The sequence below is a fragment of the Xiphias gladius genome, chromosome 16 (genome assembly GCF_016859285.1).
Source record: "Xiphias gladius isolate SHS-SW01 ecotype Sanya breed wild chromosome 16, ASM1685928v1, whole genome shotgun sequence".
Classification (NCBI taxonomy): Eukaryota; Metazoa; Chordata; class Actinopteri; order Istiophoriformes; family Xiphiidae; genus Xiphias; species Xiphias gladius.
Genome location: NC_053415.1, coordinates 21,576,572 through 21,637,519, shown reverse-complemented (window position 1 = coordinate 21,637,519; position 60,948 = coordinate 21,576,572). Strand labels below are relative to the sequence as shown.

The 60,948-nt window shown below is 41.0% G+C and overlaps 3 protein-coding genes across 3 annotated transcripts; all 3 read left to right on the top strand.

The window, feature by feature from the left end:
* The first annotated feature begins 313 nt into the window (after nucleotides 1-313).
* On the top strand, nucleotides 314-6,380 carry cnga4 (cyclic nucleotide gated channel subunit alpha 4). The gene is made up of 7 exons (XM_040148858.1): nucleotides 314-398; nucleotides 1,091-1,192; nucleotides 1,312-1,418; nucleotides 2,300-2,883; nucleotides 3,078-3,323; nucleotides 4,421-4,586; nucleotides 5,566-6,380. The coding sequence occupies exons 2-7, from the start codon at nucleotides 1,149-1,151 to the stop codon at nucleotides 6,378-6,380; spliced, it is 1,962 nt and encodes a 653-aa protein (XP_040004792.1). The 5' UTR covers nucleotides 314-398; nucleotides 1,091-1,148.
* Nucleotides 6,381-8,297: 1,917 nt separating this feature from the next.
* trappc10 (trafficking protein particle complex subunit 10) lies at nucleotides 8,298-30,264 on the top strand. Its single transcript, XM_040148476.1, has 23 exons — nucleotides 8,298-8,493; nucleotides 11,712-11,793; nucleotides 13,245-13,380; nucleotides 16,469-16,668; nucleotides 17,267-17,462; nucleotides 17,729-17,840; nucleotides 17,995-18,242; nucleotides 18,935-19,081; nucleotides 19,465-19,579; nucleotides 20,081-20,157; nucleotides 20,334-20,425; nucleotides 20,942-21,082; nucleotides 21,660-21,769; nucleotides 22,116-22,648; nucleotides 22,767-22,908; nucleotides 23,551-23,709; nucleotides 24,182-24,411; nucleotides 24,941-25,041; nucleotides 25,335-25,458; nucleotides 26,310-26,474; nucleotides 26,617-26,797; nucleotides 27,638-27,832; nucleotides 28,486-30,264. Exons 1-23 carry the CDS (start codon nucleotides 8,433-8,435, stop codon nucleotides 28,731-28,733), a joined length of 3,795 nt encoding a protein of 1,264 aa, XP_040004410.1. The 5' UTR covers nucleotides 8,298-8,432; the 3' UTR covers nucleotides 28,734-30,264.
* Nucleotides 30,265-32,238: 1,974 nt separating this feature from the next.
* gdf3 (growth differentiation factor 3) lies at nucleotides 32,239-36,064 on the top strand. The gene is made up of 2 exons (XM_040147530.1): nucleotides 32,239-33,438; nucleotides 34,308-36,064. Exons 1-2 carry the CDS (start codon nucleotides 33,162-33,164, stop codon nucleotides 35,159-35,161), a joined length of 1,131 nt encoding a protein of 376 aa, XP_040003464.1. The 5' UTR covers nucleotides 32,239-33,161; the 3' UTR covers nucleotides 35,162-36,064.
* Nucleotides 36,065-60,948: the final 24,884 nt, after the last annotated feature.

The following is a 60,948-nucleotide window of genomic DNA, read 5'->3' as shown; positions in this document are numbered from 1 at the left end:
GAAGAATTCCCAGAGGACACATGACATCTGTTGTGCTTTCCTTCCATAGAGACCAGCATCACCAAGCAGTGCTCAGGTGGACCTGGTTTGTTGTTAGTTGAACCACGCAGTACCGCCCGATGCAAGTCATCGAGGTTGTTTGAATTACTGTCCAAGAAAATGCATCGCTCATGCAGAGGGTAACAAGACCAAGAGCAAAGGCCATCCTCTTTTTGAAAAATATGTTAGTCTAATGCTAAACTGTGGAGAATGGATAAAACAAGTGATATTAGTATTAGGAGTAACCAATGGCAGAGACTCCTCAGGTGGCATCGGGGACAGAAAGTGAATGAGGAAGGAGAGGATGTCAAGGCTGAAGGGAAACGTAACACCATTCTGGATCTGAAGCTGAAAGTTAAGTGAGTAATTAATGGTTGGGCTAGACATTGTCGCAAAACAAAAAAAGGGCTTTTGATCACTATGAAGAGTCTCAGTCTTCCAGCAAATGGGATCATAATAGCGCATTTATTCAATACACTGCGTCATTTTTTTACTGCTGAAACCGACAAAGGGTCTCGCGTGAGAGAATAAACGTTTGGAGTCCAGCTAATTAAATCAACTTGAAAGCTTTCTTTATCCATAACAAGAACATGTTCAATTGTGTACTTTAGCATTGTCCTTACATATTAATGCATTAGAGGGTTTAAAGGAAGGGTCTTCCAAATCATAGGCTATTACTAAATACTGTAAATAGAAGAATTTGACTAAAATTATAGACAGTTGTTTAAGTTTTTACAAATACGTATGGTGGCAATTTAGGCAAAATGAATATTCTGATAATTACCACAGTATAATCTCGATATGGCTTTGTTATGATAGGTATAAAAGCATTCAGAACCATTTGGTTAATATATATCGCACTGAGTCAAATGTTGTTTTGAAAAATCCTACATATTTCAAATATAGAGATATGATTTCAAGTATCTATTTGTAATTTTGTAAAATTTGAATTATTATTCACTTAGACATGAGAACTGAACCATCATATATCTCTATATGACAATTCTTCTCATTTCCCTCTTCCTTCTCTGCGTCATCATTTTCTATTCAGTTGGAAAGAGTGGGTGGTTGATCCGGCAGAAAATTTTTATTACGTCTGGCTACAGGTCATGATCTTTCCTATTGTCTACAACTGGGTCATCATCATTTTGAGGTACAAGCATGGAATATGATGAATATCAAGTAGTATGTATCATACTGTATATCTAAAGATGTAACCTGTAATCATTTGATATCCCTTGAAACTCAGTCTTATTGGTTGTGTTTTGTCAGGACATGTTTCACTGCAATTGCACTGAGCTACCTGCCTGTGTGGCTTACACTGGACTATGTGTCAGACCTCATGTATATGCTTGACATGATCATCACTGTTCACACAGGTGAGTATTTTTATTTTTGTTGGTTTTAATTGAGACTTTGAAATAGAATATAACTCTTTGGATTAAAAGTTTGTCAAATATGCAGTCGTATAAAATGTGAAATACTGTATTTAGGAACACTTTACAGAAGCAAGCATGCTGCTATTATTATATGGTTTGTTCTGTGGTGCTGATTTGGCCCCATAGAGCCTTTTATGTTCTGTTGGTAAACACTAGAAGGAAAATTTCAGAAGGAAAATAAAGTCTTAGGTTCTATATGCACCTTCGGTCTACAATAGTAAAAATAAAAAATAAAAAAGAAGGGAGAAGAAGAAGCCTTTTACATTTCATTGTGCAAAAGAACTTATCTTCACTTGTATGAACTGCTTTTACATGGCTCTGCTAATAATTTGAACAGGAACAAAGTTTCAGTCTAGTTTTGATGAATTGAAATGGCATTTGGTTTTGTAGGTCATCAGTCATTGCATTATTGGGTCAATGAGACTGGTAAACTCAGATTTTTCTAAATCCTCCCATATATCTGATTTGATGCCAAATAATATGGAAGTGCCTGAAAAAGCAGACAAGTGGGCTGCCTTATATCAGCCTTAGTCCATTATTCAGGTTAATTTAATTATAAGCAACAGATATAGTGCCATATTGACCATTCACAGCATTTTACCCCCCACATGAGCAACTCTGCCACCAAACAGTCATCTTGAGTTGTCAGATGATGATAATGCTTGCAAGTCATAAACACTGAAATCTTGGCCATTGCTACTTTGTACTCATAATGTGAAAGCAGTATTAACTCTTGCAATTCAGGAAGCTTTGACAAGGTAATTGTACCAGTTTATCAAGTCTACTCTAGGCTTTGTTAAGCCTTGTTCTTCCCTCTCCAGGTTACTTGGATCAGGGCATCCTGATAAAGGACCTAACTCAGCTGAAGACGCGTTACCTGCACTCTAAACGTTTCTTAAGGGACCTGGCTTCCCTGCTGCCCACCGACTTCCTCTACTTTGTCTTTGGCATCCAAACTCCGCTGGTGAGGATCAACCGCCTGCTGCGTTTGCCACGACTCAACGAGGCCATGGATCGCATGGAGACGAGAACCTCCTACCCCAACACATTCCGCATCTCCAAGCTCATGATCTACATCTTTGTGTTGATCCACTGGAATGCCTGTCTATACTTTGCACTGTCAAACTACATCGGCTTTGGAAGTGATCTTTGGGTCTACCCCAACATCACCACCGCAGAGTTTGCCTCCATGCGCCGTCAGTACTTTTACTGCTTCTGGTTCTCTGCCCAGATTTTCACCACAGTAGGAGACACCCCCCTGCCAAAAAGGGAGGAGGAGTACTTGTTTATGATTGCAGACCTGCTCATTGCCGTGCTGGTGTTTGCATCAATTGTTGGCAATGTTGGTAATGTCATTTCAAGCCTAAGGGACCGTGATAACGTCTTCTTCCCTAACCATGAGCTGGTAAGTTGGAAGACTGTCAGAGAGAAGACTCTTCTTTCTTCTGACAGAAGAAGAAGAAGAAGACTTTAGTCCTCTTTCTGACAGTTTGTGAAATTTTCTTGTAATACTGTACATATAATACGACACAAAGTAAAGTGAGACAAAATGAATTCATTTGTATTAATGAAAATAAGGTTCTTCTTTTCCTTTTTCAGGTGAAGGCATACCTACGGAGCCATCACATTAGCAAGGAGCTTCGACAGCGTATTGACAGCTGGTACCAGCATCTTCACATCAACAAGAAGATCATGCGAGAGAATGAAATCCTGCAGCAGCTGCCCGTACACCTGAGGACAGAGATCGCTGTCAGCGTTCACCTTCCCACCCTCTCTAAAGTCACCATCTTCCAGAGCTGTGAGAAAAGTTTGCTGGAGGAGCTGGTGCTTAAGCTAACACCTCAGGTCAGGGAAAAGGTCGCTCGAGGAGTTTTAGCAGGCACCGGGGTTGTTAGTGTGTGTTCAGAACAAAAATAGTTTGATGAATTTCACCTTGATAAATACTGTACATCCACGAGTTTGAAGGTTTATCGGACCAAAAAATCCTAACAAAACAGTTTATAATGCTATAAGACAGGAAATTTTTTCAAATTCTGTCAGTTTAAGTCGACCATCACTTTATCCTCCATCAAGGCTGGGATGTAGACAGTAGAATTAATTATGTTGTTCTTGTTAGACAGTAATCTGCCAGGAATGCACGTTTGGACAGATTTAATTGGCCAAAGCAGTGTGTTGCCAGATGACAACACATTGCGTTGTGGCCAATGAATGAGGGGGCTGCGTTTTTCATTGTGTCGATCTTAACATGGCGTTACTCTGTCGTATATGCTGCTAGATATCATTGATATACTGTGTAGGACATTATATGAGAGATGACTGTTTCCCCTCAGATCAATTGTGATGGCTGACTTTTAATTTCCCCCACAATTAAGAGCCTATTGTGACTGACCATTGTCCTGTTTATACTGTAGGCTTCTTTCTTTGTCTAACTGAAAAAGGGGGTAATGGTAGGACTAAATTGGCATGGGACTGGGATGGGAAAACTTGACAAGAGAGATGGGAGAGTTCATCTGACAGTTTATTCATATGCCTTATTTATATGCGTCATGTAGCAGTTTGATCACAGGGTCAGGATAATACGACTCTTTGTTCAACCTAAATTAATAAGATTACAAGTAACTGGACTCTGTAGACCTACACCTAAGAGAGATTCAAAGCATGAAATCATGTTTAGACCTACCCAAACTCTGTAACAGTTAACATGGCAAATCTGGGAATTTGGGGTCGGGAGTACAAGGCATGGGGATGGGATTTGACCAAGAGCCATTGACACCAGCCAAGACGCATCACCCTCCCAGGTTCAATACTCAGTGACTCAATGGCATATTCTGTTCATATGTGAATTCAATCCTATTGCCTAGTTTATTCTCTAGTACATCAGAAATGCTTTCAGAAAAGAACTGTTTAAAGATGAAGATGTTTCTCATGACTTTCTCATAAAGGTGTTCAGTCCAGGAGAGTACGTCTGCAGGAAAGGAGATGTGGGCCATGAAATGTACATCATCAAAGAGGGAAAACTCGCAGTTGTAGCAGATGATGGGGTCACAGAGTTTGCTGTGCTGAGTGAAGGGAATTTCTTTGGGGAAATTAGTATCCTCAACATCAAAGGTAAGTCAATTCTCTGGTCATACAACATATATTAATTAATGTAGGTGGTGAATAGACTCAGAATAGAGGGTTTAATTGTCTCACCAATGCAAAAAAAAAAAAGGAAAAAGTTGAATCCTAGACTTTTCTTGATGCATCAAGCAGACAAGGTGCTTTTGGTCCTTGCTATTTGATTCAGTACAAATGAAGTGAATAAAGTACCAACTGTGCTAAGACTGGTCAGGACTGGAAAGTTTGACAACTTGTAGGTTGTAGCTGAGATCAAATTTAAGATTAATCCTACAACTGTGGTCAGAGTCACAGAGAATGGGCATGGGAAAGCTCCTATAGATGAAGCTAATGAATGGAAATTGCTAGTTCTCTGAGGTGGGACAGTGAGGCTGGGAATGCAGATTGCAGAAGTAGCGTACAATACCTTTATAGTGTGAGAATGCATGTTTTGGAATGGGGGGATAATAGTGTATGAAGTAAGCAAAAGTAACATTAGTGTAGTGTGGCTGTGCTGCCTTACAGTTGGCACTCATTTGCAAAAGTCGATGCAAATCTCCAATTACATTCAGAGTCCCACAGGGTTTCATTCGTGGGCCTCTTCAATTCAAACTCTCCGTTCTCACATGGCTGTGCAGCATTAAGCAATAACACATAGATAAAAATACCACATTAACATATGTGATATTAATTTTATAAAATGTTAATAGAAATATGTTAAAAGCTAAATGATAGCATCAAACTATAAACATAAATTATGCAGCACATAGTTGAGAGACACAATCTTAGAATATTAACACTTAAACAATATTACTATTGACCTTTGTGATTTAAAACAGCTGAAATTTCCCTAATGTTCCTTTGAAATCTGAAATGGGCTCGTCTTTAATAATAATAAAGGTTGGCCACATCATATCCTTTGTACTGATATTTTTTTGTTTTTAAAAAAAATATCACCAATATTTTAAAGGAATCACATGTTTCATTTTAGGTAACAAGTCAGGCAATCGTCGTACTGCCAACATCCGAAGCATTGGCTTCTCTGACCTGTTTAGCTTGTCCAAAGAAGACCTGACAGATGTGTTATCTGAGTTCCCTGCAGCCAAACATCACCTGGAGGAGAAAGGCAGACAGATCCTCACCAAGATGGGCATGTTGGAGGAGAACGGGGAGGGAGAGCAGAAGGAGGCAGAGAAAGTTGAAACCAAGATAAAGAGGCTGGAGAGAAACTTGGAGGTCTTGCAAACAAAACTAGCCCGACTTATGATGGAACTAGAGTCGAGCAACTGCAAGATGCAAGCCAGGGTGGCGCAGCTGGGGTGGGAGGTGGCAGCGATGGAGATTCAGCTAGCAGAAGAGGGGGAAGAGGGAGAAACAGCACAAGGAAGAAGTGAAGGGGTGGGAGGGGAGGTTGAATGGGAGCGAGAAGAGGCAGAAGGAGAGGAAGAGGAGGGTTCAGACGCAAAGGTGAAAAAACAGGGACATGGAGAAGATAGTAACGATGTGACCAAAGAGGGAGATGGAGAGAGCATTAAAAGTACAAAGGAAGATGGGGAAAGGATATTTGAGGGAGATGAATCTGGGCTGAAGGACCTGGATGACCAGGAAAAGAAAAAAGAAGACGATGAAGAGAAAAACCAAGAAAAAGGAGATGACAGACCTGGGAAAGCAGATGGAGCTGAGATTGAACCTGAAGACGAGAAAGAGGAGAAAAGTGGAGAGAGAGAATTTGAAGAGGGGAGAGAAAAGGCTGAAGACTCAAAAAAAATAGGAATGGAGCAGAATGATGAAGGGCAGAAAAAATGAATTAAAAAGCAAAATAACCCAAAAGTAGAATGAAGTTTTAAAAAATCTAAATGTGTATTTTTTTCTGTAGGCATTTGCCTGTTTTATATCAATAAAAATATTGAAAACCTCAACATCTAAGACAAACTTTCTTGGAACACAACTTTGTACCTGTAGATGGCAGCATTGTATCCCCCACTGTAGATAAAAGTGTATCATCCAAAACAGAGCTAGTGTTGAAACTAAGGAAAGATGGTATTTTTATATTACATGTATTTATTTTATTTTTACATTTTTTCTTTTTTATTGGACAAAATACTTGACATTGTTTGTGGGTTGAATGGTGAATTGATGTTTTTAAAATGAATGTAATGTACAAACTTGATGTGGAGTTTTGTCAGATGTATACTCACTTTGACAATTTGAACAAATAATAGTTATTGGGAGCAAATGAGCATTGTTTTGTACTGATGGTCAACATCTTTTATTTGACCATATGGTGAAATAGCTGTATGTGACTTTATACATTTTGCAGGTGAAATCGTCGCTGTACATTATGTCCACAGTTTAAAACTAAAAATCAAGCAATAGTTTGTTTGCTGGGGAGCAGCTGGAAGCTGCAAAGGAAACCTGGAGGCTCCCCCTCCCCATCGTAACCAGCGATGTCACCAAAAATACCCGAGTTACCCATATTCCCTGGAATGTCATTTTTCTAACACGTCTGTTTTACAGTTAACATTATTATAACATAAATTCTCTCTCTTTAACTCTGTAAAGGCACAATTTGTGATCCAAAATGTAAACAAATAGAGTTGTATGTGAACGTTTAGGCACTGATGGGAAAAATACATATTTTGTTGATTTTTGAAGTAAAAAAAAGTACATACAACCACTGCAGCAAACAGACATGAGAAGAGCCGTTCTTCAAATGTTAATGCACTGTTACTTTTAATTTCATTAACTTAAAAGATGGAGGAAAAAAAAGCAGTTCGGGTACCCTACTGAGACAGTACTTACAACTCCTCCTTTTCCAGCTGTTAAGCATGGGGGTTGAAGTATGCTGCTTTGGGGCTGTGTGGCAGCCAGTGAGTCAGGAAATGTTGTGCAGACAGAGGGAAGAATGGATTCCACCAAAAATCAGCAAATTCTGGACGCAAATGTCAAGCAGTCCTTTACTAAGTGAAAGGTTACTATGTACTGTAATTTACCCAACAAACTTTTGCAAATTGTTTCTTGTCACCACACCAATGAAAAAAGAACCTACAGTCACTCTAATAATCCGGTATTATAATATCTAATAATTTAACAATGACACGAGCCATTCTTTTGTATAATGACTACTTTTACTTTTGATAGTACATTTTACTGATAATGCATCAGTACTTTTACTTAGCTAAGTAAAATTTTGAGTGCTGGATTAGAACCCATAACTGAGTACTTTTATAATGTGGCATTGCTACTTTTACTTAAGTTAAGGATCTGAAACTTTCTCCATCATTGTAAGCAACACAAAATGCTTACTTTCCACCTCGTAACAATAGTGGAAAGTAAGTAAGTACATGTATGTGTAAAATATGATGCATTGTAAAAAAAATAACTTAAACAATTAGATTATTAGTCACTGATCAAACTATTATTCAGCAACTGTTTTGATAACTGATTAATTGTCTTCATTTCTCATGCTAAATGCTAAACACTTTTTTGGTGTCAGCTTGACAAATGTGAGGACTTGCTCATTTCCCTTGTTTTAAATTCGAGTAAACTGAATATTTCCAAAATTTTTCACTTGTCAGCTCTGGGTAAACTGTGATGGGCATTTCTTACAAGTTTCTTACGTAAAATAAAGAATCTGACATCGTTTCGCTGCACCTGCGATCTTCTTCGCACCTGTACTTTAAAAAAAAAAAAAAAAGCACAGGTCGACCCTTTAATGACGCACAGCTTACGCACTTCCCGGAAGTGCAGCGGGGGGACATAGGCCCCATCGATTCAATACAACTGCACACATAAGCACTTACTAATAATAAACTTCAGTTTGTATGTCATTTTCATGGAGTCCTACCGCTAACACATATGGAGTGTCAAGAGGAAAAGCCAATCATCTATACTATGGAAAACAAGCCGATTGTGACATGTGAGTGTTTATGAAAAAGGAGGCGTTATAGTCTTGTTTTTTCTGGTCTTGACAGTTAGCCTGCTAGCTATGGGTATTAGCTCGTTTTAGCTAAGCTAGCAGGTACACTCCTATTAACCAGGCTGGAAACGCTGTGAGCGCGTGTGTGGCGTCTGGTGGCTTAATTTCTACTCGTAATATTTTCGTACTCATAGGCTGCACAGCTGTCTGCGCAAAGTGTTCGCTTGGAAAGCGGCGTCGCTCTCAGCTAGCTAGTGGCTACATTGATTAACAGGCCGAGCTAACGATATAACGTCACGGCGAGAAGCTGCAGTTTTGGGAAGGATTTCACCTTGTTCCCCACTGGACAGCCGCCGTTTCCTGTGTGTTAGCAGCACGGGCAGCAGGCGCCACATGCTGCTTGGACGATGGGGGTCGGTTTTCCATTCATAATTCCCTTGGAGTCTCTTGGAAGCTTCTTGGAACGGTTATTTTAGGAACCGACTCTGGCGGTGGGTGCCAGCTTCACATCACGCCGCAGGCTGCTCCGTTTTTAGGACAGTGCGCCTAAGGTGCTCCAGTGCTGGAGTAAGGAGGAGTAGAGAGTGGCGCTGGGAAGTCGGAATATGACAGGAAATAATGGGTATGACAGTTTACCAGTGTTGGTAGATTCAAAATCCTAAATTACAGATCGCCCGGAGTAGGGACCAGCGAGCACCTGTGTCCTCTGACAGGTGTCCCAACGCAGGTCTATGCCTCTGGACTCATCATTGTTCTATTTATGACCTCTGCATTGATAATTAGATACAAGAATAAGCAACTCAGTCTAAGATAAATACAAGGAAGCCTTGAGGTTGTGTAACAATCATTACCATAGTGATTATTAGGACACATCCATATCCCTCAAAGAGTCTGTAACATTAGAGCTGCAACAATTAGGTGATTAATCAGAAAAATAATCGGCTACTATTTTACCACTTGATTAATCCTTTGAGTTTTGTTTCAAGCAAAAGTGTTATAAAAACTAAACACTGCTACACAGTCTCTGGTTCCAGCTTTTCAAATGGCAGGATTTGCTGCTTTTCTCTGTTTTATATCTGAGTAAACTGAATACCTCTTAGGCTTTTTTTGTCAGACAGAACAGGACATTTGACGACATCACCTTTGGCTCTGCAGCTCATGATTCGCAATTTTCACAATTTTTTAATATTATTTAGACGAACAATCGGTTGACCAACAGAAGAAAAGATTGGCAGATTACTCGATGATGAAAATAGTCGTTAGTTGCAGCCCTAGTGACCATGGTGTAAATGTCTAATGTCTCCCTTCTCTAATCTAAGCAGAGAAGGCAACTGGATAAGTAAACCGTTACCTTTCCAGTTTCTAGCTTCCTTTGGTCAAGGATGGTTAAAATGTTTATTTACTGTACTTTGGAGAGGATCTTTTTTTTTGGAATTTGAATGCTAATTCTTAACTATAAATCTTATGGTTACAGGAGAGACACAAGGGCTGAGGTAGAAAGGGGCATTTGTAAGTCAGAATATAGAATGAAACTGACATGAGAGTTTACCTTCGACAGTGTTTATTATTAGGTTCACTGTGTGAGCCTCCAGTTGTCTAAAGTTGGATGCGGAAAACAGCAGAGTTCTGGGGAGGGGGTACAAATGTTAGGTGCTTTTCTTGGCTACAAATGACGACTCTCTTTCTAAGTTTGTGATGACCGCGCGGTGAGATCATTGATTTAAATTACCTGCAGGCTGTACGTGCCACTCAGATGAAGTGTCACTTTATCCTAAAAAAAAAAAAAGTTAGCACATGCCGAAACACTGATTTATAGATTTATGAATAAATGCTTGCATCAGAGTTACGCGTGTGCAACCCTCTGCTCCTTCTGCTTTTCCAGACGCCCCAGCAAGATGAGCAGTGTTGTACTTTTACATACTTTTTTTATTATGTGATCCTTTCTGTATGATTGGGTCACACAGTCAAAAGGATTTTACCGGTGTTTATTTTGCGTGGGCTGCATTTGATGGCAACTCTATGTGTTAACTTTTGTGAACATTCAAAGTTAAGTTTTGTTTGGCGTATACTTAAGCGTTAGCACCCTTGAAGGATTAATGATATAAACCAAAGCACACGGGTGCTTTAAATAAATGTGCATGCATTTTAACAATGACATTGATCTCCCAGTTTCATATCGAATCACACTGGTCTGTGCCAGATTAAGAAGACCAACAAATTACAGTGTTTGCTGGCTGCCAAGAATTGTAAGAGTGACCAGTTGATATTAGGTTACTGTCTTGATTGCACATGCAAATTACTCAAACCTTTTCACTTATGGCCTATGATGCAATAGCTAGGTCATATGCCACACAGCAAAAATCCACATGATCAGTGAGGGTAATCTATTTACAGTGCAGTCAAATTCTTAGCACAGGGAAGTGTTTTGGCCCAGTTCCAGCACACTGGGTTCAATAGAACTGACTGTGAAGTTTAAGTGCTGATTTTCGTCTTGCAGCACGTTTGAGGGTGTTTACATCCATACTGAGTGAACAGTGTAAGACCAGTATTACTGTTTACCCTTGGGGAATAGTCATAAAAAGGGGCTTTTCAGATAGTTAATTGGATGTGGTGGTCCAGTTATTAAAATGCAAACAGCTACCATGAATGACAGCTTGAACATTTCTGAAATGAATCACCTGCCGTGAAATTTAAGTCACTTTATTTTTGTGCTGGACTGGGAATTGTAACAGTCATAGGTTGCCAGGTGGGGTCCTGGTCCACAGGTTTGGTGGTGATTTAGAGGATGGATCAACTTCAGAGTTGTTTTTGTTGATCAAAGTTGGTCTGCACATTAAAGGAAGCAAATGGGAGAGAGGACTGACTCATTCTCATTTCTCAAAGTATGAAATGTGCAGGGACATGTGAATCACTTGTAATAAAGAGATAATATCCAAGGCCTACAACACAGTTCCCAAGACATACTTTTAACTTTTGGTTTTCTTAGTAGCGTTTCACTTTGTAATCTTGCTTTTCACTTGAGTTTAGGGTGTTTAAATTATTAAACACAATCATAATATTAGAATTTTACTACTTACTTACTGCTTGTACTACTCAGTTATTGTTATGAGGACATGACAATGGCTACATAGTAGATTTCAGTTTTCCCAAGAGCTATTTGATTTCTTCTTTTCTGACCTAATGTTTAAACCTCCTTTGTTCTCCCCCTTTCATCACAGGTGCTGGAGACCAGGGCTTGTTTACGTCTCTCTATACGTCATTGGCCCAACAACTTCCCAGGGAGCCAATGGAATGGAGGCGGTGAGTACTGCCCTGCTGAATGCATCGTGGAAAAAGCATGGTATTAATTATCATCGTGAAGGTTGTAAATCTCAATTGTTTTTGACACTGTCAGAGAGATATACGGTTATTTTGAAAAATGTATTTAAAGGGCTACTCTTGAATTTTTGTCCACTCTCCCATTCATGTTGGTGGTTATGTTTTCGGTACAGGTCGTCCAATGTTTAACATCATTACACTATGCATTTTTAATTTCTTAAATAGACACAATCAGAGCCGCAAGACATGACATGCATGAAACATTTATAGTAAAGGACAAGCATCATTTAGGCAGCAGTGAGTGCAGGATGTACATAAATATGAAACCGTTCAGTAACTGTTAGTTTAGAGTTTTAACAGTGGTGGTGATGGGTAAGAAACCATCTGGGTTACAGGGTCAGAGACTTTGTGCTTCACTCCCTTTACTATCCTCTGTACTTGCGGATAGAGACATTTAATGACTGGGTGGGATCGCTGGTGCTTTCTGATGAATTATTCTCATCCACACTGTGACAATAAACTGCTGTGTATTATGTAAGGATGCTTTCTATGACGGCTGAATGCAAATGGAGCAGGAGTTACTTGCCTCACCTTGAATTTTATGAGTTGAAATGGGAAGTAAAGTCTTGTTGGGCTTGTTAATATGATGTCTGCATTGATATTCCGTTAAAGGTTATTACTTGTGAGTGCCAAGAAATTGGAGTGAGTCAATGGAGTGTACCAGTGACGACTATTAGAGTTTTGATGTGTGTCAAACAATGGTTTTGATGTGTTCAGAAGGAGATATTGACCATGACCAGGCTGAATGTATCTGTACACTGTTTGTCAACTGTGTTCTGTATTGTGGTGGTTTTTGAAGAGCAAGGTTAATAACGGAGAATGAAAACACAGCCCCAGAGATCTTGTACTAAAGGTTAAAGGGGAGGATGTAATGTTTAAACATAAAATTGTATATTTTAGACCCTGGGTCTTATTGCCACTGTTTTGCAGCAACAGCAAGTTAACAGAGCAACTTGTTTAGTATCTCTCAAACAAGGAATACACTTCTAAAGTGGAAATTAGAAATATTGCAAAAAGTTTGTCTCTTGTAATACCCTGTCTCAAATAAAGGCCCTGTTCTCTTTTCAGTTGGATTTGATAAAGGGACAGTATTAGTCAAAACTATGACAATAAACTGAATTTCCCTAAGAATACTTTTATACTAAGCTCTAAATTCCAGTGACAGATTCAGGGGTCAGTGTTGATGTTTATTTTTGAGTTTGACTGCATGTGGTTGCATGGGGTTGAATGTGGAGAATAAATCTGTAGAACATTCAGGCGGGGTTATTTCATAGATATAATATAATCTTATTTTGTCGTGGTACAATAAAAATCATAGTAATCGTAAACACCATATAATTGATCCTATAAACTCTGCTTTCTTTTCGGTACAGGACATACGGCCGTGCACCAAAAATGATCCACCTTGAAGCTAATTTTGTCCAGTTTAAAGAGGAGCTCCTCCCCAAGGAGGGCAACAAGGCTCTCCTCACCTTCCCCTTCCTCCACATCTACTGGACTGATTGCTGTGTGAGTAACTTTACAGCACAGCCGCGCGCACACACACGCACACACACACACGCACACACACAAACACAAACACAAACACACAAACAAGCACACACCTTGCTCAACAACCTCAATCATTCAGGCACTCAGCAATTTCCCTGACAACACAGTGAAAATGAGGAGTTGCATTGTGCCACGTAAGACTATGTTAAGACACAAGGAAGGCCTGCATAAAAAGTTTTTAACTCACAGCTCTTGCATACTACTTGTAGATGAATTGGAAAGAAAGCACATTAAGAAATTCTTGTCTGTGTCAGTTTTGTTCCTGTTTGCCATACGTTGGAAAAGAGTGGGGTTGAATATGTCCTGGTACTGTTTGATCTCAGTGGGTTTAACCCACATTTTATCACCTCCCACTCTGCTATTTTATGTTTCACTGTTGCCGAAAACATATTGCCGGTGTAGTTGTAGTGATAATTTTATGTGTTTATTGGCCGATAGCTGTATAAGTATAATAATTATTTGACTTCTGGTCATGCTAACAAAGGCACCTGGTAAATTCCTTTGCTACTGCTTTGCGACTTTGGGTTAAATTACTGTTACTACTGTTCCTACTGTTACTGAACTGTTTCTTTTTAACTTGTCGGACATCATAAATGCAAAGACAAATCAATGAGAACACTTGTATTGTGTGATTTGTTATGTTTACAACTCTTTACAAATGTACCTGCCTTATTGTGCACACGGTCTTGATGCACTTTTGGGAGCCTGATGTCACCAGGTTAAACTGAACTTGAAGTCTAGTCTGCAAGACTGCCTAGGGAAAGCATGGGGGTGAAAAACAAGAAGGGAAGCAGGAGCCTGCTGCTGCTGACTAAGCAGCTGATTAGGTTAAGGAAGTGCTATCATCAACCCATGACTCATGACATATCCATGCCAAAAAGATTATGCCTATATTGTGGGAGTAGTGAGCCTTTGTGGTCATGCAGTATTGACACAGTCACATTTACGCCTGTACAGTATTAGAGTTTAATACAATGACCTGTAAATAAGCCTAACTTTGTGACACTTAGACTGTTCAGCTTTTTTGGAGTTCGGTGAGAGTGGAAATCAATACCTCTCTGACAAACAACTTAAAGTATATATTAGCCAAGCTGGTGTTTAATTACCAAGTGAATATTTAGACACCATTTACCTTTGGATATCCAAAGATAAATAATAGCAACAGATTTTATTTGTCATATGTATTGATTTTTACCTTGAAGACCTAAATCTTACACAGAAATTCAGTTTTGTTTTGATCAACAATTTCTGTGCTCCAGTAAACAAAATTTATATTCCGCTGTTTTAAAATGTAAAACACAAGATAGGTTAAGATGAAATGATTAATTTGTGCACACAGACAGTCACTGAGGGGCAAAAGTTTAAAAATCCAAAACCTCAAAACCCACAGACACATACTTCCACTACCTATAGGTGGTGCAGGTTGTATTAGATTTGCAGGTTTTCCTGACCAGTCACCAGCACTTCATTACAGTTTCACAAACCACGATGTCACAGTGGAGCAGTAAAGCGTACTCCTTTTGTAAAGGGGACGGTGTAAATAAAGAGGTAAACTCAGACATAAAAAGTTACAAGTTTTCTGCTGGAATAGCTTTGGCTAAATGGAGAGTTATGGAGATGTCAGTCAAGCGCAGCCTGTATGCACCCACACAGTGTTAACAGTACAAGCAGATTGAACGTGGTGGTTAGGCACGGCTGCCACCTCCCCCTTCTTTTTCTATAAAGAGCAGCAAATCCCATGCACAGAGCATGACAGTATCCCAGGTGGTGAGGACAGGTGGGCAACGTGGTAGACATGGTTCAAAGGGTGAGATGTTACCCGCAGATGCCATAAAACCACAGTGTACGAACTAGTCACACTTAACTACTGTGTTTGTATTTAAATAATGGAATTACAGGCAGTTATTTTTCTGCTAAAATAATGCACATGCAGCTTCTGCACTGACCTGTTCAGCTTGTGAATGTAAACTGTAGCAACCCAGGAAGTGGGCATTAAAGACAATGGATCTATTCACAATCAAGGGGCACCCTTGTCAATGACAGTCTGACAGAAATAATCAGCCAGTGTAACTGAGAAGACCTGTGTGGGTTTTTCATGGGTCTGTACAGTCTTAAACTAATGATAAGTTATACAATAATCCCTATAAACCTTCAGTGGGACAGTTAATAAATAATAACAGTTGATGAATGCTTCAACAAAAACACACCAAACGTGTTTACAGCTAAATGTACTAATGTCTATCTACTCGTGATGGCATGTGCGGTGTCATTGAAATGGTCACCATTACCCAAACCCCAGAAATGATCGAAAACACTGTAACTGCAAATTCCCTTCAAAAACACTGCGTACAACCAGGGCTTCAGTTCCTCTCCCTGCCAGTGGACACTTACATAATAACTGGCTCATCAAATTATATCCCACCTCTACTCAGTTCCAGCAAATTTGCAACAAACACTACCCACAAACAGCAGCCGTTTACAGCAGTTCACACAGTAAATCCCTGTCACAGCATTCACTATCCTATAGGTTTAGTTATAATAAAATGTAAACTTGCTGGTCAGCATTCTTTTTGTAGTTTCTGTCCTCTAATAGCCTTTGATGTGGAAACATCCTCATTGGGTGCAACATGCAGGTCATTTAAAGAACGACTGTCTTTTTCCTTTTCCTTCAATATTCAGTTGTAATTTTTACATGACCCTGTTGATATGAAATACAGCTGTGTAAGGAATGTTTATGAATGTCTATGTGAGATAATACCTCCCGTCAACACTGTGATAGTATTGGTAGCATCAGTTTTACATGCTGTATTCCTTCATATGTATGTGGAGTCACATGATGCAGTCCGAAAACAATCATTTTTTGTCAAACTCCCACTGCAAAGAATTATTTGCCATCTATGATGCATTAGACCACAGTTATTTCATAGCACATTGGGATTTTTTTTTTTTTTGGGTGGAATACCTGTTTATTTTCTTTTTTTTTTTTTTTTAAATGGGAAATGTCCCTAAAATGCCTGAATAATAAATGGATTGTGTTTTGTTGTAGGATACCGAGGTGTATAAGAGCACGGTAAAGGAGGACATGATTCGCTGGCAGAACAGCTTGCGGGCCCACGGCTCAGCAGACTGGGTCATCATCGTTGTGGAGACCAACGATACTAAGAAGAAGAACAAGACCAACATCCTTCCTCGGTCGTCCATCGTGGACAAGATCCGTAGCGATTTTTGCAACAAACAAAATGACAGGTGAGGAGACACGTTCCCTATAAACAAGTTGATTTAGTTGAAATTGGCAGAAGACATCAAGGATGGGTTACAGACTGACTTCCTTCACGGGAAACTGTCAGTCCCCTCTTTCTGCTTTTGCTACAGTAACAGTAGAAGGTGATTGTTCTGCTCCTATACAGAATGATGTGAAGTGTGATCATACCGTATGTAGTGCTGAAATGATTAGTTGATTAATCAGTTACTTGACAGTCATAAAATTATTTGACAAGTTTTGATAATCTTTTAATTTATCAAACAAAAATGGCAATATTCTCTGGTTTGTGTAATTGTGTAATGTAATTGTTTCCTTCCTTTCGCTGTTTTCTGAATTGAATTAAATTGAATCTTTGGATTTTACACCGTCGGTCAGACAAAACAAGCAATTTGGGAGACTAAATAATAAAGCGGTTACTTTAAAAAATAATTGCAAGATTAATCAGAAATAAAAATAACTAATCATTTATTGCTTCTCATATTTTGTCACAGCAGAGCAACAATAATAAATACTTACTAAATATAAGGAACCATGCTGATTAAAATTTTCCTGAGTAAACAGAGGTTTTTGTCCTTGATGCAGGTGTGTGGTGCTGTCAGATCCTCTGAAGGATTCGTCCCGGTCGCAGGACTCCTGGAATTCCTTATTACTCAAGCTGCGAACTCTCCTCCTCATGTCCTTCACCAAGAACCTGGGACGCTTTGAGGATGACATGCGTACGCTCCGGGAGAAACGCACCCAGCCTGGCTGGAGCTTCTGTGAATACTTCATGGTCCAGGTAGGCAGAAAAATAACGGGCATGTGGACGCTGATTTGTGATTTGGTTTGTATGCAACAAAAGAGAAGTAGAGGTAGTGGTATGACTGAAGCTGACTCAAAGGCCATAGAAAGATTTTATGTTCACTGTTTTCTGTGTCTTTAGATACAGATAATTACATTAAACTCAGAATGCTCAGTTGAGAACAAATTCATCACTCTAATGTTTAAATGTCAAAATGCAGTTGTGTCTCACATAAGTGTGTATGTGTGTGTGTGATTGTGGAGGAGGAGCTGGCCTTTGTTTTTGAGATGCTGCAGCAGTTTGAGGATGCCTTGGTCCAGTATGATGAACTAGATGCTCTTTTTACCCAATATGTCCTTAACTTTGGAGCTGGAGGTAAGTAACCACTACCCGGTACTATGGTTGATTTCAATATGGCAGTCCTCAAGTAAATTAAACATTAGCATTTTGTGCATTGACTTTCTGTTTCCAAGATCGAAGGTCCATTCTAGTTTTGATTTTGGTCTGACTAGTCTGTCTCTATCCACAGACACAGCTAACTGGCTGGGCTCATTCTGCGCCCCGGTGCGCAGCTGGAGTGGCTTGCTGCTCCGGCGGCCCATTGACATGGAGAAGAGGGATGGGATCCAGCGAGGGGAAGCCAGCCTGTTGGATCTTAGGAGCTACCTGTTCTCTCGCCAGTGCACCTTACTCATCTTCCTCCAGAGGCCCTGGGAGGTCACCCAGAGAGCACTGGAACTGCTGCACAACTGTGTCCAGGAGCTCCGCCTGCTTGAGGTAAACCAAATCCTACAGGGCTGTTTTTTTTTTTTTTTTAGTATATTTATCTGTCGGACAACGTGTACTTTATACAGGTTGAATACTAAAATGTAAGCTCCCCACACTCTGGCTCGAACAAAATAACCTTACCGATAGAAACGCAGCAAATCGTCCTGTGTTTCCCCTGTAGCCAAAAAGAAAAAAACCATATAGATATAGATATAGATATAGATATATATAGATATAGATATATATAGATATAGATATATATAGATAGATAGATATATAGATAGAGAGATATAATCACCTGTAACACCTGAACAGCACATGTTGCGTTCGAGAGCGTGTGAAAACTAGTCAGCAAGTGAGCAGAGAAGTTGAAACAGTTAAATGTAATTAATAAATGGTTGAAAACATCATTCCTCTTAAACAAAATCCAAGTGGGTGGTGCTGATGAATTGGTAGTTGAGTTCATCTGTAAGGGGCTGTGGGTGTACATCAGACAGAAGTGTGGGAACCACTGATTTAGGGAATGTTTAGACCTCACTAGACAAGAGGTCAGGGGTAACCAAAATAATTAGGAATCATTAGCCATACTTAAATGGATGTACAACAAATCTTTGTTGAAAACATAGATTGGTTGAAAGGACTGAAACTGAATGTGTCGCCCATTATAATATTGTAGATTGTTGCTCTTTTTTCTTGTTCAGGTTTCGGTGCTGGAGGGGGCGCTGGACTGCTGGGTGTTCCTCAGCTGCTTGGAAGTTTTGCACAGGATTGAGAACTGCTGCGATCAGGCCCAGTTAGCTGCAAACTGCTCCCATACTGTGGGTCTGTGGGCTTACGCGACTGACAAGGTAACAAAAATATTTAATAATGTAGATTTTGCTTTGATCACTTATTACAACTTCCTGGATGTGTCATGATACCTTCAGTGGACCTAAGGTTAATTTGACACATGCGTCTGTCCTTGTTTAGTCACTTTTTTAGTATTAGAGCACTACAAAATATATAAAACAATTCATGTTACTTGTAAGAATTTTTTTCCAAAAAAACCATTTGCTCTGGTGCATGGCAACAGTAAATTTCTGACTCTGACATTCAAGAGGATGAAATTGTTTGTTCCTTCTTATACTCACTCATTTAAACAGCAAACCACAAAGATTTGGTAAACATTGTTTTCTCCAAATAATAGTGTTTTCCAAAAAAAAATTTTTTTTTTCCTGTTTTCCTCCTCAAGCTGAAGTCCCTGGGGGAACTCTGTGGCCTGGTGTCAGAGAAGGGACCAACATCTGAGGACCTGAACAGGACTGTAGATCTGCTTGCCGGACTGGGGGATGAGAGGCCTGAGACTGGTGAGTTTTCAGACTCTCCTGTTACATGAAACTTTTGAAAAAACATTTTTAACTTTTAAATAAGATTCTCCTTATGTTTTGCCTCCTCCTCCTAATTCTAATTCCAAGCACTTTTTTATTAAGATTCAAAGTGTTGTATTTGTCCTGTGGTCTTACTGTTTTGTATGTATCTGCAATGTTCTTTGGATAAAAAAATACATATGACTTACTGGTACCTGCATTTTATCTAATGCAGGCGCAGAACGTATATACGTGTCGGGAGTGTGTTCACGGGCAGCTTTTAACAGCCGACGTGGCGACGCATGAGCCTGTCTGTTTGGGCACAAATTCAGTGCAGTGTGTCAGGGCGTTTAGGGTTCCAATTGTCTCTTCACTGAAAGATGTGTGAGCTTGTTGGGCCAAGAAATTTGATTACAGTGTTTAGAAAGTTGTCTTTTATTTTGAAGACTATAATTAGCTGTGTATTCCTTGATTTTAAGTCTCCTATGTCTTCCTTCACAGTCAACAGTTTGCAGAGCCCTTACAAAAAGCTGAAAGAAGCTTTGTCATCTGTAGAAGCTTTTGAAAGACACTATCTTGTAAGTCAACTCCTTGCCACACTTTGGTGTTGTATTTCAGTAGTTGGCAAACCAGCAGGTTAACACACACATTCTCTGAATGCCTGTACCAGTGTTTTAATCAGTATTTTTTCTGACGTAATCTCCCGGAAACTCCCTGCCTTCACCACCACCTTGTTGGCCACTTCTTGCATCAGGAACTCTCTCATGCTGCTATGGAGATGTACAGGGCCATCGGCCGGATGCGGTCTGCCAGACTGGTGGGAAAAAGCCTGGCTGAGTTCTACATGTAAGGAAGATTGAAGCAACCTGCTGCTTCAATTGTTTTCAGTTATTGTTGCTGAATAAGCCTCTTCTCAAGAACTCAGTTAATCACTACATCCACAAAGTCCTAAGGAGAAGTCTGATTAGGAAGAATAAATAAAAACCCTTATGTGGTATGGGGGGTGTGACAGAGCTTTACAATAAATGTGAAGCCAGAAAAGTGCAGTTGAAAGTAACATTTCAAACACATTTCTTAGAAGACTCAGGATTTGCTGTGTTTAGACATACTGTAGATGGAAGTGGCTTGAAAATTAAACAGCTCCAACAACAAAATATTTTTGATGCCTGACATCTTATGGCAAAAACTTTCCCTCTGCTATCTGTATGATGTAAATAACTATTTTGACTGCCTTTTGCTTTGGTCTTTTTAAATTTATTTTACTTCTAAATACCTTTTTAAAATGATTTGTTGCCAAGCACAGGTCTTATTTCTTTTCTGCAAATTTAAAAAATCAGGTTGATGAATTTCTGTGTTTATTAGGAGGAAGGGGGATCCTGAGCGGGCGGAAACCTTCTTCCAGGAAGCTCTGAAGTCATACGTATCAGAGGGGTGGAGCCTCCCCGTTACTCACACCAGGAAACAGATTGCCGAGTGTCAGAAACTGCTGGGCAGAACTGAAGAGTATCTTTCAAAGCAGCAGTGTCACATGGGTCACCTGCAGCTATTTAAGGGCCAAATATGTCAACTTTCCAGTGGTGCAGAGTCACTCACAAGAGGAAATAACTGTCATCCAGGGTGCAAAATTGGTCTGTATGCCTTTTGTTTTTATACCAGAAAGATAGGTGGACGGTTAAGGTGCTATTTGATAAAGACTTGCACACTTCGCAGTAAAAATATATATATATTTTTATTATGGTACTGAAAGATTAAGATATAAATCCATCATATGATTGCACACTCTCAATGTTATTAACTTTTTTTCTTGCTTAAGTAAAATGGAAATCACTGCCTTGATTTCAGACAAAAATTCAAATAATATCATTTTATAACACAATTTGTGGCACATGAAGTTATGGATTGTATAAACTTTTTCATGGCACTTACATCAGAAAAAAATACGTTGAAAAATGAAAAATACTACCACTGAGCTTTGAGTTAGTCCAGTAAGATCATGGCATATTTTTATTCAGGGTTAATTTGCTGGTGGTTCTTGCACCAATGCACCGTAGTGTTTGGTTTCCTTTACAATCCACCACAGCTACCTGCAGACCAGTGCCTTGTTGGCCGGTGATGTGAATCTGACCACAGAGGAGAGGAAGCACTTTTGTCAGGAAATTCTGACCTTCGCTGCCAAGTCTGAAGATCACTGTAAGTAATCAGGCTCATTACTGGTACATGTTTACCTTTACAAGTAAAAGACCACCGTATATAATATATATAATCAGTGTGTGATGTTCAGTGTTTTGCAGGGGTTGTAGTTGTTGTCTGTGATTACTTCCAGAAAACAGTTTAACTGCTGATCTAAATAACTGTGTAAAGTATATTAAACTGGAGTTAATCATAACAATACTTAGGCTTCACATTAAATTACCAGTTATTTCTCACTGGTAAATATTAACAAAATATTGAACAATCTGCAAACACATTTTAAAAAATGGTGACAATTTAACAACCTCTTTTACTTAACATTAAATTTCATTTTCTTCCTCCACAGCCCACAAAGTGAATCTCAGCATGGGTGTTTTTGCTCAGCTCACACGGCTACAGTTCCATCCTGCGACAGCCTCTGTGCACTCTGGAGCTGTCCTGCAGGTGGAGCTCACTCTGAGATGTTTGATGCCCGTGTCGGTGAAAATACAGCAAGTAGCTGCTAGCATTCACTTTGACCTGGACCATGGAGGGATTCATGGAAGGTCTAAGGGAGCTCAGAGACAAACAAACCCAGGGACAGTAGAATTTAACCAGGGAAACCCGTCAGTGGGTCCCTCCTCTGCCTGGGCCGCAGGTCCTTCTTTAGAACTGGACGAGATTCAGGACAGGAGTCCTTCAGACAATTCTCTCAACTCTACAGGAGTGGTGTGTAAAAACACTCACCTGCTCATGCGTCGTCATGACAGCAACTCACCGCCAGAGACGCCCAACTGTGTCAGCCCTCCTGCTGTTGCCATGAAGGAAGGAGCTCAGATGCTGAAAGTTCAGGATGTAACATTAGAGCCTGGGAACAACAGCATTATCTTCACAGCACCAGTAAGAGACGCTTTGTTGCTGCCTTAAATGAATAAATAAAAATATGACCTTTGGAAATGGTGAACCAGTTGATTGTCGTTTGCTGTCACTTTGTACTTTTCTCTGTTTTTCTTTGTAGAGCGGGCAACCAGGTACTTACACATTGCGTCAGCTCTGTGCCACGGTGGGTCAGATACAGTTTGTGCTGCCTCATATCTACCCATCGGTCCACTATGAAGTGTATTCTCAGGAGCCCCAGCTCACTGTGGAGCCTCTCTCAGGTCTGGATTTTTTTTTATATGATGGATGATACTGAATGCTTAAAATCTGAGACAGTCACATTATCATTCATTATCATTCATGCTGCTCTTGAGGCTTGAGAACTGTGTGCTTACAGTAGCTTTTATTCTCTATTTACATAATTATTCAGGGCTTGGTCTAAACCAGCTCTCGTGTAAAATTCTGTGATACAGTATAATCATCTGCAAAAGCAGTGAGGGTAAAGTAATGTGATTATTTTCCACCTGCATTTTTTAATTTTGTTTTTGAATGAGGAGAATAAAAAAATTTGAGTGCAGTTCCTACTTTTTTCACCATGCGTGAGGTTTAGTGTTGGAGGAAGCTAAAAGTTCAGTATTTCCAACTATTAAGCTACAGATTCAGATGTAAAAATAGATTTAAAACCTAATTCTTTATTTTAATGACAAGCTGTGATCAATTCTGCTTCTGCATTACTGATCATAATGAATCTGAGATGCAGCTTGCATCAGAAATGTGTCTACTGCTCTGTTTACAACCTTGTTTATGAATATATATAAACCACTGTGAAGTGTGTGTGTGTGTGTGTGTGTGTGTGTGTGTGTGTGTGTGTGTGTGTGTGTGTGCGGGGGCTTTGCTCACTGTGGTTGTTTTTCCGTTTTCAGAGCCGCTCTTAGCCGGTCTGCCTCAAATGGTTAAGTTCACTCTGTTGACGGGTCACTACGCTGTGAAGAAAGGAGATGCTCTGCAGCTCAGCAACACAGACACCATGCCCATCCTTCCCTCCACCAGCTGCACCGCCCGCATCAGCGACCCTACTGCTGGTCAGCTCACATTTTGAAGGCTCTCTTTCAATCCAAGAAAATTCATTAATTTAAAGAGATTATCTTTTTTCTCTCACTTAATTGTTTCAGTTTTGGTTTTAGTTGAACTTTAGATTTAATTGTAATATCAGAGTAGTGGTTTTTCCTGGCAATCCATCTCACTGCTGTCATTCTTTCCCTGTTTGAATTCTTTCTTGCGCACATTGACCGCAGGTAAAAACCATGTTTGAAATCAGATTATGCATTTACATGGTCAAGAAATCAGGTTTCTGCGGCATAAATCTACCTTTGTTAACTAGCTTTCTGTTAATCACCCCAATGCAGCCATGTTTCTTGTGTACATAATGTTTATAAAATTAGGTTCTTGCAGAAAGCTGACCAAAGCCAGGTATTTGCATGCCTGTAAACACACTAACGGACACATATCAATCTTTAAAATTGACTTCCTTTTCTGTCCCCTTCCTGGGCTCAGAGTTGGTGGGTGAAAGTGTCCTCTCCATTCAGTCGTCTGAGAAGGTGACCAGCATCAGCTTGCCCCAGACCCCTCCCTACCACACTCTGGAGTTCCAGCTGGAGGTTTTGTGCATCATCCCGTCTGGGTCCGAGCGGCCCGCCAATGAGAGGCTGACCAACGGTGAGGTCCGCCATCGACCACGCAGCTACAGTCATCCTGACACGCCCATGATTGCCATCGACCAGAGGGTGAGGCCCACACACAGACACAGTTTTCTGTTGAGATGAGTTTCAATTTATGTGGGAGAGATGGTGATGGAGGCATTTGACATTGAAAATCAATTCATCGTTCAAGTGATTTTTCAAGTAAAAAGCCAAAAATGTGATAATTCTAGGTTCTCAAATGTGAGGATTTGCTGTTTTTCTTTGTCTTACATTAAAGTAAATTCAATATTTTTGTATTCGGAACTGTTGGTTGGACAAAACAAGACATTTGATTAAGTCAGTTTGGGCTCTACTGTATTGTAACAGGCTTTTTCTTTTTTTTTGGCAGTTTTCTGATGTTTTATTGACCAACAGATTAAATGATTAATTAAGAAAACAATCAGCAGATTAATCGGTAACAAGTATAATTATTCGTTGTATCCCAAAAATCTTCAGGGGCATAACCATTATCAATCAGATAAATATTAACTCCTTGTAAGTGGGCTAGTTAGCTGTTTTATACCATTATAGCTTAAGAGATTTGATAGTATAATCTTGCTGTGTTTCTCCACAGATGTCTATCGACTGTCCATGGTCAATCTACTCCACACTGCTAGCCCTCACCTTCTACATCCCCTTCAAGACCAAACACTCACTGCTTTCTGCTGGTAACAGGTGAGCCTCCATTCGCATAGAAAGTCCTTGTATGTGTCACAAAAAGAAAATCTGATAAACCATGATGCCACTGAAATTCTAACCTTGTTCACAAGGTGCTGCCATTTTGTATTGATTAGCCAACAGTATTTATCCATGGGAATCAACGGAAAAGTTCTTCTTTCACATAAAGTCCTCGAAATACCAGAACCAAAACTTCTTCTATAACAATAACTTAGCGTTATTTACCAAGGTAAAATCCCTGGCCTACTCTTACACCTGTCTGATCCGTCACCTTTGATCTGACCCAACAGGAAGTACATCCAGGTGTGCGTGCAGAATGTGTCAGATGTGAACTTCACGCTGGCAGAAGTGAAGCTGACTGAGAAGCAGCATGCATCACTGGAGCTACAGTCACTTAACACTAAAGCACAACAGGTGAGCAAAAAAATATACAAACAATAAGTATTTGAAAAAACAGTTTAGCGTCTATAAGAATGTATAGATTTTATAATATTTGATGGTAATTATGGGGAAATATTAAATACGAAAGATGGGTTCTAAGCACATCTTCATACTAATGAAGATAAATACACAAATTCATCTTTTTTTCCTTAGTTTCATCCTTCCATCTAGAGGGAGCTGAGCCGGAAGGTGAAGCTCTCGATTTACCAATTGATCCATGTTCCGAACTGGAACCCGCCCAATTTATGGTCATGAACTCTGGGTAGTGACAGAAATAACCATTGTGTTTACAAGCAGCCAAAATGAGTTTCCTTGCGGGGGCTGAGCAGAAGGGTTGGGCGAGGAGCTCGGATATCCGGAGGAAAGTAGGCTTTACAGTGGCCAACTGAGGTGCTTCAGATATCTGATCTGTGGGCCTCCTGGACGCCTGTTTGTGGCATAGACGGAACAGCGGTTTAATGTGCAGATACCAAGCAAAGTATACACACATGTCTATCAAAAATGATCTTTCAACCGTACCCTTTTACCATGTTACGGCAGTTATACAGGAGGAAGAGTATTTACAGTTTGCGGGCGATCTTTTGGTTCAGTTAAAGTTTGGGTGGTGGGGTTATTGAAATTGAAATATGTGGACAGAGCCCTGTTTGTTACACAAACAGCATTTTCACATTCACCCACATTAGTGTGGACACTGCCCGGCTGTCAATATATACATCTCTCTTGTGCTGATTTTATTTTAAAGAATGTCCAAACTACAACCATTCTTTCATATTGATATGTGGTGTGTTTTTTTTGTTTGTTTGTTTTTTCTTTTGTGTGTGTAGCTTTTGTGCAGTAAGCACAGTGTGTTCTGCTTGTGGGAGGTGAGGTGGAAGGATGACCTGCCTTCCTGTCTCCAGTGTGTTTTCTGCGCCAGCTTCTCTCCAATTAAACAGGACGTCTCTGCCTTCAAACCCTTCCACTATCAGTTCCAGCTTGAGAGAGTGACAGTAAGTCCACCTAAAGATTTATGTTTGGCCCTTTGCACTAAAAGGGAAACCGAACATGTACATCTTGAGTTTTATCTAAGAATTCTTGCCACGATCAGAGACTCTTCCCCCCCCATAAATAATCACTGTTTGATACTGTCAGACGTTGTACAGTGTGAGAGCTGAGATCCTGCCTCCTGCTGGTGAACAACACTGTCGCTCTGGTTTCCTGTGTGGACTGGAGGTGTGTATAACACGACTGACTGAACCCGCAGAGGGAGAGATGGCGGAGGAAAGCAGGACTGACACTGACGGTCTCAAAACCACCAAGCTCATGTATGAAGGTATGTCTAGAGAATGACTTACCATCTGGGTTTTCTGAGAGGATGGATGAACAAAATCTGAGAAATGAATTATCAATGGATGAAGCTTTTTATCCAGTAATATGTAGATTTACATCATTTCAAACACGAATTTTAGTTGCAAAACATCACTTTATCATCATCATCGCTCTGGTAATTTGTGTTACACATCAAATGATTATATGTGATATAATCATTATATGTAATTGAAAGAATCATTATGCGCAACCCTTAAGATTACAGTAAAATATTCAACTAATGGTTCCAAAAAATGTTACAGAGGTGAATTATCTAAAATGCCAAGAACAACATACTTTACCATTATGAGTTAAAAAGAAAATGAAATTAGGGCTGAATTGGTTTGCTGATTAATCGATCAGTCAGTCAACATAAAATAATCAACTATTGTAATAGATGATTACCTGTTTAAACAAATTTTCCCCCAAAAATGCCAAAGGTTTGTAGATTCTGGCTTCGCCCATGTGATGTAGCTTTTTTTCTGGTTATAAGCCTTTGTTCTTACGTCAGTATAGATTTATAGATTTAGATTATAGATTTAGCAATTAATCAGTTAAATGAAACAATTAACTAATGGACTATTTATTGAAAAAATAATTGTAAGTTGCAGACAAAATTGATTGGCAAGTTTTTAGCAACAGCCAGATATTTCTAGCAGATTAACTTATTTTCATGTCAGTTTACATATGATTTTACAATTGTTCATATTTAAGTCGTTGTTGGAGAGTCCTCAACTCAAGAACAGACAAAAGATCGTTTCTTTGTGACTTCAGTGTGTGTGTCCGTGTGTGTCCCTGTCCACAGTGGCTGACAGCAGCAGTAACTGGGCAGTGTGTGGCAAAAGTTCAGGGATGGTGTCGATGCCTATGACAGCCAACGCCACCCACAAGGTGCAGATCGAGGTGATGCCGCTGTTCGCAGGACACCTGCCCTTCCCCAGAATTAAAGTGCTGAAGTACCTGCCTCACACTGCAGCAGTGGCCATTCAGCCAGACCCTGGTAAGACACCCTGAATGTAAAACCACACATCGTTGTAGATTTTTATTCCACTGTGAAGGAATGGAGACTTTAACTTCCTGGGAAACAGCAGATGCACACCTTTCGAATTTGCTGTCATCCCAGATGTTATGTAGCAGAAAAAGCAGGGAAAACCGCTTAAGAGGGATGCAAGGAGCAGGTACAGCATTGAATCTCTGACAGTTGACATCCAACAGCAGCGGGAGGTATTGCAGATGCTGTGGGAATGCCACTTACAGAGGAGGAGTTTTACTGAGATGCACTAACAAGGTGTAAACAAACCGGATACGAGAAGTAAATGGAGTTTTAAGTAATGGAGTGGAAAATCACACCGGTCTCTCACAAAGCAGCACCATGTTTTCAGTAACACTGGAGATTGTGATATTACACAGCCAGTTCCACACACACATACACCAACAGACATATTGAATGTTTTGGATTTTAACAGAATTTTAACATTTTAATTTAAATTTTTTGTTTTCTCTTTCAAATAGATGTGGTGGAATTGGAGGTTTGTTTAAAACCTGTCTGACAGCTTGTGTCTTTGACCTGTTGGACTGTTCTTCAAAGCATCCTCAAAATGCAATTCTTTCTCATCCTGTGGAATAATTATTTTTGTTTGTTGCCATCCTCAGACAGCTGCGTGGAGAACGACAGTCTGTCCCTGCTGGACAAGACACTGGACGACCCGGGGGACACGGCGAGCATCCGCAGCCGGGGCAGCATCCACTCCGTGGGCAGTGGCGACCAGCAACAGAAAGGCGTGGCCATGCCTCGCCTGGAACCCTTCAGCCCTGGGCAGGTGTTCAACCACAGCCTCGCACGGCAGGTCCTTGTGCTGCCCGCCACCGACGACCACATCATCGAGGTCAACGCTACATGACCCTGGTGGCGACACCTCTCGTCCTCCTCTTATAGGACTGAACCCAGGCCCTGGATGGACTCTGCTGAGCTTTTGCTCTGGGGCAGATCGGGTCCATGAGTCCATGTCAAAGACCGCTGCAGGTTGCCGCTATGGACCCCCTCCCCCCTCCCAAGCATGAAACATTCACATCACTGGAGACATTCTGGACTACACACAGTGAAGAGCCAATGACAGCCGATAAATTTAAATAAAGATTTTTCTTTGCCATACTTTGTACATAGCTCATTGGATGGATTTATAGTTATAAATATATAAATATATCTATGGACTGATCAATCAGATCGCGCCTGTTGTGCTCCTTTTGAACTGAAGAATAACACTCCTGATTGTCCCACGATGCACCAAAGCCCTAGATGTGTGTACGCCTCGATCAACTACTCAAGTACTGTAACTTTGACTGGGTGTTTCCAGCTGTAAGTGCTTTTCCTGTGCCTCTCAAGTAGTCATCATTTTTATATTTGAGACTTTCGCCTTCACGGTTACATTCAAGTTGCTTAAATAAGCTGCTGTTTCCATCGCAGACGTGATGGAAGTCAGAAGCAGGCAGGTTAACACACAACACGCGTCTTCGGAAACATAGCTGTAATCCTTGCACGGTCTGCTGTCCCGTCGATGCAGAAACCGTTCCCACTGGTGTACGTTGAAGTAGTATTTTAATTCTGGGATCAGACTAAGGAATATCAGCCTGATAGCGCCTTCTCTCACAGAGTTTAATAACCTCTACGATGTGTTGCCTGACATTGACCCACACAAATGAAAATATGGTTAAGCAAAAAAGGAATGATGACGTTGCTGTTGTGAGGCGGACCAGTGAAGTGGGTCCTTGGTGGCTTACGGATCACCTATATACGTCACTCAAGTGGTGCAAGGCGGCAAGCTGCAATTGCTCTGAGTCCAGTGTGTAGTCTGTGCCAGGTAACGGCACGAGTTTATGACTCGTAATCACCTAATCTGACACAGTGACCTTCCTGAGAGGGAAAAATATCGTGTAATCTGACCCCGGCATATCCCCTTTCTCCAGACAAGCAAGCAGCTATCATTTCTGGTTGCCATCTTTGTTTGGGTCACACAAATGGAAAAACACCTCAACAAAACAGGTTAAAATCGAACCTTTCTCCACACTAGAGGTAATATTTTTGGTATCAGCAGGATAGAGGAGATAGGCAGACTGTCATTAGTCTCAGTCTGGGGTAATGTTTCGCATTCTTTGGTCCCGAAATGATCAGCATTTACACACTTGTAAAGTTGTCATGTGAAAATGAGATGCCTCTGGCATCTTTTTGTATTTCTTAACAACAGTGTAGGGAGTTCCAAATTGATAAACTGGAAGGCCTGCTATATTTTAAACTAAGACGGCTATATTTTAAAAGATTTTGGTGCTTGTTAGTCGATAAATAAAACACTAGATCCAAAGTTTATTTACCTCGCCTATGGATGAATAGAACCCCAGTCAATAACAGAAACATTTTAGATTATTTTTTCTTGATTTTAAAAAAAAACAAAAACGACACAAATCAAATAATTTGTTTTTAAGATAAATTCTAAAAGAATGTTGATTTGTGAAGTTTGGTTTCGATAAAGCATGGGAACATCTAAAACTGTTGCTCCCCCTCCGCAGTAGAGATATGAATTTTTGAATTTGACGAGAACAATGAAAATGTACGTGACTATATTTTATACCGTATTCTAAATATCATTGTTATCGCAAGTTTACTGCAAGGAGAGTTTTGTTTTTTTTTACTGGCATGATAGAAGAATCTTTGGTGATTATGGATATATCTTCACGAATACACTAAATTGATCGAATGACTTTATTTTCTATTTATTAAAAGCAGCAACTTGTTTTCTCCGAGTCAAACGCGAACATCGGCACAGAACTCTCAAATATAAAACCGGTGACGACACGAGAGGCTCAGACTGAATCTAGCGGTGTGTCGTGTGTATCTGTTCAGCTGTAGCTCTGTGTATGTGTGAGGGTCTATGGTGTATGTGTCTGTACGAGTGTGTGTCCCGTGTGTGTGATCTTTTAAACAAGGATCAGCCAGTGCACATTACTGTCTTATCTATTGTCTTACCTACAAGTGGATTGTTCATATACAGTGTGTGAATATTTATTCAAAGTATGCGTGAGGGGTGTTTATGTGTGTGTGCGAGTGTGTCTGTCGCCAAATCAGTTTCCGAGCTATGCACACATACCGTTAGGTGTCGAATAGACGAGTGAAATAAGTCGTTAGCGGATTTATTCATTCGTTTATTTGAGAGGATGAATGTCAGCTACTTCTGCCCCCCCACCCGGCGCGCATGCGCACACAGTGTAACTACAGCCTCCTGCTCCTATTTGACCCCTGTACATACTGATCTGTAAATAATGATTAAAATCAAATCATCTTTGATTGCCAACTATATTAAAAAAAATAATTGGAACTGACTTGACGTATGGTGTTTCTAGCAGCGTGTTAGCGATAACATCATCGCTAATGGAGATCTCTTAGCACAAGAAGTGTTAAACATCTCATTGCAAAACTATGAGCATTACTCTGCTGCTCCACTCTTCTGGTTTCAGACTTTCCACAGAACTTCGGGGCCTGGCTGCAGGGATTTTCTTTTTTTTTGCTCCCATTCAGCCACTAAAGCGTTGGTGAGGTCCAGCGCTGATGCTGGATGATGAGGCCTGGCTCACAGTCGTTGATCCCAAAGGGTTTCCTCCACATCAAACTGGGAAAAAGCCATTTCTTTGTGAGCACAGACACACAAGATGAAAAGGAATTTTAAAAAAAACAAAACTTTTTTTTTAAATAAATAAGTTATTGCTGACAACATATAGAAAAAAAGAATCAGTTATTACGTCTGTAGACTGAGCAGAGCCAGAACCAAATATCTCTGGAGGTTCAGTGAAAAGATCAGTTGTAAAATCTTCATGCCAGAAATTGAACAATAAAAAGAAAGTTTTCTATCATGGTTTATCATAAATACTAAACAGATAAAAGGAATCAGTTTAACCCCTTTTTTTTGGTTTTGTTAAGGGAACAGTCCAAACATTGGTCTGACTCCCAGTCTAGGGTTTACCCCCCCCCCCAAGGAGGGTCCCAGGATGATTAAAGGGATAAAGCATATAGTTATTTGTTGTTCTCTCATTGTTGCTTTTTTCTTGGGAATACTTTTCACCACTTCAGGCCTTCAATAACTGCTCCCGTGAGTTCAGTCTGAGAGGGAAAACTCAGTCCTTGTTCATTTCCACACTGAGGCCAGAAACCGTGACGAGGAATCGCAAACATCACTGTTTTTTTTTTTGGGGGGGTCCACAGAGAGGCCGAAAATGTCGGGAACCACTGCTTTAGTTAAATGTATCATGTAAAACAAACTAGACCCTCATTTGAGTTCTGCAAGTAGGTACCTCCAATGGACACTAGATGGTAGAACGGACTCACTGCAGGGGCACACGAAGCCGCTGGAAGAACCTCCCCGGTCTTGACCCCGAGGTTTCCATCACACTGCAAACAAAACCGCTCCAGCTGAAATACTTCCGGATAAACTTGCGCGTCTTTGCTGTTCAGTTCCAATGAGCGGCTGAAATTGCTGAAAACATCCAGTTGGCCCACGGACGGGGACAGATGTTTGCGGTGTGTAGAGGATGAATCCCAACGACGCCGGTATCTCCTGGCTTTTCAATGCAATGCCACCAACTGTTGTTCACACCCTGACGTTGGGACTATTGCTCTGTTAGACTGTAGCCCCCCCCCCAGTATAGCTGCCGCTTTCGACGTTTTTTAACGTAATATTTGTTGTTTTGAGCACCAGAAATGGAAAATGTCTACTGTTGGGTAGTGGGCAAATATCTCAAACATAAAGTGCTAGTTTTTTATTTTATTTTATATAATTAATGAATCTATGTATTGCTATTTGGCTGAACTGAACTTTTAACCATTCTTTCATCTATAAGTCAAGCTCTCGGGTTTTGGTGAACAACCCTCACATTTATTTGGGCCTTGTAAAGAGGGACATTTGGGACGTTATAGAGCAGAGGGGCTGAACACGAACACACCAAATGAAAGGAAGAGAGAGAGTTTAGGATACATCAGAATAACCCTTTATATATATGAAACAGTTACTCAGCACTGTGAAAATGGAGAAACTCCATGTCAGTTTTTGCAGGCGGTTTTTTGTAGTTCGGGTCAGGAACCTCGCCGTTCGTCCTGACAACCTGACCTGAGATCAACCTCTGCCTGTTCCCGCCCATCTCAAGTTATCTCCGGCCTGTCTGCCCGCTCCTCATTAACATAATTATGCAGCTGCACGGCGGGAGGTTTCACGGCTTTGAGCAAACGTCGTGCGCCCTCCGGGTTGCGGGACCGGCAGAGCTCAGTACAGTCCCGAACGAGGCCCAACATGACTGCCCTGCTGCTGCTTGCGGCCTGCCTCCTCCGCGGGTGTGACCTCTCCCACGTGGAGGAGATGAAGAGCCAGGAGCGGCTCCTGCTCAGCTCCCTCGGGCTCTCCGGGCGGCCCCGGCCCGCGGGGATCCACCAGACCCGGCGCCACGTCCCCTCCGCGCTCTGGAGGATGTTCCGGAGGTCGGAGAGCATTCAGAGCCAGGAAAGCGACCCCTGCACGGTGTCAGAGTACGGGGTCCGCGGCAACATCATCCGATACGTGCAAGACCAAGGTATAATGGCAATTCATTTAAGGGCCCGGTATGCTCAGGAGTCCAGCAATTAGACAGGTTCTTATGTGAAGTTGAGTCTATGGTATTCTGATGTGTTTTGAAAAGGTGTGGATGGATCCAGACACTGATGAAGATTTGAGAATAAAGTCAGAAATCCAATAAATTTCATAGATTTTTTTTTTTTGAAGATGCTGTATTTAAAAGCAGCATACGTTCATGTCTTAATAAGTGCAATTAATTTATTTGGATAAAACCAGACTTAGCAAATGTCGTTTGCTGTTCCACTGGTAGATCGTGACATGGCAACCGTCTGAGCTTCAGTTAGAAATTCTCGTTTGCATGTAAGAGTCCACGGTTTTGCATTTACTGAGAGGACACAGTTTTAAAATGAATTAGACAGATGGGCTTAAAGAAAGTAGTAAATTGCTCTTTGAGTTTTTGGATAGACTTAGTAATTCTCAGTTACTCGCATTGCACAAATATTCCTTTCCGCTGGGCCAATGGCCAAATGGGTTTAGGACTCTAGCACAAATATAACAACTTTTAAACTGGAAAAGTGCAACAGGCCTTATCGCAGCCTGCAAGCCTCAGCACTATGGTATGAGCCAGAATATACACTATTATTTATAGATCAAAGTGTTACTCAGGAACATGATAGAGCAAACTGCCAAAACACAAGAAACCTTAATAATTTGTTTTGTTTTTTTTAAAAGTGGATACAAAAGCGTGTCTCTGTGTGTGTGTGTGTGTGTGTGTGTGTGTGTGTGTGTGTGTGTGTGTGTGTGTGTGTGTGTGTGTCGCCTAAATAAACCCCCGAAAGAAAGTAAAGTTCGTGCTAAAAATCCGGTCTCCCTGCTGATGTTTTGCAGGCAGGATGGTGTCTGGGTGGAGCAGCGGCTGTCAGGCCTGTCTGGAGAAGCAGCTTTTCTTCAACATGTCTGTCCTGCAGCCTGTGGAGCTGCTGTCTCTGGCTCAGCTGGAAGTCAAGTTCCACTGGAAACCCTTCAGATCTGCAGAGCTCCTGCAGGGGCCCCGGGCCCTCAGTGTGTCTCTCTCCAAAGTGATCCGAGCCACGCTGAGGGGAGCAAATCCCCAGGCCAACCGCAGACTCCTACTGTCCCAGTCGATCCAGTTGCAGCCTGAACCCACCGCCATCACCATGGACCTCACCGCGCTGGCGGAGAACTGGCGCAAACCGGGACGCAACTATGGTTTGGTTCTGGAGCTGCTTCCTCTCAGCACAGATCCAGAGGAGCTTCTTTCTTTTCACCCTGGGAACTCCCTCCCATTTGAACCAGCCTTCACCCTGCCGCTAATCCAGGCCTCGCTGGTGGCCGTGTCCCTCAACCCCCACCAGTGTCGCTCCAGACAGAGGAGAAGCGCCGTCCACCTCCCCGTGACGCCCAGCAACGTGTGCAAGGCCCGACGCCTCTACATCGATTTCAAAGACGTGGGCTGGCAGGACTGGATCATCGCTCCGCAGGGCTACATGGCCAACTACTGCCACGGCGAGTGCCCGTTCCCACTCAGTGAGAGCCTGAACGGCACCAACCACGCGATCCTGCAGACCCTGGTGCACTCCCTGGACCCGCAGGGCACGCCTCAGCCCTGCTGCGTCCCCATCCGCCTCTCCCCGATCTCCATGCTCTACTACGACAACAACGACAACGTGGTGTTGCGACATTACCAGGACATGGTGGTGGACGAGTGTGGGTGTCGATGAATTTGACATTTCTGATTGGCTTTTGAAAAAAATGAAACGTCCCCTAGCTTACCCCCCTTTTTTTTTTTTTTTAGTTTAGGAGTGTTGAATTCTCACTGCAGTTTGATTTGTCAGATCATGTTTTCAGTGTATAATGTGATGTCTTTGTAGTCAGTGGTTTTAAAGATTGTAAGATTTATATGAGTTTATGCTCAGGGAAGTTTTGAGAGACTTCTTCAAAAATATGATGTTTAAACATCCTGGAGGGTTGGTTTGGAAATACAAGTATTTTTCTGTCACTAATTTGGGTGGAGCCTTTTTATTAATCCACACTAGGACAGCGTTCTCAAAGTCAAATTACGTAGGGACCACTGGTCAAATTGTTCTCTTGGGGCGGCCACTTAAACAGTCAAAAATTCCTATAAAACTATCTATAATACAGTTTTTTTTTTGCGTCAGTTTGCATTACCTTATGGACAAATTAGGAACTGCTTGGTTGAAAAGGAAGCAAACAATATGATGGCAGTATTTTTTTACTGTGCTGTAAAGCTATCTGAGAAGGGACATTTTGCTTTGTATTGGTTATGACCCTACAGAAAACAGTGTTATGTAGGATACAATATTAAAACACAATCTGAATTAGAGTGGCAATTATTGTTGATTTATGTTTTTGATTAGGTTATAAACAATCAAAAAATGGTGCCCATTAATGAATTCCCAAGGAGCGTCGTCCAATCCTTTTTCTTTTTTTTTTTTTTGTCCGATGTTTTGCTTTTTATTGAGATATATGACTCAATTTCTGTCCGTTGACTTACTGATTATTCTGCTATTCAGGTCTTTATTTTAGCCTGAAGGTAAAACCTGTATTGCCTTGGAAAATTGATGCTCATTTAAAAAAAACTAAAAACTGTATATTTGCTTTACCACAGATGAGTCCTTAATTCCATTTCACCATTCACCTTTAAAGTTTTTTTGAAATGTAACATTAACTTCTTTTTGTGGACCTTTTTGGATAAAAGTTAAAATCAGCAGCTTAAATCCTTGATATTGATACAAATATTCAGTAAAAGATAACCACACATATGTACAGAATAAGTTTTGGCCTCTAAGCGTCACCACGGTTCCCCTGTGATTTAAATGTTTCACCGGCAGAGACCAGCTGCTCTTTTATCTACTCAGTAAGAAATTAATTCTCTTATCTCACCTTTCTGCATGATAACACTCCCACCCCCTCCCTCACCGAGCCAGACAGACCGAGGGGGTTGCCATGACGACGGCCGGTCGCCACAGCAACCGGGAGAGGCTGACAGGTTGTAGTAATTAGCGAGAGAGACGTGGAGAGAGTTCGGGGTGTGAAGAAGCAGGGGAGGAGAGACCCGGTGAGCAGTTTTTGGCTCCCATGACGTTCCCAATGGGTTATGGTATTGTTAATTTGAAAAACATGTTGTAGCAAGTTTCCTTTAAAGGTTCCCAGCCTTTTTCCTTTCTTTCCCAGGGTGTGAGAACATTGTTGACATTCTTTTTATCGAATATTCTTGAAACTTTCAAGGAAAGAAAAAAAAATGGAGCCACACACAGGTCTTCAGATTTAGGAGGTTGAACAATGCACAGCTGGTAAACAGGTGTGGAAGAAATTATTCAAAAGAATTGCAATGTTTTGGTCTGCATGAGTTGGAGTCTCAATAAACGTAGTGCTCTCAAGTGTGCAGGAATTCAGTACTTTCCTTCAAAGAGTTTTAGAAATTAACATTACAGCAGGAAATTAGAGCCTTTACACATCACACATCCACATAACCCATTATAAGGAGACTCCAGCGTTCTAGTATTGCACTTACAGAAAGTTGGGGAGGGGTTATAGATTTAAATTACAATTATCAAAATCAAAGCGCCAGACACTGAGATATCCTGACTTTTAGTATCTAGTATGGGTTAAGTTCCTACGTTTCCCATAACACAACCAAGAGGGGTGGTAGGACCTTCATCTGTAAAATCCATGTATTGCCCCTTTAAGCATGGTTTTGATAACTTACAGGTGAAAAATAATGCATGGATGCCCATATTAAAAGTGGGCTAAATTTGTCGAAAACATTGCTTTTTTTGTGTGTGGATATTTGTTTTAATAGCATTTCATGATAGGATCAACAGAGGAACCCCAAACACAGGACACGGACTCCGGAGTTACAAAGAATGAGGAAAAAGTTAACTGTCTGCTCACCGGGAGTGAAGAGGGACAGAGGTGAGGATCATGGCAGGTACAGGCAGAGGGCTGAGGGAAGCCGGTGGCTGGCGAAGGAGGGCGTGGACGGCGGGGATGAGGGGCAGGGTTGTGGCTGTGGCTGGATGACCGATCGGCAGGCAGGGAGAAGAGCAGGAAAACAGGCAGGCACGCAATGGTCCTGTGGCATGGGGAGACATGGGTGAGATCAGTGATCAAAACAACCCGAGAGTCAAAGCGCTAAGTGGCCTGAGAACGTGATCTGTCACACCGGCTGAAACAAAGATGTGGCGATGAGTGGACGAAGAACCGGGGTTGTAGATGGATTGCATCTTTTTGTTTCTTTGTTGACACCCCTGTCTTTATCCCTTTCTGTTTATTGTTCTGTCAGATTTCTCCATAATATTGTTCCCCTCTGATGTATAATATCACTGAACTGAAAAAGGAACAGTGGAGAGATAGGCAGGAAAAAGAAGAAGCCTCAGGCACTTTAACAGTACTTTGCTGTTAAAGACAGAGCCATTTCCACTTCACCCTCCTGGGCCACCAATGCATGCTATCTCTAACAGTCATACTCTCAGAAATGTTTTTCTTCCTGTCCCTAACACTAAAACGCTCTCTCTCCTCCCTAATGAATCTTCAATCAGTAACGGACGAGCCACGGAGGGAAATGATCTTTATTAAGCTCTACATTGGTGGTTCTCTAACTCAAGCCTGGGGACGCGCTGAGCTTCTTCGGCACTCTCAGAAAACAAGATACGGAGTTGGGCTATTTATCACTGGGTTCGGGGAAAAAGGTAGAAGTCCGTTTTTACCCATGCTAGTGGCATGACTTAGGGACAACAATGTTCTGTGGATCAGTCCACCACTTTGGTCCAGACTGAACTATCTCAACAACTTTTAGATGGATTGCCATTCATGACCTCCTCAGGGTGAATTTTGGCCATTCACTTAACATTTAGCCGCGTCATCAGGTCCAACTATCAGTTTGTCCAATACTTTAGTTTATGACAAAAATCAACAAAACTAATAACATTCCCATCAGCCTCCGCTGTGCTAAGTGCTAATTAGCAAATGTTAGCGCTAACATGTTAAACTAAGATGGCGAACAGGGTAAACATTATACCTCCGAAGCGTCAGCATGTTAGCGTTACTGTGAGCGTATTAGCACGCTAATGTTAACATTTGATCCAAAGCACCACTGTTGCAAAGTACAACCTCACAGAGTCGCAGGCTGTAGACCCTTAGCCTCTTTTTGAAAGTAAGGGAGCCCTCAACAAAATCGAGTAACACTTTGATTTATTATTAAAAATTTTCTGACTTTGGTGCTATCTGGTGGTTTTACCCATATCTGACCTGCTGACTTTAGGATAAATGGGCTGGGAGCAACAAACAGACCGCACCAGCTTTCACCTGTATTGTCTTATTATTTTAACAAACAAAAAATAATCGGAATCGAAATAATCCGAAAGATGGTGTAAAGATGGCGGCTCACCATCGGATCATTTTGGATATAAAACCAATCTCCCACAGACAGTAACCAAGAGGTGTTCTTCGGGGTTTACCGCTGCAGGACACCTCCTTTAACTTGGTATTTAGTGACATTAGTTACATATATTTTTCAAAATCAACATGAAGGCTACTGACTTCGCTAACAAAACTAAAGGCTGGTTGATTTGGTGATTAGGCTAGGATGACTAACCAAATTTAGCATTTCTGCATGTAAAAATCAATGCAGTACCTTTGGGCTACAAATAATAGAAATGGATGCATACACACACGCTTTTGTTAAATCTGTGCTGTGCTCTGGTCATTGACAGGTCCCATGACCACAGTGCAGATGTTATCGCAATGGATAATAGCTTAGCTTTCTCTCTCTCTTCCTCCTGCTGCAGTTTCACTCTCCCAAATGGGCACAGTCGATGAAAAATGAATAATCAATACCAGTTGAGGTGCAGCCTGTGAAGCCAGTATGACTCAGCCCTCCTGACTTTTTATGTGGCTTCCTCCGCCCAACTGTATTTCTTTGTGGCATCAGTTTGGGGAAGGCCTGATCTTAACTGGCCCGCAGAGAGCCCTGACCTCAACCAGCTTCCAGAATCCGGTGTTTGGTTGCCATTGTTGTTTGGGGTTGAAAAATGGGGATTCATCATGTGACACGGGTCAAAATTCAAATTCAGATGTTGCAATTAATGTTTTTTCACCGTCAAAGTCTTTAAGACGTATTTATGTTGTAAAAACCTGGTACGGTTTTTCGACGTAGTCTGCTGAGTTTTTAAAGTTTGACTTATTTTTTCGCTGAAAACAGTGGTTTCCCTCTGTGACTTAAATATAATCATCAATGCAAAAGTGTCACGTGAAAATCATAATTAGATTTAGTGTTCATTCCTGCCTGAGAGAGAAAGCGAAGTGGCAGACGGAGACCAACTAGTGGTCTATACTGTGGCAACACCAGTAGAGCCTGCTAGTCTGCATTAGTGATTCATCCCTCGCAACAGGATGTGAAGACTCGTGGCATTATAAAGACGGTGTCCTTCATTTAGTAAGAGATTGTAAGCTAAATGCTGTGGTGGAAGGCATGACATAAAAAACAGAAAATAACAGTGGACGATAAGATTCATTCAAGCACTGTGCTTGAAACCAATTTTGTGCTGTGCCGTTAATATTTCCATTTTATGCAACTTTTTTTTTTTTTTTAACTTTAACTTCACTACATTTCAGGGGAGATTATTTCACCTTTTAGTTATTTTTCCCATCCTTTTACTTCACAGACACAAATTCAGCAAGTAAAAAAGTAGTGACTTTTGATTCAAATGCTTGTTTAATTTTACTTTAGTGCAGGATGTAGTGGAACAGAGGACTTAGTGGAGAACGAACCACTTCTGACACTGTGAGGAAATGTTCTTCTATCAACCAGCAGGGGGCAATGTGGCTTCAGTTCCAGGTTCAGAGCTGACTGGCTACTGTAGTTGTTCGTGTATCCACTGGTTTGATGTGTGTGTGTGTGTGTGTGTGTGTGTGTGTGTGTGTGTGTGTGTGTGTGTGTGTGTGTGTGTGTGTGTGTGTGTGTGCGTGTGAGGGTGTGTGTGAATACCCTCAGCATGAGGTAGCTGGTTAGCTGTGGGTAGGTGCTGAGCTGACCGCTGCAGAGAGAGATCAGTAGTGAATCTTAGCAAGGCTTGTGTGTATGCGTGTGTGTGTGTGTGTGTGTGTTTGTGTGTGTGTGTAGGGCTCAGAGGTAGGTTTTATCTTATTTTATCATTTTATTTATGAGTTAGTTTGTTAATAAGTTCAACATTCAAAAACGCAGTCAAAGCTCATCTAATGAGCCATAAAAACACAAGATTTGAAAGTACCTTTCATTTCCAAATCGATTGACGAGTCTCCAAATACTCAGACTAACACGTATCAACATCATCGTTAATGTTTTATGGTGCTCTACGAATGTGTATTTATACCATAAACATACACATATCTCCAATTAATAACAGTTGACATTTGCACGATGTTTGCAAGGATTTTACCATCTAAGGTTCAAACTCTTCAGTTATGTCACTTATGCCTGACGTGTGTGTGTGGAAGAACTAAAAATACAGATTGGGCCTTTATTGAAACAGTATAAATTCCCATACAAAGATGACATCTCAGCATATCAATATTTGAGAACTATTTGTTTGTTTAAAATGCTTGCTACACACTATTTAAAAAAACGTGATGAGAATATATTTTTTAAAGCTGATATAATCTGTATTCTGTATTTTCATATTAACAGTGAATCACATGACTTGTATGAAAAATGGGCAAACTCGCAGAGAATTCCCTCTGCTCTATGGAGTGATTTACCCTCTTTTGGTTTATTAGTTAGCTGTTTGTTTTGGTTCACTCTCATCGCATGTCGTTTTTGGCTGCATCAGGAAGCTGTTTTCGGAAAGAAAGAAAGAAAAAAAAAAAACAGCTCTAAAAACCTACTGTACTTTACCTGCTAAGCATCAAACAGGAGAAAGACACAGTTAGCAACTAGATGGTGAACACAGCGGAGCATTTAGGAGCCAGAGAGCCAGATATTTCCCTTCAGGAGTTGGTGGAGACCAAAAAAATATCAAAATATTAATATATGAATATAAAACTTATATTCACCTGATGGCCATAAACAGAATATTGCTTTTTTTTAAAAAGTTTTTTCTTTATTTATTTGCACGAATAATACAACACAAAAAACATAATGCGTTAAAGGAGTAAAAAGGACTGTGCTTGTGATATTTATAAAAAAAAACCCAAAATTTATCAGTGAAGAAAAAGAATAAAAAACTAGTGCTGATATGTCTATTTGGGAGCAATTTTGCAATTAGCAAACAGTATACACAGACATTGTTATGCAGCCTCAGGTGTTATTGCTAAAATAATTAGTTACCTAATGAGTGGTAGCAATAAAATATGTCAAATCCCAAAACCGCAGTTGCAGAATCTGATGTGTAAAAGTTGCTGTAGTCACTGGCAGCTGCGACCAGATGTTACTAAAGAGCCATATGTTACTGTGAGCAGCGTTAATATGAGCAGATGATGATATGAGTGGCAAAGATGACAGTGAGACACTTACCCTCTCTCAAACGCACAAAGACTCATCGTTCCACTGACCTTCACAGTGAGTACTGTAATACACCATCTGATTCAACAAACACTCTGACTAATGTTCTGTCTGCTACCCCCCCACACTTACACTTACACTTGTACTTCTTGTGAGGACACTCACTGACACATTGAATTCCTAGGCCCCTTACCCTAACCTCAACCATCCCAACTCAACGCCTAACCCCAACCCTTACCCTAACCCTGACCGAAACCTAATTCTAACCTGAACCCTAAAACCAAGTCTTAACCCCCCAAACAGCCCTTTCAAAGTTGCGAGGACCGGCCCAGAAATATTCTAACTTTCAAGAAATGTCCTCACTCTCAAGGTCTCAAAACTTGTCCTCACAAGGTTAAAAGTACATGCACACCCACATACACATACACACACTTCTTGGCTTCCATGTTTCTAATCCTTTTACAGTCTGTGTCACACTGCCATGCACTTGGCACACACACACTCTGTCACCTAATCAATGGTAATGGAATTACTGTGTATCCTGCCTAGTGACACAAGCCTCTGTGTCATTAACATGCTAACCTACACTTTTGGTCACACGCATACACATGTTTGCATGTTGGAACATGTATGTACGATCAACAGCACACTCAACCACATGTTACACGGTAGATAATGTTGTCGCTGTGCCGTGAAAATCCCCACAAGATCGCGGGATAATTCATGATAAAAGCTCCACATATCAAGTTTTTCATATCATCAACAATCAATTGAATGACTTTGTGTAATGTGTGGGAGCCACTCGTAGTGATGATACCGCAGAGAAGTATTGACAGCTCTGCAGTTCTGCAGAGCCTTTTAGCCCCTTTTAGCTCATTTTCTTGGCACAAGTCTCGGTGTTTCCATCAGGTAGCTGATTTCAGCAAAGTTAGAGACTAGCTGCTGAACATTTAGCAGTTAAAGTGACCCCCCCCCCCTTTTATTTTTAGTTTTTGTCCATTAGTTAGAGCATGATTAAGTTCTGTAATGTGACCCCTCACTGAGTGAAATGGAATTTGCAGGCGGGGTGTTATTTTGGCCAGGATTTGATCAAACTGTGTAGGGATATGATGTGACTGCTCAAAAATGGACTTATCTTAACAACTTAACCTCTGTCACCTGCATTGTTAGATTTGCTGATGAAAAATAAAACCCAGTCTTTTCAGGCTCTGTCACACCAGTAATTACACAAAAAAACAATAAAATCTGATAATTCCAATGGAATCACCTTAGTCAATGGATTTGCACACTGACTATGCATTTAGTTCAACTTTGGTGGATTTATGCTAACAAGGTCCAGGGTCAGTTTTTCATAATGGGAAGAGCTTGCTTGTCCTAAATCACATTTGAATGTATAATAAATGAATGTATATGGCCCCGAGTGTAAGATGAGAGTGACTAACTGTATATTTGTTAATCTAAAACACAGCAGAATAGTTACCGCAGGATGACAGGATAAGAAAAAGGTTGTTTTTTTTTAATCGCACTGTCTTTAATAGTTTTCTCTGTTCCTCAGTAAAGGCTGCACCTGGCAGCTTTGTGAGGGATCCTTGAGAGGAAAAACTCTCAGCTCAGAATCTTTTTGGTGCCATATAGGAGAATGGTGGTAACATAAAATACTCTGTGAATACGGCCCCTGGATGTCAGCGTGAGTTGTGGCCGGCGGTGTCCTGTAATGAGGTGACAGTAGGTTCCACCAACGCACATTTTTACACCCCACATGGACACACACACACACTCAGATAGAGGTGACACCATTCACCCCTGATCCTGTAGCCTGCATCTGTGCGTGTGTGTCCAGGTGTGTCCAGGTGTGTCCAGGTGCAGCAGCGTCCCCACCCCAGGGGGAGGGTGGTGTTGTTTGTTTAATTAGAAACTCCTGCACTGCCACTGGAGGTGCCAGTGGCAGTGTTTAATTAGAAACTCCTGCTTCACACTGGGAGCAGTTCCATCCATTCACATTCATTCTTACACAACTTTAATTTTCATGAGCATCTAGCATCAGTGTCACATATTAAGACACGTCAAGCTCTTGTGGTCAACGACCCTCTGCAGGTTAAGGTGCCACGTTTTATGAAGAACAGTTCTTGCTCAGTGAGACAGCTCCATGACTGGAAGTGTAAAGTCTGCCCTGGCCTCCATTTGCTTGATTGCCAGAGGATGAATCGGCTCAGTTGTTATGAATTAGTTTGACAAATCAGTAACGGAGATGATCTGAAGTCATTATGTTGTTCTGAGGTCATTTGGCTTTTGACTTGTAGGCTCTATAGATGAAAGTATGTCCCAGACGATCCACTGGAGTGCGTTTTCTTTTAAATGTATGTTTGGGAAAGAAAAGCCGAATCTCTGAGCCAAATCTGATCCATCTGAGCCTGACCACAGGCTTAAAAAACGATTTAATTCTAATATTGAATTATTTAGCCAGACAGTTGCAAACACTAAATGGCTCTTTCCAATAGTCTATTATGTTAAATTATGGAATGCAAAACAGGAAACGTAACCTCTTTATGTGCAAAAACTCAAAAATTAAAGGTATTCTTTCCAAACCAGACCATACTAATTCTGGGATAATTTAGATTTTTTTTAGAAATTGTATATATTTTACATTTTTGCACACCATGCTGTCTATTTTCTGGATTCCTGCCCTTCCAGGTAGTCGTTGGTTTCCATTCATTTTTATAATGTAAAAATAAATACGGACACTCTTGAAACCTGTTTGAGTTGTGTAATGTGTCACAGCGAACATCAGGAATGCGGTAGCTTTTGTCAATGTTACATTATTGCAGCAGGGTAATGCAGTTCAGGCTTTTCAAATTAAGCTGCGACTTAAAAGTAATACCAGCAAATGATGATGCAACTTTGACAAGAAATAATCGGACTCTCGCGAAGACTGCAATGGATTTTGTTATCAATTCTTCCCATAAATGTAAACTGATGAAAACATCCAATGGTTTACATTTATGGGAATACATGTAAACAAATTGATGTCTGAAATGGTAAGAGAAGAACATAAAAAAAAAAAAAAAATTAAACTCAGCTCTGATGTTTAGTATATCTGCAATTTTTGGTCAGTGGGCAGAAACATGTAGGACCGCTTGTTTGGTCCTTTAAATTTGTGAAGACAGAATTTTCATTTAAATGTTTTGGACTCTAATCGCTACTGGAACCAGGTGAGAAAAATCACACCAATATGTGCTTAGAATCACTGATCAGCACATGCAGTATTAAAATCACAAGCTCGAACGAAGGGGGGGGGGCGGCCAGGAAACCTTTTCCAATCTACGGACACACAGCAACAACCTGAACCAGAGATACAACAGGTATTGAATATGGAAAAAAGACCTAAATATAGATATGTGTCTGTGTGAGAGTGAGTGTGTGTGTGTGTGTGTGTGTGTGTGTGTGTGTGTGTGTGTGTGTGTGTGTGTCACACGCTTCAGTGTTTTTTTTCCCCAGTGGGACTCTCAGACCAGCAACCAGTAAGCAACCAGTCGAATTTACAGCATATTGATTAAATTAGCATTCGTTCCACAACCTGAATATTAACTCATTCAACACACACACACAAACATTTGCATACATGGACACACACTTTTGTCGTGAAAGTGTGCGCACACGTTATTAAGAATTCACACACACAGACACACACACACACACACACACACAGTGGGCGTACACACCAGGAAGTGATTAATTTCTCCTCAGTGAAAGAAAATTTGACTCTACAGAAAAAAATGTCTGTCATAAGGCCCGGGTCACGTCTGGATTGTAGGTTGGTGAAAAATGACAGCAGGCGATGATCACCTGTCCACTGCCTGCGGAAGAGAAGGATGTTTTTTTTCTTTACCTTTTTAAATTCTCCAGGGAATATTGACAAAGCTGCAGAGAAACACCCTGTACCACATTTATGCAGGGGGCTTACCTGCCATCCCAAACCTAGAAAACTTTCCACCGAATTAATTAGTTGTCGAAACATGACAAATTAGGCAGAAAAACAACAAACAACCTGGCCTGTTTGTTGTGATGTTGTCCTTCATTTCCTGTGTCCTCTACAAATTAAGCTCTCCTGTGGAAGAAATGCTCAACATCAAGATATATGAGTTTTTTCGCCACCCTGTAAGATACAGTTGTACGTCTGCGTGCTACATGAAATGACTCTGATTCTCTGCAGATGAGCAGGTTTTGTATTGACAGTGCCGAGGAAGTAATTAGCTCACACAGGAACGCCAGGGAATGTGTACACAAAGGCAGGAATGATTGGACAAACAATTATGAAGCTCTAAGAATCAAAGGGGAATAAGAAACTATATCTACTAGTCAGCAGTTTCACTTTTGAATAAACAGATTTACCATATTAAACCACAAATTACAGGAAAGGTTTTTTCAGCTGCTTTTGGACATACTATTGTATATTTGCAAATATTCCCAAATTTGACAGTTTACATGCCACAGAAATGCAACTTTTTAAGCTGCTTTTTACCTCCAATATGTATCTGACTCGAAGACTAATATACGGACTTGATAAAAATGAACATACACTTGACTGAAATGCTCTCCTAAATATTATATACATTACATGTACTCCATAAACCTCTTAACCACTCTCATTTACACATCTGAAATCTACTGAAAGCATCTTACTTATATAATTAAAGACAATCTCATTAAAATTCATGAAATTCCTTGATATACCAGCCTAGCAGGAGACTAATGATATGCGCTAATTAGGCTTTCAGGATCATTTGCTTCCCCGTTCATTCTGCTCACTTTCTGTGGCCTTTTTCCTTCTCTCCCTGTTGACAATGTTCATTCATGAATTTCCTTTATTGCTTTCCCATGCCATCAAAGCTCCTCTCATTTACAATTCTACAGATCTAAAGTACGGTCCTCTGACAGGTAACCAGTCGAGTTTCATTCTAACATTTTAATCAATCATTTAGGGGATACAAATGTTCAGAGCTGCCTTAATGTAATTTTTGTGGTAGGAGCACGCTGTGAGTACAACACTGACACGTTCCAAGTATGTGCGGCGAACGTGCTGGAAAACAGTCGCCGCAACAGGCGAACAGCCGCTAAACGCTTCACTTTCTTCACCAGCCATAGATTACCTTTGTCTGCTGTTTGGTGCTGGGCAGCCAGTGTTACTGGGTTTGCCAGGCCTATCCTGCTGGAAAAACAGCTGCCGCTGCTGGGAAACGAGGCTGATGAGAGCGATGAGACTACACCATACAGTGCCGTAAATCAAAAGAATGATCCGAAAGACTCCAAAGGTCTCCGTAGAGTCGATGCGGAGGGCAGGGTCTGGTCATAATTCTCGGTTGGTTTGTCACTATGAGCGACCCCTTTTACATTACACGTGGTACATCGATTCATCGTTTATTAAAATAATTCATTTAAATATCATTACGCATCTTGTCTTTAATTACCAAAATATCGGGCCTTTCTCCATCTGCCCCAGCTCCAAACTTCGGCTAAAGTGGTGGGTCGTGCATAATTTGGTGCTTTATCTGTATCTATCCTAAAAAAGTTATTAATTTCATTGCATCCCTTACTAATTGAACTGTGCAAAAAATATTCTCGCGAGAAAGAGGAGAGTTGGCGTTATTGAGCAAACCCGTGGCGAGCAAAGACAAGCTGGTACGACTGACAGTGACATGAGAAAGAGTGCATGCATTCCACACAGCGTGTTTTCTCCCCTCCGAGGTGTCCTCTCTTTGACGTAGAATTCGGTCCCTACTTTTGTCAAACAAAGAGTGGCAGATAACATTTTCTCAGTTGCTTTTCTTGGATTGTCTGGATTTTCCCAAAGAAACGTGTAAGTCGAGCCCCCCATCCCGAACAACCAGTTATCCCCTGCCCACCTGCCCACTCATGGCAAGTTTAAAGCAAACGATCAAACTGAACACCACTGTCTGTGAAACCTGTGAAACCATGAGCCGCGCAGGGCTGGGTGATTTCAGAGAGCGGCAGGGCTTCAACCAGAGAGGGCTGAATGAATCAGATGTCTCACCTCGACTGAGATTCAAATGCCCCAACACGTCCCCTTATTGTCCCACACTGTTTGCCCCTTGACGAAGCAGGGACTGCAACGGCTCCTGGGCAGCAGCACAGAGAGTAAGGTAAGAGACAAACTCTTACTGATGGCCGGAGTCAAAGGAAATGTTTGTTCAGACTGAATGTGAAAGCAAATTTTAGAGGTGGTTCAATTGCATACGAAGTCCTCGTTAAGATGCAAGTGGACAGACACTGATTTGCTCTTACCTTTGAAGCTGATTGAAAATTCATGCTCTTCCGAATATTCTACGACCGCGCCTCGTGAATTCACAGAGACAAGCGCAAAAACTGCTGCATGAAAAAAAAGGGCAGAAGTTCCTGTTAGGCCGTCACACAGGCACGCGCAAATAGAAACACTCCACACACACACACACACACACACACACACACACACACACACACACACACACACACACACACACACACACACACACACACACACACAAACACACACACAAACACACAAACACTTACATGACTATCTTGCTAACAGCGACAGACATTGTGTAATAGTTTGTATATTGCCTGTAAGTGGCAACTTAACACAGATTGAAAAAAGAAAACAAAACACTTCAGCCGTCAAATGCACGTCAATAAATCAAACAGAATATTGATCAGTGTTCGATCTGAATGTAACCACACGGGCCAACATTATGATGAGCTGCATGGAAACTTGCCAACTTGTGTTATTTCTGTGTGGTTTGTGTATAACGCTGAAATAATAATGTTCCACTGTACAGTGTACTTTGGGGAATAAGCCCTGGCCACTGGGAGTTCTGGATTCACATCCTTGCATTTCATACATAAATCTGTCAACTCTGTCGGCTAAAATGACAAATATTCCAGCGAGAAATGGCAGCTATGTCAGCGATGGTAATGCTAAACAAGGGCATACACAAAGTTAGCTCCACGGGTAGAAAGAAATGACCCGTGTGTGTCCAAAAACGTCAGTTTTCCACAGGGTCATGACAAGAGACTCTGTACGGCTGTTTAATTTTTTCCTCTTATGAGCCTAACAGCGTGACAAATTTTCCATCCAAAGCCATCAGTATGCTCCTCGATCAGCTGTCACCGATTCCCAAACCGAAACCCTACGCGCGTGGCACACACCGAGCCCTAGCAACAGCCTCGAACACACACTAACAGTCTGAGCTGTCTTACCTTCAAGCTGCCATTTATTCCTGCAGTTTCAGTGTAAAACCATCCACAGCCTTCATAAAATATTTTAACCATATCAATTTTAAATTAATTCAATATGATTAAAAAATAATAATTCTGCTTTCTGAGCTAGCAGGCAGGCTTTCTTCTTGAGATAATGAACATTTCCCACTCGTTTCTTTTGCAATTCATGCACTTCAAGGAACAAAAACAACGTTTCATGTTTAATTTTGGGTCTTCTCTACCCCCTGCCTGCACACACATCTTGCTGATGATGTCGCTAGGAAACCTATTTCTAATACATAGATGGTAGTCGTATCAATAGTAATTTAAATGCCATGCACCTATTGAACATTCACGTGGGCCTGTTATCTACCTTGTATTTACATACTCAACATGCAGGTATGTGCCTTTTTACTCCATTTGTATCTCTTGTCCTAATGTGCATCTTGCGATGAAACTGAATCCCTTCCTCCGCCTCCCTCCACTCCTACCCCCTCCCTTCACTGCTTTCCCCGCTGCTGTAAGATGTAACATGATGCAGTTATCACCATGGAGATCGCTTGGAGATGGACCCTCTCTGGACAATGTCAAGAGTCTCAGCCTCTCTCTCCCTGTAGATTTGATTCCAGGCTTGAGAGCTGCCGAGAGCCAAAGCAGATGGACGACTGCTGAACGCCTACACTGGACTTTGAGAAGTCAAATTCAGGGGGCAGGACTTCCAGCAGTGTGCCTTAGAAGAAAAGTGTGAATGTTAAATGACAAAGCTTACATAAACACAAGCTCAGCAGCTTTGTGTTACTAATAAGACTTTCGATTGAGGACCGGTATTTCAACAACAAAGAGCACTGCTTGCTATAAAGCTGCAATATTCAAATGCTTTTTCAAATGAATTAAACTGAAAAGCTACAGCTTATCAAATGTCAAAAAATCCATTCCTACAACAAGAACAAAGGCAGAAACCAATAATGGAAAAAAAAAAAAAAAAAACACAGCAAAGCTGGACTAAAAAAAGTGCTTTCCATATGAAGAGATGTGTGGGCTTGTCAGCAAAAACATTTTAGAAATCTGGAGTCGGTGTAAAAACAGACAGATTGTGCATTTACAAGAATGAAAGCTTTGGGATGTTTTGTTATCGATTTCTTGATGCAGTTTTAGTGAAAATCTGCATTCGTTTGAATCCCGTTTTTGATGCTGGCTTTGACACACGACGCCGTGGAACAGTTTTTTTTAACTAGCTCAAAGGACTCAGTGGTTCACCAGCTGATGATTATTTCTGAAAAGGAAACTAAATATTTCATATATACTCAGTAGTATATTTGTTTTGACTGACATTACCTGTAGACTAATAGAAAACTGCCTAAACACAACAGAGTTCAGAGTATTTTGTTTTAAGATGTTCTTCTCCGGGGAGAATAAAGCGGCCTCCTCTCAGTTTTGACACAGAATTTTAGCATTTTTAGCAATTGGCATGTGCACTAGTTGGTTCGCCAGCTGTTAGTGATAAAGCTAGCGAGTTAGCGTCAGCGCTTATAATTGCAGCAACGTATGAAAGGATTCCGATCTGCCACTTTCTGCTGTGTCCCGGCACTAAAGGTTAGGTTTAGGACGGATTTGAAGGCTTCACTTGTTGCTAGTAAAAGCACAGCTGAGATAAGAACAGGAACAACAAAAAAAAACAGGAATAGTGGTAGGCTGTGAGGCGATTTTGGTGTAATGGCCAGAGTCAAAATTGGAGTTCATATGATGTCCTTGGTTCCAGAGAAAATAATTTCCTGTACACACACACACACACACACACACACACACCCAACCAAAGAAACAGCTGCAGAACAACATCACGGACAAACTGACATTGTTCTTCCTATCTCAAAATTGAAACGCGTTGAAGAGCCGTATCAGGAAATTGTTTTTATGCCATTCATTCCTTCAGAGGAAGGTATGTTCAGGTCAGCCAAAAAATGAAGAAACCTGAAAATCTTGGTGAACAACTTTCATTAGAATGAATGGGGCGCCATCTTGGAGCAACAAGTCCTCAATTTAAAAAACTAAAGACGTTTTTTTGTAATTTTTTATTTAAATGCGAAGCCCCTATCGACAGGATTGTTTCTCCAAAATTGTTCTAAATCACTGGTGGAAAAATCTTTTTTTATGATCTCACAAAATGCTTTTGAAGATCACTGTTCGGGTTATTACTTCATTAAGTTTAGAGGAAATTTGTCATTATAGTCACAGTAATAAACACGTGGTAAAAGGTTAATAGACACCCATGACGACTCTTGGTAGGAAGGGGGAAACGAACGGTCTCAGATGAGCAGTCTCTTGCATTAAAGTTGGACGTTTCGTTGGTCCATCCGTCCAGCCTGACCTCCTCCTGACTTGGACTTTGTGGTTTTATAATAACGTCTCGATTTCCACAAAGGAGAAGGGGGAACAATTTATACAGCTGGTAGAGGGCTTTGTCACTTAAAAATAAACATATGCCGTTTTTGGGCCTTTGCTGACCGATGCTGTTGTTTTTCTTGGGAGGACAGTCTCCTTGGAACGATATCCAGCTCTCTTAATATATCCCCCGGTTTGGTCACTTTTATGAAATGACTTCTGTCATAAAATGAGTCAAATTCCGATCCGAAAACCAAAGATGACCAGGATTTTAACTGATGATCTCTTTGCCTCGGAAAGTGAAATGAAAGAATCATATATGCTTCTGTGATCATATAACCTTCAATCACTTTACTCCATAGCCCTCAGTGGGCAGCAAATTTACTGGCTTGTGACTAGCTGGCTAGTTCAGAGGATATAATAATCTGCTGGTGACCACTGCAACAATAGTGATGCTTCAAACAGCATAACCAGTTAACTGACTGGTGAAAGTTACCAAACTTGGCATTAAATTGACTACAAACACACACACACACACACACACACACACACACACACACACACACACACACACACACACACATAAAAGGGTTTTAACATAGCCTCTGTTCTTTTCCGTAAGTGGCCATGGTAACAGGTAATAATACACTCTGATGTGACCTAGAATATATGATAATGAATCCTATTTTATTATTGCTATTATTTTGTGTATATCAATCATATTCTGCTGTGTTATTCGCCTTAATTATTTTAAGTTAGGGGCAGGGTTAATGGGATACTTGCTTAGCTCTTTTTTATTGTCCACTGTAACCAAGTATTATTAGATTAAATTAAAGACCATTAATGGTGCTCTGTGAGATAATAGAGCTGAGAGTGAGGGCTGAAACATCTGTGAGCACGTTCTTGTAGCTCGGGGAGAACAGAGATGGAGACAGAGATTGAAAGAGAGAGGAGAATGAGAGGAAAATAAGGTCCAGAGCGTCCCAGAACAGAAAAAGAAAATCCATTTATTCTGAGAGGCCTGCGGGGCTGGAGGTAGCAGGAGTCCGCTGTTACTCTGCGCGCGCACACACACACACACACACACACACACACACACACACACACACACACACACACACACACACACACACACACACACACACACACACACACACACACACACACACACACACACACACACAAAAGCTTCCATCCTACTGGAGAAAATGAATTCTTTTGCTCCTTTTCCTCTTTTTCCCCCTTTACCTTTTTGCCTCTGTCAGCACAACCATCATAACTCCAACCCCCCCCCCACACACACACACAGAGTCACTCACCTGGTCACCTGCCTGAGGGGTTGCAATGCTGTTCACTCTTTGCAGGGGGCTGTGTTTCCTGTCTTCCCAGCCACAACAGAGAATAGGAGGCCATCAATAACCATCCTGAGAGGAGAGGAGACGAGAGGAGAAGAGGGAGAGGAAAGAGGAAAATAGAGAGAAGGGGGAAAAAAAAGGCACAAAAAATGAAAGGAAATCCAAAACAAGGCAGAAGAGAGAAGACAGAAGTGACAGGAGGGGGAGCAATGAGATACCAAGGCTGAGGATAGAATAGATGAAACGAAAAAAAGTGGGTACCATCCAAATGTGGCGCAAATTTTAGCCTTATTTCGAGAAAATCTGCAAAAGCAAAATGCAGGTTAACTTCCGTTTCCTTCCACTGGTGTTAAGCGAATACTAGGAGCAGGTTCATGGAGATAGCTACTAATTCTCCAGTCGGATGCCATTAATTCATTGCAGAAGAAGAGGGCGCAACAAAATGACGTAATTAAAATAGCTCCAGTCAAACCTCAAACAGTGGGAAAAAAAACTATAGAAAACATGATAGAAATATGACATTTTCTGTTGGTTTCACAGAGATATGATGTTTCCATCTGCTGCTATTTCTCGTCTCTTCAGTGGACGTTTAAGTCACATGCTTCAATACGTCATGGTTAGTTCTCTATGTCCGTTTTCCTCGGACTTATATGTCGTACTTTGCTTCTATTGATACACCAACTTTTCCACCTCAGCCAAGAGTAAAAACTTTTTCGCAATGTTTCAAGATTTTTTTTTTTTGTTATGTTTTCATTTTTTAAAAAATGTGTAGATGAAAACCCATTACAAAAAAACAAAAAGAGGAAAAAAAAAAGAGGGAAAAAAAAAAAAAAAAAAAAAATATGAAAAAAGAAAAAAAGACAAAAGCTTAGAAGACAAAAGAGAAGAGAAAACATGACAGAGAGAAGGAACAAGGAGAGGACGAGGAAAGAGGAAATGAGAAGAGGAGAGAAGATAGGAGACGACACTAGGAAAAAAAGGAAGAGGATGGAGGAAACAATGAGAAGAAAAACGAGATGACAGAATGAGGAGAGGAGGAAATAAGCAAGAAAAGGCAACTGAAGAGAGAAAACTTTGAGAGGAAACGCAATAAGTGAAGATAAGTGAAAGGAAAACAAAGAAGGGAGAGGAAATGAGGAGGAAAAAAGGAGAGAGAAGGAGACAAGAAGAGTGGAAAAGAGTATTAGGTGGGTGGAGCGGAGGGCAGCAGAGGTAACTCTCTCCGTTCTGCCTGATCCTGATGCTGCTTATTGGCAGGTTAAAGCTGACCGTAGTTTAGAAGGTGTTTCAGCTTTTTTTGCCCTCCTCTTCAATACACTCCTTGCTAAGTTGATTCCTCCTCCCCATTTCACCTCAAATCCCCCTCTCTCTGCTCCATCTGCTTCCTTCCCCCAAGCTAAATCTTCTTCCTCTTCTTCCTCCTTCCCTTTTCCTATCCACCTATCCTACTGCCCCTGTCAACCTATTTCCCTCTCCTCTAATCCACCAACCTTCAGACCACCTCTACACCTCGCTCCTAAGTCCAGAGATACCCTCTGTTCTCCTCCATTCACTGAAAAATATCACCTGTCGCCACTGATATTAACCTTACCCGAAATTCATGCCAGAAAAGTCATGTCAGTCAGTGTCGTTTGTATGTCGCATCCACGTATTTCCGCCCGTTTATGCCTATTTTCAGTTCAAGCATAAAAAACATGATGGAAAATACCCGACATTTGAGAAAAATGCTGAAATGTCACCAGAAAGGTTTTGTGCTTGGCTAAGATAGATCAGAAAAGATGTAATCAAGATTTTCGGAATACACTCTCTCGAGGTATCTGCTTCCGCTTCTTCTACTGTAGATAAAGCATTCCTGTCAAGCTGCCACTGACAATTACAGGCCTCAACACAACCTGAAAGCCAAAAAGTAAAGACTAAAAAAAGAACAAGAATGTCAGCAGTGTACATCGCCGTCTTGAGTGGATAGCGACTGATAAAAACATTCACTCAGTCTTGTAATCTTCTTGAATACACTTCCACGAAGTTAGTTTATAGAAACGTGCGCTGAGTGATACTCTATTTTGCAAAAATTGCAAAAATATACTCAAGTACTGTACTTAGGTGCAGCTCTGAGGTACTTGTGCTTTACTTGAATATTTCCATTGCATGCTGCTTTATACTCCTACTCCACTATATTTCAAAGGAAAATAAAGTATATTTTATTCCATTAGATTTATCACTTACAACAATAAAATGCTGCTTATGCATTAATGCAAGATGAAGTAATAAGAAATCAAAATTATAACCGGAACTCAGTGATAAAAAGATGTAAGCAAGCACTCCAGTATCCAAAATGAAAATATACAGTATTTAACATTAAAAGGGACACTAATTACTTAATTTTTCACATATTATTTCAACGGGAAGATAAGTTCAGATGGAAAAAATAAAAGCCACCTTTGCCCGTATATCTGGGTTGTCATTTCGACATCTGGTTTGTGTTATCCTCTGCATTTTAATATGACGGGTTTGTAAAACTTTAGTCTCTGTGGCATTTGAAAGCAGACAGCACAGCAGGCAACACATCACTGCAGTTTCTAGAAGACTGTTGCTCTCTTAAAAAAAAACACTGAAGTTAACTGCAACAAGAAAAAGGATTCATGACACTAACTCGATCCCTTCAGTCATGTTTATTGGCCGACACGTTTCAAATCGCCTTAAGGTCAAATTTTTATTGCTGACCACACTGAAAGTCCATTTTGCCATCTACCACATACCAACACAGTGTGACTGGAGCCTGAGACTGATCATTTCATTTCTTTTTAGCCCCTACTGGCTGTTGCCGCTGATTAAATCCTTTTGAGGGGCACTTTGGAAATAATTACCCATCTGAAAAGAGAATCTGTTGAGAGGATAAATGGGGACCTTCCCACTTCTGAAGATCCAGCAGGCTGCAGTGGGGTCCAAGAGTCTAAAAAGTGGTAAAAGTCTGGGAAAGTGGTCTCAGGCCCTGTTCATACCTGGCATTAACATGCGGCTTGGGTGATCCGATCACAAGTGGACAGCTCTGAGTACAAGTGTGAATGAACCCAAGACGCAATTAGGCAATTGGAGATCCCATCACTCAGACCACATTTGGAGGTGGTCTGGGCCGCATGTGGCCACAGTCTTTTAGCAGCGTGTATGCAAATGTGTCCTGGGCCACACTGAAGGACCGCCTACTCAACTGATGTCCTCTGCGTAAGCGGATTTACGTAATCATTGGCAAACAATTACAAGTCATACAAAATGCGGAACCTGGCTTTGTCCACGACCACTGAACATTTCGAAAAGCTCTTAGAGATGTACCATGGGTGCGTCAAACATCCGGAACAAACCGAGGAAGAGAACCAGTCTGGATTGTTTTGACTTCTTCGTTTTCCTCTAGGCATGGGAAGTGCATCGCTACCTCAACAACGCATTTGGTCTTTGCAAACATAAATGATGTACGTTTTTATTTGCGTATAGAGCAGGAAGGTGCGACCCGCTCACGACTGGTCACTAGAGACCCATGTGGACACGCATGCTAATGCCACGTGTAAACGCACTTAGAGCTGTCCACTTGTGATCAGATCACCAAAGACACATGTTAATGCCAGGTATGAAAAGGGTCTCAGACTTTTGGACCCCACTGTATATAAGCATGTCTATCCACACATATCGCTCTACCTCAGTTTTTTGTAGACTCAACCATAGTATATACAGGAGATGGACACACTAACAGCACCTGTAGTACAATTCAGGGCAATATCCTTGCAATAAATCCTGCCTTCGTGAAGCCTTTAAAGGTCTCTTTTGTTGAAATTATGTGGTTTAAGTTTTTTTTTTTTTTTATACTACAACGACCCCAGCATACTGCAGCCTCAAAGATTCCCATTTGTTGGATTGTCATGCCCTCTGCTTCTGCCTCCTCTTCCTCTTAGCCAGGAGCCTCTCTTTCTCTCCCCCCTCTCTCTCTCTCTCTCTCTGTCTGTGTGGTAGCTCTGATTGTCGGGCTGCAAGCTGCAAATCATCTCCAATCACCTCTGCTTTAAATACTGCGCTTCAGCTCCGCGATGGACAAGAGATTCACCCGCTGTCACTTAAAAAACACAATAGCATGTAGATTAAAAAAGGACAAGCAAACGAAGAAAAACAATCTCAACACTCTGAAAACCAATCATCAAATTTAGAGAAAAAAAAGACAATATAGAGTAACAACACATATGTTGTTTCATAAAGAAACTTGCTGCAAAGACAGACAACACAAACAAAAACTGAAACACTGCAAGTTTTACGAAACAAAGGGTTTTCAGGGGCCACAATTTTGTTTGACCGTGCCCTGTAATTCTTGTTGTATTTTAAGGTATCGTGTTTTTATGTGCACCTGTGAAGCAACTGGTATCTCAGGTTTTTGAATGTGTTACACAAATAAAAGTTTAATTACTACTTAAAACCAGCGATCAATGACCAGATGAATGATGAAGACGCTTTTCTCATTCATTAACTTGACATCAAAGGCAAAGGTATTGATCCGGGTAAGAAAATCCATCCATCCGTCCATTCCTCCATCCATCTGTCTGTCTATACGTCACAGGGCTAACACACAGACAGATGAACAAATTTAGTACAGCATTGTTTGGTTGTGTTTCCTCACTTTGCAGGATTCTTCCTGAATGCAGTGCATGTGTGCCAATTGGTGAAGATGTTTCTAGTGCTTTGTCTATTTGCGTGTGTTTTCTTAAGTTGCACCGTGGGCCACGATACAATACACCATCTTTACTGAAAACCAGTAAACAATATTATGAAGGCTGCAATAAGCTAAGAACAGAGGAAATTACAAAAATAAATAATACTAAGAGACATTTGATAAAGGAGTCATTTACCATAGACTATTCGGATTCCTCAATTTAATTTCCCCTCTGCAGACTATTCCAAGGGGCTGGAGCAAGAAAACGTGAAGACTTTCTTTTTCATTTTTGCACTAAATTAGGGACAGACAGCAGATATGTGCCCTGTGATCTGAGATCAAGACTATAAGATGAACGCTGTGAAATTAGTTTGCAGAAATATGATAGAAGTTTGTCTAGAATGGATGACAAAAATGGACAGAGATGGCCAGCCCACTCTGGAGTACAGAGCCCCAGATGGGTAAGCGGTTTTAATTTGGTGACAAATCTCAAAGCACTGTGGTAAAGATAGCGCAACATATGAAGACACTGTGCTGGTGCATTCATGTATAACAAATCAGCTTCATCCAGAGCTGGTAAGAAGGTGGCAGCAACCAGCCGTTTCCTGGCTTCAAGAGTAAAGTGGGACTTGAGTCTAAAATAAAACCCTCGCTTCACCCTCGGTTTCTTCTCAAGATTTTCAACATGTCGCTTAAAAGAGAGACATTCATCGAGCCAAACACCAAGATGTAGACTTATAGCAGGTAACAACTTCTATAGACTTCCCCTAAGTTTCACAATAACCTCTGTCTTTATTCTGTGATAGGACAGTGTTAACTACTGAGCCACCACAATCTTCTGATTAACCGATGATTACTTCTTAATTAAAATGAAGTGCCTAATTACCTTAAAATTGTAGTAGACTGTGTATGCAGTCTCACAAGTACAATAAAAGTCATCACAAGAGAACACAGCTATTATCAGCTCAGCTTCATCAGCACCTCCATTCAGTGGGGGCCAAAACAGGTAAGAAAAGGCCCATGTCCAGCTCCGGGCCTCCAGGGCTGACAATATTTACTGTTTTTGGGCCCCAAATGAGCTGTGTCTGGGGACCAGAGGTCCTAACAATGCCCCTGTCTCAACATATTAGTCTATGACTGTGCTAGCAATTCTGCTATGGAAATAGATTCTTATCAGTGACTAATACTAAAGGTAAATTTGGCTTCAGGCCCAGAGGAGGGTGGGGAAGTTTAATAAATCTTGCTCTCCTGAGGAATGATAATGACCTCTTAAATGGCCAAAGTCCCTTCTATCATGCTGCTAAACTACTGTACTGATGCAGTAATTTTCAGCAAGAATGAAGGAGATATATACTTGAAATAGTCATCATCTTAGACACACATGAACAAACATCCTCGCGCACTGCTTCTGAATACCTCCGGACGGGGAAAAAAGGTGATCGGGGAAATAAAGTTAACTATGTGGGCAATTCATCTTATTACATTTGTGGTGTGAGGTAATATGAGATCGTGTTAGTAAAATTATTAACCGTAAAACGCTGAAGAGACTTAGTTGGGATTAGAGTGAGGGAGATGGACTACATTGGGGCCACTATATCCTGCACCTACTGACACATTGGAGACGGGGAGGAATTAGGTCATGGCTTGAATGTAGAAGGTAATAGATGGCTAGAGCAGAGATTTATGTGTGACACCCTCTCTCTAGAGAGACATACAGGGGGAGAGACAGAGAGAGCGAAGGAGAGACGGGAGGTTGGTATTGGAACTAAATCAGACTGTCAGTTGGTGCTGAATTCTTCCTGAGGCGACAGAGGGAGGCTGGGAGGAAGAGAGATGGAGGGAAAGGAGAGCAGAGCAGCGGAGAGGGAACTGGGACATGGAGAGGGAGAAGAATAATGATGGAGGAGGCATGGAGGCTGAAAGGATGATCAGGGTAGAAGAGTTCATGGGGCAGAAAACAGCACAGGCAGAGTGAGGACACAGCAGAGATCGGGAGGCTTTTATATGATGTAACTTACTCTGTGGTAGCGAAGGAGGAGGAGTTATTTGAGGCCTCCAGGGATCCAAAGTAAAAATCCTGTTCATTTTCTCTATAGACACTACTAGGTGGCTGACAGATGGACCACTTCCAAGGCTTGGGTGAACGTGAAACGTTTCTGCTGATCATCCGTAGAAAAGAGGAACAACTGTGTTAGAAAATAAACAGGTATTTGATAAAAAGTCAAAGGTACAAGTCCGTCTACTGAAAAACCTAAGGAAAAAAGTCATCTATAACTCCGGAGGAGCGTTTTTGCGTGAAACATCCGATCAAAAGAGCTTAAAATGTTGTGTAAAGGCAGGTAGTCCACTTTCATATTCTGTGCCAGTTTTAGAGCAATTTAAGAAACTATAGCACTGTGTTTTGTACCCAATTACAAAATGAAAAAGCTTTCTGAATTTGGTACAACAAATGGTGGTGTTTTCAGCATAACACTGGACACTAACTAATGGCTGCCGTATTTAGAACCAACCACTCTTCAGAACGCAAGGGAAAAACACAATTTTTGCCCACGGACCCTGTGGTTGTGGTTGTTAGGTGCAGTTAACATTTTTCACAGCCATTACAGAAACATGCTGATTTAAGAGTTGTTATTAATGTAAGTGAACTTACAACCACCTGCACAGCTGCATAGATCTCATCCTCACTTGTCCCTATTTTTTCGCTATTTTTCATGGAAGTGGCCAAGAGGATCGTGTCCCTATTCATAATCCTGCCGACAAAACTCTAATGGGTCGACTGTTTTCCCAGCTGGCGGAAACAGTTGTCAAAGATGAGGACAACACCATATCTATTTGAATTCTTAAAGAGGTCTGGAACCAGGCTAACGCACAACACTGTCCTGCTGTAAAAAAGCGAGCCCATAGGTCGTCTGTGGAAACAGCTTATTAGAAAACCTATAGTTTTGTTTGTTGTGGCTGTAGAAAATATGACGGGAGCAAAGGAGAAAGTTAGGTGACATAGTAGGCCCTATAATCTGCGTTATGAGGAGGGATGGGTCAACAGAGCATAGGACTTTCACACAGGAGCCTGCACTTCTGTTCCTGTGTTAAACTGGAAGTCACTGTGGTTTCTTTTATCCTCGACCGTTCCACAACCTTTAGCACATGTTCATTATTGTAACCATGATGACAAAGGTCCTCTAAGCGTAAAGAAGTACTTATTTTAACCCAAACCACAATCTTTTCCTAACCCTAGCCAAGTACTTTTTGTGTCCAAGCCCAACCAAATTGTTACGGCTCCACAAACTTAGCCACGTGTTTATTAATGTTACCATGAAGACGAAGGTCCGGTGT

Coding starts and splice junctions, on each gene's coding strand:
- cnga4 (XM_040148858.1), top strand. CDS start 1,149: ATGATCTTTCCTATTGTCTACAACTGGGTCATCATCATTTTGAG. Junction 1,193..1,311: donor TGGGTCATCATCATTTTGAG/GTACAAGCATGG, acceptor GTGTTTTGTCAG/GACATGTTTCACTGCAATTG. Junction 4,587..5,565: donor TAGTATCCTCAACATCAAAG/GTAAGTCAATTC, acceptor GTTTCATTTTAG/GTAACAAGTCAGGCAATCGT.
- trappc10 (XM_040148476.1), top strand. CDS start 8,433: ATGGAGTGTCAAGAGGAAAAGCCAATCATCTATACTATGGAAAACAAG. Junction 18,243..18,934: donor AGGAGCTCCGCCTGCTTGAG/GTAAACCAAATC, acceptor TTTCTTGTTCAG/GTTTCGGTGCTGGAGGGGGC. Junction 22,649..22,766: donor GCATTATCTTCACAGCACCA/GTAAGAGACGCT, acceptor TTTTCTTTGTAG/AGCGGGCAACCAGGTACTTA.
- gdf3 (XM_040147530.1), top strand. CDS start 33,162: ATGACTGCCCTGCTGCTGCTTGCGGCCTGCCTCCTCCGCGGGTGTGAC. Junction 33,439..34,307: donor CCGATACGTGCAAGACCAAG/GTATAATGGCAA, acceptor GATGTTTTGCAG/GCAGGATGGTGTCTGGGTGG.